General features: G+C 41.9%; 3 protein-coding genes across 8 annotated transcripts; 1 reads left to right on the forward strand and 2 right to left on the reverse strand.

The window, feature by feature from the left end:
* Nucleotides 1–2,058: 2,058 nt before the first annotated feature.
* CBX3 (chromobox 3) lies at nucleotides 2,059–12,841 on the reverse strand. The gene is made up of 6 exons (XM_043873345.1): nucleotides 12,693–12,841; nucleotides 11,497–11,548; nucleotides 8,504–8,646; nucleotides 6,212–6,374; nucleotides 3,914–4,008; nucleotides 2,059–3,335 (listed from the first exon to the last, which is right to left on the reverse strand). The coding sequence occupies exons 2-6, from the start codon at nucleotides 11,518–11,520 to the stop codon at nucleotides 3,209–3,211; spliced, it is 552 nt and encodes a 183-aa protein (XP_043729280.1). The 5' UTR covers nucleotides 11,521–11,548; nucleotides 12,693–12,841; the 3' UTR covers nucleotides 2,059–3,208.
* Nucleotides 12,842–13,754: 913 nt separating this feature from the next.
* On the forward strand, nucleotides 13,755–23,582 carry HNRNPA2B1 (heterogeneous nuclear ribonucleoprotein A2/B1). Of its 6 annotated transcripts, none has more exons than XR_006335035.1 (13): nucleotides 15,655–15,681; nucleotides 16,695–16,730; nucleotides 16,828–16,938; nucleotides 17,105–17,251; nucleotides 17,486–17,696; nucleotides 17,831–17,932; nucleotides 18,008–18,088; nucleotides 18,580–18,642; nucleotides 19,811–19,930; nucleotides 20,170–20,292; nucleotides 20,889–20,971; nucleotides 22,353–22,488; nucleotides 23,035–23,582. XR_006335035.1 is itself a non-coding variant. In XM_043873343.1 (12 exons), exons 1-11 carry the CDS (start codon nucleotides 13,970–13,972, stop codon nucleotides 20,948–20,950), a joined length of 1,062 nt encoding a protein of 353 aa, XP_043729278.1. In that variant the 5' UTR covers nucleotides 13,755–13,969; the 3' UTR covers nucleotides 20,951–20,971; nucleotides 21,129–21,625. The 6 variants fall into 6 exon arrangements, 4 of the variants coding, with proteins under 4 accessions (XP_043729278.1, XP_043729279.1, XP_043729277.1 ...); XR_006335036.1 differs by having other exon boundaries at nucleotides 22,353–22,425; XM_043873343.1 differs by lacking the exons at nucleotides 15,655–15,681; nucleotides 22,353–22,488; nucleotides 23,035–23,582 and adding exons at nucleotides 13,755–13,975; nucleotides 21,129–21,625.
* Nucleotides 23,583–27,048: 3,466 nt separating this feature from the next.
* Nucleotides 27,049–58,547, reverse strand: NFE2L3 (nuclear factor, erythroid 2 like 3). The gene is made up of 4 exons (XM_043873340.1): nucleotides 57,666–58,547; nucleotides 37,756–37,923; nucleotides 29,359–29,442; nucleotides 27,049–28,739 (listed from the first exon to the last, which is right to left on the reverse strand). The coding sequence occupies exons 1-4, from the start codon at nucleotides 58,251–58,253 to the stop codon at nucleotides 27,492–27,494; spliced, it is 2,088 nt and encodes a 695-aa protein (XP_043729275.1). The 5' UTR covers nucleotides 58,254–58,547; the 3' UTR covers nucleotides 27,049–27,491.
* Nucleotides 58,548–71,144: the final 12,597 nt, after the last annotated feature.

Below are 71,144 nucleotides of genomic sequence, written 5' to 3' on the forward strand. Positions count from 1 at the left end.
AAATCCAAAGACTGACAAGAGTTTCCCTGGTGGTCCAGAGGATAAGATCCAGTGCTCCTAATGCTGGGAGCCCAGAGTTTGAACCCTGACCAGGGAACTATATCCTGCATGCCACAACTAAAGAACCCATGTCACAACAAAGATGGAAGACCTTCATGCTGTGACTAAGACCTGGTGCAGTCATATACATTTTTTAAAAAAAATTGGCCACATAACATTTGTTACAACAAAAGGATCTCATAAATCATGTCAAAAAAATTGGCAGGAAAATTATTTGTAACACAAAAAATATTACTACATAAGTAACTCCTATCAATTAAAAATAATTTGTAAAACTAGCAATTTATTGATAAGGAAATGCAAACGGTATGAAAAGGATGCTCAACAAAAATATCAGACATGCAAATTAAAACAAGATGCCACTGGACTGGCAACAAAATCAGACTCAGTATTAATTTGCAGTACAAATGAAGATGTGGGATAATGACTACTGATAGACGAGTACATCAGTACAAGCTTGACTTCAAAAATTTCTGGGAATCCATCTGTAACTACTCAAGTCTTACTATACATTATGGAAAAGAATGTTCACAAATCATCTAAAAGCATAAAACTACAAACAACCTAAGTGTTCATACTCAGTAACTGATTCAGTTGGGGAACCTCCATACAACAGCTCACAGTGTCCCTATTAAAATCAGATAAAAAATTCTTTTTACCACTTACAAGACACTGTGTCTCACACAATTATTACTTCATCATGATTTATGTTTTACAGATGAGGAAACTGAAGTACAGAGAGGTCGAATAATTTGAGACACTACACTACACTGCTGGTTTTGAAGAAGGAAGGGGCCAGGAACCAAAGAAGAGATGGCCTCTAGGAACAGAGACAAGCAGATTTTGCCATCAGAGCCTCCAGAAGGAACCAGCCCTCACACTGTATTTTGGAATTCTGACCTCCAGAACTAAAACAAATGTGTTGTTTTAAGCCACTCAAGTTCGTGCCTTTTTAAAGCACCCACAAGAAAGATAAGGAATATTAAAATACATGGACAACATTTTGCAGAAATGGTCTAATGCTCAATGCAGGGTCATCAATTTCTGATCAAAACAAGTTTCTGTATCACTTACAAACCCACTGTTCAGAGCAAACAGGTCTACAAAAAGGTTAACAAACAGTTTAGTATAAATTTTTCCTTTTCTCTGTATAAACTTTTGAAATTAGTAATGTGACTGTCACAACAGTCCTCAGAATACCTATAATTTAAGATGGCAGTTTCAACAGCCTAGAAACTAAGTATCAAAATTTCACTTTGATGAAAAGTTCCTCTTAAGCATCACTGGAAATTTTAGTCAGAAAATCTTTTCATGTTAATACATATTCCAGTTGAAACTACTAAACTCAAAGGATCTAAAACAGGTACTCTAATGCCTTAGTGGTGAGTCAGTTCCTAGGTAGCTTGATAAGAAGTCCAGGGTTCCCAAAGACAAACGGATCTGGAGCCCTAGAAACGGAGAAAGGGGTCTGGGGCTCTCAAGCAGAAAAGGACAAATTCTTTTCTACATTGCTTTGTCTTGGTCAATATACCAATGTAGTCTTGCTAGCTAGAGGATGTTTCTCCTCAACAAAAACCTGACTAATCCTGTCATCTTAAAATGTATACTATGGAGTGGGTCTAGTAAAATCTATTGTTCATTGTAATCTTGTTAACTAAAGATGTATGTTGTGGGAGTGGGTCTGAAAAAAGCATGTAAGGCCTTGGTAAGACTAGCTTGGGAGGCATTCCCCATCCCCCTTCTGATGTCTGTGTCAGAAGCTTCCTCTGTCCCTTTTCTTACTTTAATAAAACTCTGCTACACAAAAGCTCTTGAGTGATCAACCCTGGTCCCTGGACCCAAAGCTAAATCTTTGGAGATCACAAATCCGACATCGTTCACAGTAAGCTATCGGTGATACCACTGATCATATTTATAAACATGATGTTATTGATTCAATGAATGTGTCTCTACTCCCACCATAAAGGTCATCAGATAAAGAAAAAAAGTGTAATCATATAAAGGAATATAAAACTATTTATTGACCACTGTTCACCAGTATTTACAATAAAGTAAACAATATACAGTTGAATAACATTCTGATTACTACAAAGTTATTGTTTTTCTTGGCTTATGCTGAACTAGTAACCCAAAATACTGAGAAAATTGAGCCTTCATGTAAGGAATGGATTGGAGTCAAGTCTGAAAAAACATGCAGGTCAAGCCTAGATTAGAAAAGTTTGTTCACTCATTTGTTCCTGTAGATTGTAAATTGCCAATATTTATCTGATTAGGTTTCCATGAACAAATCTGAGACATCCCATGTGTCACAACCTTTCCTAAATATAGCACAAAGACTTCAATTTCTTGTAAAACAATGGTTCACCAAAAAGAACCATCAAGTGTCTGTTTAACTAAGTTTTGCTTTGCTATATTAAAACATACCAGAATTTTTCTACTTTTTTATTTGGTTGGGAAGGTTGTTGATGGTGATAAAAATTTTCCTTCCAGGGTTTCTGCATTTATATGCAGATATGGATGCTTTAAAAAATTACCCAATTTAAACTGCTTAATTTGTCTAATTACAAAATTATTTAATTTGAAAGGTTCAGACTTAAATTTTCAATCTAAGTTGCAGTTATTTCTTATATTGCTCAAAATGATGTAATTCCAGAACATGGGCTTATCCATCGTTATGAAAGGCTGTTGTTTAAATATATTTACCAAAACAAAAACCACAACAAAAAATTAACTCCCAACCATTTACATGTGTCTTTTATGTATACACATACAAAAAACTTAGAATGGTCCTCAGGCATATATGAGTTAAATGCTAAATTCTGATTGAGTAATGACTATGGAGATTTCCTCGAACATTTAGAAAAACTGTTCTCTAATGCTGAGGAAATAATATACCATGGTATCAGATTCTTTCCTACTGAAGGAAGCAACTACAGAAAGCTTTTATTTGTTCAAAGTAACCAGTGCTACAGATGGAAAAAAAAAAACAAAAAACCCAATGTAACTTCCCCAATATTACTTCAAAACAAACATATCAAACCTGATTTTCATTAGAGAATGTAGTTATTTCTTCACACTAATAAATCAAAAAACCAAGACCCACATTTTATATATATATATAAATATATATAAAAGGCAATGCAAACAATTATTGAGCTTCATCTTCTGGACAAGAATGCCAAGTTAGTCTCTCTTCATAAAAAGCAATTACAATTTGAGGACACTTCATATTTGCCTCTTTTGCCAGTACCAAGTCTGCCTCATCGGAATCTTTCCTGTCATGAGAGAAAAAATTATTCAATTAAAAAGCCTGAACATTTTTTTGTCAACTGATAACCATGCATTTAAAAAATCGTAATTTAATCAAAACATGTTTAAGTGCTTCAAGAAGGTTATGTGGTTACTTGTGGCTGTGTTCCAATAAAATTTCGTTTTTCCAAGACAGGTCAGTTTGCCAATGTCTGCTTTAGCTAAGTAACGTGAATCATTTTTTCAGCAAATAACTACTTTCTACCTAGAGCTTTCCTGGTGGCTCAGTGCCAAGAATCTGCCTGCCAATGCAGGAGACAAAGGTCTGATCCCTGGGTCAGGAAGATCCCCTGGAGAAGGAAATGGCAACCCACTCTAGTATTCTTGCTTGGAAAATCCATGGACAGATGAGCCTGGTGGGTGATAGTCCTTGGGATTGCAGAGTCAGCCAAAACTTAGTGACCAAAACCAACTTGCTACCTAATGATGGTTAACAATTTATAAAGCCTAGGTAGACAGGTTTTTAAAAAATCCACAAGTTTTTTTTTTTTTTAAAAACATCTATTCTTACTTTAAAATATAATAATAATAATAGCACACTCACCATTTCATGAGGAACATTAATTCTCCACTGCTGTCTGTGGCACCAATTATTCGTTCTGGATCAAGACCTCTGGCAAAACCTCTAGGTTTATCAGCCTGTTCAGAAGAAGTTAAATGATTATATAAATGTTCGCACACATTTCAACATAGAGCAAACTAATATTAACTTCCAATTTGTCTTCATGACATATAGCCTTCTGATAGCGAAACAAATGATTAAAGGAAGAGTACTAAAACACCTTTTAATTTACATTAAACTTATAAGCAGAAAAAATAAATCTGGATGTCTCTAAAAATATTCTGAATCATAAATCAAGAAAACAAATTTTTTTCAAAGACACAAGGCAGGAAAAAATCCAAATCTCTTATTTTTAATTAATGATTATAAATTCTTGAAAGTAGTATTTCAAGTTACTTCTAGGAATCAGTCTAAATTACATATTTTAAAGTACAAACTATAAATAGCAAAATCATAAAAAGTTTAAAAAACTGACAGTAATCAGTACTGTAATCAATCTGAATGATAAGAAACCTTATAAAAAAAACCCCGTGGCTCTCAAAAGTGTGGTCTGAGGTACCCCAGGGATGCTGGAAACCTTCTGGACTATTTATCTTCATGATCTCCTTTTTTCATGTATCTGTGACTTTACATAATCTTCACATACTTCTACCAAGCAACATTCACAGCAAACTGAATACTGAACTAAAGTCTTATTAAGACAAACACTGACAAAATTTGCAAAAATGTAAAACGCCAGGCCTTGTTATTCTTAACTGAAAATACAGTATTTTATAAATTCTACTTTAATTTCAAATGCAGTTAGTACGGATACTTATAATCCATATAAACAAGTTTTTTGGGATCCTCGAGAACTTTGTAGAGTGTAACAAATCCTTTTGTTCCCCCTTGAGACTTTTACATCATTACCTCAAGCTCTGGAGTCACACTGCCTAGGTGATAATGATGCCTTACCTTTGTCGCTTTGGGCAAGTTAACTGCTTTGTGATTCAGGCTCATTTTCCATAAAATACATACTATTAATTCTATCTGTTTCATAGACATTTCGAAGTATATGAAACGCAAATTTAGTTATTCAGAACACTTCCTGGCACATTACAGGGGCACAATACAGGATAACCATTGTTCCCTGGTGGCTCAGTGGTAAACAATTCACTGGCAAATACAGGAGATGCAGGTCCGATTCCTGGGTCAGGAAGATCCCCTGGAGAAGTAAATGGCAACCCACTCCAGTATTCTTCCGTAGGAAATCCCATGGACAGAAAAGCCTGGCAGACTACACAGTCCATGGTGTTCCAAAAGTGTACCACAGGACTTAGCAACTAAACAACACTGTTATTAAATGGTGCTTCTGTGGAGCATGTGGTAGACTTTCAATTTACTTATAACTGATTCTTAACATTGCCACCTTTTTGCTTTGGTTGCTAAAGCATTCAGAACCAAATCTGTAGCCCACATCTGTTTTCCTTCCATAAAAACAAAAATAAGACACCTATGATCTTGACACAGTTGTCATTAAGTTAATGGACTACCTGTAAAGTACTTAGAATATAGTTCAAATTACTTATTTTTAAATCCAAAGTCCCTATCAAGAAATCTGTATTGTATGTTAGGTCCCCAAGCCTAGATATAATTCAGACCCAAGACTTTTCCCTAAATTACCATGTTAGGCCAAAAGGCAGGGCAAATATAATCAGTTTTAAAGTTGAGGGTAGAAGCAAGGATGTAATTTGCCCAAAGCCAAAGAGAATCAATAAAGCAAAGGCTGGTTCAAAATATACACACAGTGAGTGAACCAGTTTTCTCAATTCAGCCAATAAAAAAACTATTATCCAAGATTATATACTTCAAAATCGAAGTATTTTTTGGAAATAGAAGGATCAAACGCCAAAGTTTTGGTCACTACCACTCACTAATGATTTATAATCAGAATGTGCGATGTAGATTGTTTTCACTGTATCGTAAGTGATTTTTGATGATCTAACTTTGTACTGTTTTAACACAGCTGGTTTAGATCAGAGGAAATTGCCTCATCTGGTGCCAAATCCATCAATGTATCCGAAATATCTGTAGCACAATGATTTAAAGAAATGTAAGTGCTTACTGGACATTTATACAATGTAGGGTTAAACCATGCCTCTCCTTTCATCCTAAATATTATGTATTTAAAGAGCCTTTTTAATGATATTTTTGAAGTATCCGTGTCTTAAAAAGTATTTAAAAAAATCAAGCCATCCTTTTACAAAGAAGCCAGTCTGCCGGCCAATGTTTTATACTTACAGCATCTCTTTTCTTCTTTGATTTGCTATCATCAGATTCACTGTCAGACAAAGATTTTCTTTTTGTTCCATCTTTTTCTTTACCAGCTTTTTGAGAATTAAGAAATGCTTCAATTAACTCTGGACAATCTAAATTTTCTTCAGGTTCCCAAGTATTGTCTGCACTGTGTTGTTTAAAAAAAAAAAAGTTCAAAAAACAAAACAAAACAAAAAAAAAAAAACCCAAACAAAAAAAAGTTCTTGGTTAATAACCACCGTCCAGATCAATTTAATAATACCTGACAAAAAACCCTCTGTACTGCAGATACTTCCCCCTACCCCCTAGCTCCTACATGAAGAATCTGTACTTCATTTTGCGTCTACTTCCACAGTCCGTGCTAAATGGGTAATCTGTTGAACTACCTCCCAGGTAACTGAACCTGACTAGCAGAATAAACGCAGCTAATATTTTTCCAAGTTACACAGACAACTCACTTTGGAATTTCTCACTTTCTTTCAGAAAAGCAGATTCTGGATTCCACCCCATATTACTTTATCAGATAGTGCCTAGGGTTAAGGCCTCCAATACTGTGTTTTAAAAAACGTAATTCAGAAGCATTCTCAAACATGAGACAGTATTTTCAATTTCTGCTGGGTACTCAAATTGGGAAATGAAGAATGTTTTTTACATTTTTAATTGGTTGGGAAAAAATTTCAAAATAAAAACCATGTTTTTGGGACCCATAAGCAAAAGCATTATTAGAATACTGTTTACTATATTGCCTGTTGTTGCTTTTGTACTACAGTCACAAAGTAGCTGGGACAGAAAGCCACAGCCCCAAAAGCTCAGATTATCTTCTAGTATGGGCTCTTTAGGGAGAAAGCTAGCCAATCCCTGATATAAGGCCAAGATGATCATTTTCATGTTTTTCAGAAGGGCTGGAAAGAAAATGAATATCAATTACCAAATGTGAAAGTGAGATCAGCCTGCAACATTTGTGACAAGATTGCCAACTTTCTGTGCTTTGATCCAAAAGACTTTTACAGAACTACACACAATGAAACGAATCATTTTAGAGATGCTAGGAAAGATGCTCTAAACCTCTGGTTACAACAAGGTCTGTTGATGTCTCAAAGACTCTAAAATTGGCAGACTTAAGAATGGAGGAGGACAAAAGAGCTAAAGTGGAGCCTGCATTCTGCAGTGTTATTATAATAAAATATTACCTAATACATTATACAGCACATATCAGGTCCTATTCACACTAGTGGCCACACTAACCATGAAGAGAAAAAGGGAGGAGTTAATTTTCCAATGTTTTGATGGGTAAGATACAAACAGCTTTTAATGCCTCACAGGATAAAACAAAAGCCCACAAAACTGTCTGCCATACGAGGGTAATCACTTCTTAGCAAATTGGTTAAGTCTTACTTAAAATACTACAGACTTGGTTCTAATTGCAGGAATTTTTTTCCTAGTGCCTAAACCACAAACTTACATATATATACTTAAGCTCAACTAAGGGTACTGCAAGAATAAAACAGAGAAACATAAATCTTCCACTCAAATCATAATTCCCAAATTGCTGTGGAGGCGATTTTAAATGTGAATGGTAAAAAAAGCAGAAGATAAGAGAACCATCATACTCCCCATCTCAACTAAGCTCAGGAAACTTTTGTCCATCTCCACCTACCCATTTTCAAGTCACTACTCAGAGTCTTGCTGTTTTTGTGGTGTAAGAAGTAGACTGTACATGATAAAGTTTGAGTATAATTTCTGCATGTAAGTTATTCATAAAACAGTATCATAAAGACTGGTTTTGATAGCAATTAGTAACAGGGAATATGAAGAACCAGGTCGCTTAAAAAATGACCAGGCTCTACTTAGAGATTAGGAGAATAGTAAGCCTAGAGTAGGATCTGAATTATGATGAGCACTTCCGTTTAAGACCTACTAGTATACCTTATATAGCTTCAATATTTTTTAATGTCCACTGCAGGGAAACAATATAATTAATTAGTACAGTATCCAACTACATTAAAAAAAGCAACCTGTACTCTATATAATTATATAAATTTGACTCCACAAGGTGATCAACTAGTCTCAAATCTACTTGTTAACAATTGCAGGCTAAAGACTTGACTCTTTAAAAAAGATACCTTGGATTAAACGTGCCTTTAAATTCAAAAAAACCTATAAGAAAATGGATAAAAAGATTTTAGGCTAAAAACTAATTTTAAACACTACTTAAGTACAGTTAAACATATAATTAAAAAAATATATATATATACTAAAAGTACTGAGATTTCTTACTCTGTAAATCCCTTCCACTTCAGGAAATACTCCACCTTCCCATTCACTACACGGCGGTCCAGTACTTTTTCTACTACGAATTCTTCAGGTTCTGCCTCTTCAACTTTTTTACTCTTTCCATTTTGTTTCTTTCCCATTTTTTGCTGAAACAAAAGAGAGAGATTAAATAAATAAATAAATAAAGGCTAACACTGCTCGCTTAACACCTAAATTTTCACTTTTATATCCCAAGGCAAACACTTTCTGAATAAGTTAACAGATAATCAGCAAAATAAAGGAATGGGTGATTCTGTGGGTTTAGCTCAAACCTATCACCCACCACCCTTCACTGAAATAATTTAATCAAAGACATTTCTCTTGAAAATTGTTTTATCTTTTCATAGTCTTATTTCTACATAGTCTACAAGACCAAGTTTAGTAGAGTTTTCACTCATTGTAACTACAAGACAGCAAAAAACAACTATTAGAAACTCCTAGAGATTAATACAAAGGAGAATAACAGCAACAGGTCTTATTAGGTGAACCATAGACCCATTAAAAATACAGCCCCCAAACACTACATAAGACCCCCCTTTTTCAATTCAAACACCAACGTTAAAATCTGAACAATAAACAGAAAAGACAGCTGCAGAACGAAAACGTGGTTCAGAACCCTGATATCAATTGCAGGGTCAACCAAGGAGACCATGAATAGGTTAAGGAGGACAAAAGGTTTCCCCATAATTTCTGTAGACATTACTGACCACCTGAAACAAATCTGTAACACTGTTACTTCAAGAGGCCAAAATGCTGGATCATTTAAATTCTCTAAAGAGAAAAAAAAAATCCTTTTTCTTGCTTTCTCAAGAGAAAGACTCTAAATTGGTCAATGAAATTCACTTAAAACCAGGTTTAAGTGTGTCTGTCTGTGTGTGTGTGTAACACTATTGGGAGAGAAGCAGGACACCAAGATCCTCTCCAATCAAAGTACTTTCCAGTAACTCAAAATGGAGACTAAGGGGGGAAACTCCACATTATGCTCATCTTGGAATCATTTCACCTTAAAACAGGTGTTAAAAAAAAAAATCGTAATTGTCCAATTACTAGTCATCCCTCACATTGCATGAAAGCAGGGAAATTAACACCAATGCCTCAAGATTACAAAGGACATTAAAAAATATGTAATCATTTAGAAGTGTATACACACACTTCTAAATAAATATCCTGTGAAATAAAATCCTGTGGAAAAAAAATAAAAATCCTGTGAAATTTAAATAATGCAGCAAGCATCTGATTTTGTTGGATATCATTCTCCATGTTAAGCTGTACAACTTTCATGAGTCAAGATACTTGGGTATTGTACTCAGTCCAATAACTTTCTGCCTCTGTACAGTACAACAAAGGTAGTGGTAGTGGGATGAAGAAAAATTAACATAGACAAAAACTTACTAAACACTGATCCTAAATGAAAAGCAAAACTATGTCCAAGAAAGTTAAGAGGCTAAGGGAGTAAAGAGACAAAAATAAACACAGAAAATTAAAAAATAAAAAAAAATTTAGCAGAGGAAACAAAGTATTTACTACTATAGCACTCATAAACTAGTTTCAAATGCTCATCTTTCTCTTTTTAAGAGAAAATCCACTCACTTTCCCATTTAAAGCACACATTACCTCACAACACCAACGAAATTTTAAAATGAAAGGTAGATACGGAAGACTATCAAACTGTAAGCAGGAGTAATTTAACTTTAACAGAAACATCTATTTGCTTTCTGTATCTATATAATCATCCCCACAGTCTCGGACAGGTAGCTCCTTTCCCATCCAATACTTTAAGGTTACTGGTGATTGTAAAGTCAATTTAATTATCTACATTTTGGTTTACTGATAATGAAATTTGAAAGACAGTTCATTCCTGAGAAGTGTTGGAAGATGCTTTGGGCTTTCCCCATCGGTGACTGGGAATAAATAATGCCACCAGACAGGCTTTATATTCCATACTTAAACATTTCTCAGGATGTTTGACTTAAAAGTGCAATCTAATGATGAAACAAAAAACCCACCAACTTGCCCTTTTAGTTGTGAAACCCAAGGGGAGAATTCACAAACCAAAATGAAATGTTTTGCTCATTTAAATCTTTAAAACACTAACCTTCATATACTTGCAATTATTAATGCAACGTATTAGAATTACATACTGTGGGAACCATAACTTTGAATTTCGTGATTTTTTCGTAAATATTTCAATGCTTATGTTAAACTTTGTAGCTTAACATGGCTGAATACACATATGTCAACATATTTGTAGAACTTTTAATGAAATCTAAGAATGCAAACTGTGGGTTTAGAACTTTTAATGAAATCTAAGAATGCAAACTGTGGGTTTAAGAAACTGCTGGAGAGGAAAAAAACTGCTCAGAAGATCTAGTCTTCTCTCTTTTCTGGACGTGTGTGATGTTTTTCATGCTGAGTATTTAAAAAAACTGCACTGCAATGGTTTAAATTTAAGGCCCTTCTGTATTTTAGAATAAGCACGTTTGAAATATGACAGTGACCAAAACAATTCAAAAGACACAATGACTTTCGTCTCAATGTACAAGATATCCGTTCTTTAAACAGGGCAATACTGAAAATACCTGCTTTCTCTAGAATTCAGTATAGAGTAACAGAGAACAGTATACCAATCAACAAGGTTTTATTGCTTTGTCTGTCTATGCTTGTAACCTTCTTCCATGTCACATAAATTTCCAAGATAAAAATACTTGGCAAAATTCACATTGTGCTACCCTCCCAAAATTAGGTTTCTTTTAAATGAATCGAAACACTATGAAGTTAAGTGAATGTAATAATTTCCTTTTTCGCTCCTAACTTCTCCCCATAACAGCTGTGGGGGAAAGGGGACTTGGAACTATATATGGGTGTAATTTCTCAACCACAGAGATGCAAAGTTAAAATTTCTGGAGGAAAAAAGTTTGAGTTAGATCCTTAAATACTTGAGGTTTTCATTAACTTACCAATGTAGTTTTATTGGAGGCCATTTTTTATTGCAGACTTGAAGAGCTATTACTAGAAAAATGCATGACAGTTAAGAAGTTTGTAAGACATAAAAAGATAGCTACACACAAGTTTTCTTTGGATTCCAACCCCGACCTAGGTAGCTCATGTCATCAAATGTATATGCAAGTCCCTATGAGAAGCAGTTTTAAGACTCTGTGTAAACTAGGGATACGTGCCTGAGAGTGTATCAGTGCTGTGACTTATCTATACAACCTTACTGAGGACATAATATCCGCGAAAGCTTTACAGGGTAAAAATTTGACAATTTTTTTTTCCCAATCCAAATCCCATTTAAACCATAGTCAGCATTTTAAAAAACGAGCAAAATAACTTGGTTCAAAACCAGACAACTGCCCAATCGATTACAATAATTAGTGTGAATTTTTCCTCTATACTTATTAACAGTCCGAAGAGTCGTCTATGTAATATAATTCCAACTTGGTTTCTTCTTAGAGACCTTCCCAATCGCTAGTCGAAAAACTAAAACACACCGAGATGCTCGAGTTACATTTCGTGCCACTTTTGAAAACAAATCAGCTATTTCTGCACTTTCATCCATTCCCCTTAAACCCCTACCCCGCCCGGCTTAACGAGGCCTTAGCGCCCGGCCGCCACCCCCGCCACACGAGAGCGCGGGCCTCGTGGTCAGCGCATCCGCGGGGAGAAACAAAGGCCGTGGCGCGGGGGCTCAAGGGCACTGCGCCACGGGGCCCGCGCCTCTCCCCACCCGGAGGCGGCCACGTAACGGAGCGCCCGCCGCAGTCTGCGGACACTCGCCTGCGCGGATGAGGGAGAATGCACCGCCCTCCCTGGAGGCCCAAGTCGCCGACCAGGCACGGGACGGGAAGGAAGGCCCCCTCAACCTCGTCCGGGATGGGGGAGGGGGAGAAAATGCGCTTTGTCTAGAAATAAGGCGACTAGCAATACAGCTTTCAACCTTGTGAAGTCTCGTCCCCTAAACCAACTACAGACGCCGGCCCGGAGCCAGGCCCGTCGCGGGGTCTCTGTTCGCTTCTCCTTTCCTTCCCGCCAGCTCCTGATTCGGGGTCCGGCGAGAAAGGATAGGAAGCGGGGAAATGGGGGTCTCTGGGGCTTATGTGGTATCTTAAGCAACACCACAGAGTGAAAGCTAGAGAGAAAGAAAAACACCGACTTCACCGCCTCTGAGCTGCTCCGGGTCCCGGGTCTGCGGCGTCTCCGGCCCTGCGCGCCTCAAGCTCCGGTCACATTCGAGGGGGAGGGGGGCTGGGGAGCAGCGCTGCGCGCGGGGCCGCCGCCGGGGGGAGGGGAAGGTGGCACCGCCCACGCCAGGCAGCCGCGAGGGGCGGGGTGGGCGCGCGCCCCGGGGGGGTGGGGCCGCGCGCCGCGCAGTGCCCGCCGGGAGCCCGAGCCCGAGCCCAGGCCCGAGGGAGGGGGGGAAAGGAGGGAGAGGTGACAGAGGCTCTTAAAGAGTTCGCGGCGTGGCGCCTGGTGGTCCCGGGAGGGGAGGGCGAGAGGGGCCTGAGGGCCGCGACCTAAGTCTACTCGGCGGAGGTGTTTCCTGCTTTGCTGCAGCCTTAGCGACTGGCGCCAAAACAGGACTCCGCCCACTTCCTCGCCCCTGGGGTTGGGTGCCTCCAAACGCTGGGGGTGGGTGGGAGGAATCGGGAACTAAGAACGAGCACCACTTGCGACTACCCGAAATGTGGACCCCAAAAACACTGGCCAGGGTTAGGGTGGTGGATCGTTAAGTGTAATTTGTTGACTAGAAGTCGCTTCGGGTGTTTCCGGAAGGGGCAAGTCGGTCCTCCGCGCAGAGAGGGGAGGATAGGAGAAGGTGGGGGAGGGAAAACAGTGGAAGAGGCTACAAAGATTTTTTTAAAACTGGAGGCCGGGGAAAAGCTATCAAAGCGTGGCTGTAAGGACCACCTCCCGGGTTGAGGGGGCTGGACCTTTGGGTTGAGGATTAAGCTCCTCCCAACAGCGTTAATTTCAAACTGCGCGACCGTTTCTCACCTGCCTTGAGGGGGCAGGCTCCAATTCCGAGAGACAGAAATACGCAGGACTCGAGCCTTCCGCAATTTACAGAGCCCTTTTACGCAACTGACGTCCAGCACCAGTGCTGGCCTTAAGGGGGGAGGGGCACGTACTTGGCGCTAGGAGGTCGTAGAGCGTTCCCGCCATTGGCGGCGGTTAGGACGTTTACGCAACGGCCTGACGTAGGGGAAGACGCGTTAGTCGGGGGGAAGGTTCTAGAAAAGCGGCGGCAGCGGCTCTAGCGGCAGTAGCAGCAGCGCCGGGTCTGGAGTGGAGGTGCTCCAGCGGTGGTGTTTCTCGAGCAGCGGCAGTTCTCACTACAGCGCCAGGACGAGTCCGGTTCGTGTTCGTACGCGGAGATCTCTCTCATCTCGCTCGGCTGCGGGAAATCGGGCTGAAGCGACTGAGTCCGCGATGGAGGTAACGGGTTTGAAATCAATGAGTTGTTGGAAAGGGCATGGCGAGGCCGTTGGCGCCTTATTGGAAGTCGGCCATCCGCCTCCGTGGGAGAGCGGCAGCGAAATTGGGCCACTTCATAAGCGGTTGGTCTCAGGATATTTTGGGAGAGGGTCGTTAGTAGAGGCCTAATTGTACAGCACCTTCCCCACCCTCAGCCTCACGGCGCCATTTCCCTTTGCTAGGGGTGGGGGATGGGAAGCTTCCACATGGCGGACGCAGCCCCACTTAACTGAAAGTGGGGCGCGGAGGCAGGAATTCCTACTCCGTTTTTAAAGAAGGGTGGTTTGGGGGTCCCGGCGTCCCCGCGTTGGAGCGTTTCGGCGGGTTTCGGGTCCTAGCGAACCGGGCTGCGGAGCTTCCCCTCCCCCCTCCCGGGAACCGGATTTGGCGGCCGCCATTTTCATTTCTCTCCTTCCTCGCAGCGATTTCTTTTTAACTCTCTAAATTTGACTAGCTTGACTTTTTATCAGTGAGGAGTAGAAGTGGGTAACTATTTCTTTCTCTTTTCGGACTGTTTTCATGCTGTTTCGAGGTGGATTCCCAGTGTTTAGGGAGCTGGGAGCTTTAAAGTCCTGCGCACCTCATTAGAGGCTCGCTCCCTTCCCCTCGATGAAATGGCGCCATTGCGTTCAGGAGCCGCACCGAAGGGCGGGGGGAGGGGCGGCGTTCTCCTGGGCGGTTTCGCTCGGCTTAGGAGGTAAAACCCTCTAGGGTGTTGGGCCCGGTTTCACGCGAGCCACGGTATAAAGACCCCATGTTTTGTTTTTCAGTCCTTGTTTGAGTAACAGTTTTACCTGCGTTTGCGGTGATTGAAAAGACGGTTAAATCGTAGGAAACTTAAAATGAAAAATTTAGAGAATATTACTGTCGATTTTGCGGGAGGCCGTGGGGAAGGTGGTCTTTGGCGGGGGGCGGTGTTCTGTTGAGAATCCTTTATATTCCTGACGGATTCTTTTTTAATCGTATGATTTATTTGTATTTTAAGTAGTATTTTTACCGGGGAATTTAATCTTTACTGGGTAAGGCCGCGGGTGTTTTTTAGTGATATACTTGAAATTATGAGTTTAGTTGTACTCTTATTAAAACGTGGCTCGGTCCCTCAATGCGTGTTCTGCTGTATACAAAACTTATTAGGCTGAGCCACTATGTTTTTGAACTTTGTCACTTGCTTTTCTCGTTTATGTTTGCAATCATGGTTGATGATTACATTGATAAGCATAAGGTCTCAAGCGAAGGGGGTCTGCCTGGGTATTTTCATTGACCCTAAGCACGCTTATAAAATAACTTTGTTTGTAATCGATAGTGGACAGCGGGTAAGTTTGGAAAATGAGGTAAGTAATGAGTTTTTGCCTTTTGTTAGTGATTTGTAATGTTGTAGATGTATTTTAGTCTCTATAATGTATTTGGGTTTTAAAAGGCCAGTTAACTGACAAGTGTTTGGAATAAATAAAATATGCTTAAGTGAGTGTCCAAAATACCAGTATGCCAAGTTACCGTTTTAATAGATTGTTCTTTAAGTGTTTCATAAGCTAGTTTGAGAATTTGTCTTTTCAAAAATTTCAGAATCTTCAAAGTAACTATACAGGCAAAGAAGTCTGAATTATCACTGGTTTCTGAACTATTGGGAGAATTTCGTGCATGGAGAGAGAAACTTCATGGAATTATGGGTTGAGTGTTGTAGTTTTATTTAATAAATTTAAGTACATCCACTTGGTGGCTAACTTTCGTTTCTGAATGTTATTTAACCTAGTCAACTGAGAACCAAATACAATGATCCAAGAAGCTTCCGTAACTGATAGCCCAAAATACAGACCTATTAATGTAACTTACATGCCTGCTGGTTTGTAAGGATTGAGATTTCAGCTCAGGCTCTTTTCACGTGCAAGTTGTTTTATGCTGTGTAATTTGCCAGAAGACCACTGAGTTATACATGGTGAAGTGTAAATGGTAGTAGTGATACTTTGTAACTAGAGGGGATCGTCACAGTGGTCATTTAAATATTTTATGGTTTTTGAAAAGTGAGGTGATTACAGTGTTTTTTACTGCATTTGTCTTTTGGTTCAGTAATAGTTTATTGTGCCGTCAACAAAACCAGCTATGTTAAAACTATGTGCTTTAGACACCGTAAATCATAAAAGTCATTTTACCTTGGTCAGAAAAGATAAATTTTGAGGCTATTTTGCTACATATATTGAACGTTTAAGATTTTCTCTGGAGAGTTGGTAATAACTTTTTCAGGGTTTTGAAAATTGAGTTACATTATAATCACCACCAGAGGGAGCAATGAAGGGAAACTCATTTTTAAATGCTAAATCCAGAAATAAATGGGAACTGTGGGTTATAAAGCAAAAGTTATATTTTTAAAATTTGTATTTGAGTATGTAAAAGTGAACTTTTCTGTTCTGAGTTATAGGATCGAATGCAGATGTTGATAAGAATCTTTTAACTTTACAGTCACCAGGGAATAGATTTGCTCTTCTTTTTTCAGAAAGATGTTTTTTTTAAACTAAGTGATGCTATATTTATTTAAACTCATTTAATGTCAAGTAAATTTATATCAAGCATAATGATTTTGAAACATGTAGTTTGGCTGAGGCAATTTTTTTTTTTGGTGTAACACAGCTAATATGCAGTTTAACATATGGTTTAAATTTGATGTAAGTTTTTTTTTTCCCCCCAGAAAACTTTAGAAACTGTTCCTTTGGAGAGGAAAAAGGTACTCTGCCAGCAGGTCACCTCATATTTAAGAATTTTATTTCCAGCATACAAAGAGAAAATGTAAATAAAAATTGAAATGCTGTTTTCCTTTGCAGAGAGAAAAGGAACAATTCCGTAAACTCTTTATTGGTGGCTTGAGCTTTGAAACTACAGAAGAAAGTTTGAGGAACTACTACGAGCAATGGGGAAAACTTACAGACTGTGTGGTACGTTAATTGTGGAAGTGCTTAGGGGTACTAGTCCTTCAACTGTTAGATTTCTCTGTTAAAGATGTTAAGTGACTTACAAAAATTACTTAAATTCATGTTCCATTATTTTAAAATGCTGTAAGTAATGAGATTAAATGGTAACATCACTGCTTTGTATTTCAAGGTAATGAGGGATCCTGCAAGCAAAAGATCAAGAGGATTTGGTTTTGTGACTTTTTCTTCCATGGCTGAAGTTGATGCTGCCATGGCTGCAAGACCTCATTCAATTGATGGGAGAGTGGTTGAGCCAAAACGTGCTGTTGCAAGAGAGGTGAGCAAATAGGCAACTTGTTTGTTCAATAAAGAATTTGGGCCGAAATTCTGTTTCACAGTTAGTGGCTTTTGAAAGAACAAAAAGTTACCTGTATGAGACTAGGTTCTTTATCATAAAGGTGCCTTACTTAGTATTTGGCCATAAGATAGAAGCCATACTTATTACCTAGTGTGCTCTTACTCCTGTTTGTGATTTTTTTAATCAGGATGACTTTTTTCCCTCTTATTTCAGGAGTCTGGAAAGCCAGGGGCTCATGTAACTGTGAAGAAACTGTTCGTTGGTGGAATTAAGGAAGATACTGAGGAACATCATCTTAGAGATTACTTTGAGGAATATGGAAAAATTGATACCATTGAGATAATTACTGACAGGCAGTCTGGAAAGAAAAGAGGCTTTGGATTTGTTACTTTTGATGACCATGATCCTGTGGATAAGATTGTGTGTAAGTGTCCATAAGTGCTAGGATTGTGGCTCTTACATTTTAGGTTTGGGGTATGTTAACACCTATAACTTTGTTTAAAAAAGCTGAGCTCTTACAGGATGCTGACTTAATGGACTCTGAACTTTTCATTCCAGTGCAAAAATACCATACTATCAATGGTCATAATGCAGAAGTAAGAAAGGCTTTGTCTAGACAAGAAATGCAGGAAGTCCAAAGTTCTAGAAGTGGAAGAGGAGGTAACTTGTAATTCTATTTTTTTCTTAAGATTTATTCGTATAAATGTTAGTTACTAACCAGGGTGTGTATTGTAGGCAACTTTGGTTTTGGAGATTCTCGTGGTGGCGGTGGAAATTTTGGACCGGGACCAGGAAGTAACTTTAGAGGAGGATCTGGTAAGTCCACCTTCTAAGCTTAGGAGGGTGAATGTGCTTGAAAAACAGTTTTGATTGGAATCTAGGAAGTCCAACCTACTTTGTTATCTGTAAGACTTAAAGTGAGATCTGTCCTAATGGGATATTCTAATTTGGTTGGCAAGAGGTAACATTTAAAATCAGAGTTGTATAGCTCTAATCAAGGACAGATAATTGCAGAGATTGTTTTATGGTCTTCAGTTTCTGGAAGAGTTAAAAGGACATTGTAGCCATTTTAAATTTAGGAGACATTTTACAAATAGTGGAAGTACTGTAGAGGTTTGAAGAGATCTAAAAGTTTCTTTGTTTTAGGCTTTATGGGTTAATCTCAGTTACGTAGTAAGTAGAAAAACTGCCACTGTCCATTGTTAACTGCTTTTTTATAAGTGGACAACCTGGAGGAAGTAGAGGCTAAAAAATTGAGTGACATGAACCAGAATAAAATAATCCTTCTTTTCTTCTGCCCTTAACAGATGGATATGGAAGTGGCCGTGGATTTGGGGATGGCTATAATGGGTATGGAGGAGGACCTGGAGGTCAGTTTTTTCTACTTTTTGATAATACGTGTCTAAAATCTTAATCACACTGTGCTGTCCATTTGAGCATAAACATGAAATGTCTCTTCTAAATTTTCATCTTAACTATTGAAAATTAGCAAAAAAGTTACTTGCGGGTGGTGGTATACTGCTGCAACATCAATTGGGTAGATTTTAAATGAGAATTTAAAAGATGCCCTATTGTTTCTCAAGCAAAAGAATTGGAGAGAGAGAGTGATATTTTGTATAGTGTTTTCCCTAAAACTTAAAAAGTGGTTATGAGCAAGATGAACACTATGATAGGGTAGTGTCTGTAGGAGCACTGTGTTGTCTCATCTCTTACCAGGATGAATCTACCAGGACAATGTCCCAAAAGCCCCCAAGAGAATTTTTCCAGAACATACCTAGTGTGCTTCTATGTCCAGCTAAGGTTTTAAGCCACTGTTAAGTATTAGTTCATGTGTTTTGTTGAAGTACAGAAAAGATAGGTACCTACTGACAAATGTCATAAAAAGGAAGTTTGAAACTGAGCTGAGGATAGACCTCATTTCTGGTTTTGCACTGATGAGGCATAACTTAAGTTAATCCTACACGTCACTATATTTAGCTTTGCTTTGAAATCCAAATATTGATTTAGACTTATGAGAAAGATTACTTTTTACACTTAACTGCAAGCAATCTGAAACTCCTGATTAAAGTTTTAAGTCAGTGCAAGTTTCCTAATTTCTGGTTCTCCCTCCCCCCCCATTTCTACTGAAGAGAAGGGTATGGTGGACATTTTATTTAAGAGAAATGGTAGATAATTCACATTAGCCCACACATCTTGTCTGTCCCACCTTACCCCATAATCTTACACAAATAAAACTAGTATTTCAAGATACTGTCAAGAGAATCCATAGTATCTTTAGTTTTGGGGGATACCAGTGGTATTACAGGTTATTTGTAAAGGTTTTATCCAGTTGGTTTGTGGGTAGGCCTTCCCCATTGGCAACTGTTCACCAAGGTAGATATTCAGAATCTGCCCTTGAGGCTATTTTAGAGGAGATGTTATAGAAAGAATCTTTTTACTTATGAAATTGAGTTGTTTTGGAAAGCTGGAAATGGATGTAATAAGACAGTTCAAATGGCGTTGAAAATACTAATTACTTAAAGGCTTATTTTATAATAGGTGGCAATTTTGGAGGTAGCCCTGGTTATGGAGGAGGAAGAGGAGGATATGGTGGTGGAGGACCTGGATATGGCAACCAGGGTGGGGGCTACGGAGGTGGTTATGACAACTATGGAGGAGGTAATAAATTCACCTGCAACCTTTATGTGGGAATTTGGATTGGAATTAATGGCTTTAACACGTAAGATTTTTCATTTCGTTGTTGTCAACAGTTTTTAAAAATGTAGAACTGTAGATAGGTGTTTTGCATTCTGATTTGTTTTTGTGGGAAATTTGTCTAAAATACTTAGCTTGTATCATCGGTTTAATACTTGATTGTATGAGGTTCACTGTGCAAAAATTTCCAAATTTTTTTACAGGAAATTATGGGAGTGGAAATTACAATGATTTTGGAAATTATAATCAACAACCTTCTAACTATGGTCCAATGAAGAGTGGAAATTTTGGTGGTAGCAGGAACATGGGGGGACCATATGGTGGAGGTAATTAGATTCTTCAGATTACTGATGAAATATTAACTTTTCATGACTTGAAGGAAGATGGCAATTGTTCATTATTTATGTTTGGGTAACATGTCCCACCAAATACAAAGTGTTAAGGAGATTAGAGTTGTGGGAAAATAAGAATGCAGCATCACTTTGGGAGATTGTTGGAGAAGTGGGGTATCCAGTAGTGTAAAATAAATGAATTACATGTTTTCAGTGGGATTTTTCCTTTTGGCTGACTAAGAAAAAGCCAAATTTGCTGTGAGAGCACTTTGCAAGTGGTATAAATTTTGTATAACTGTATCTTTGAAAGCTAGCTTAGTAAATCTGAATTTTTAGTTCAAATTGTTGTTGAGAAAGTTTAGATTTTTTACATTTTCTTAGGCTGGATATACTTCAAAATCTCTTTTAACTTGTATGATTATGGAAAAGAGCCCTCTAATAGAATAGCAGTGGTAATCTATGAATCTGGAAATTTGTCTCGAGTAAAAAAACTAGAAACAAGTAATGGTCTGTGATCTGTTTGTTTTAAAGAATGGTTATAAAATAATTTGGGAAATTAAGTTTGCTTTCTCTTATCCCGTTAACTTTAGGAAACTATGGTCCAGGAGGCAGTGGAGGAAGTGGGGGTTATGGAGGGAGAAGCAGATACTGAGCTTCTTCCTATTTGCCATGGGTAAGTAGCTTTTAAGTTTCACATTGTTAATATCTTGGGAGACCTAGCTGCCAGGAGTTAAAAGCTTTTTAGGATCATGTTATCTTTCCTTAAAGTCTGGTTAGATGGATAATTTCATAACCTATTTTTTTTTTACTCTTTACTTCTGTTGAAACAGGCTTCACTGTATAAATAGGAGAGGATGAGAGCCCAGAGGTAACAGAACAGCTTCAGGTTATCGAAATAACAATGTTAAGGAAAATCTTATCTCAGTCATGCATAAATATGCAGTGATATGGCAGAAGACACCAGAGCAGATGCAGAGAGCCATTTTGTGAATGGATTGGATTATTTAATAACATTACCTTACTGTGGAGGAAGGATTGTAAAAAAAAAAATGCCTTTGAGACAGTTTCTTAGCTTTTTAATTGTTGTTTCTTTCTAGTGGTCTTTGTAAGAGTGTAGAAGCATTCCTTCTTTGATAATGTTAAATTTGTAAGTTTCAGGTGACATGTGAAACCTTTTTTAAGATTTTTCTCAAAGTTTTGAAAAGCTATTAGCCAGGATCATGGTGTAATAAGACATAACGTTTTTCCTTTAAAAAAATTTAAGTGCGTGTGTAGAGTTAAGAAGCTGTTGTACATTTATGATTTAATAAAATAATTCTAAAGGAAATTGTGTAATTATAGACTTTTTATTTTAAATAAGTTAAGGAGTGGGTAGTATAATTAAGGTCTATTGCAAAGCTGTTGTTATATTTGTGTAAGATAAATGCTGGTCAGATGTTAAGTGTGTTGTCTGCAATTCATGAGGATTAAATTATCTAGATAACTTAAGGGATATCTCTGCAAGGAGAAACACCTTTTTAGATCTTTTAGATGCTGCTGCTTCAATGCAAGGAAAGGAAAATAACCCCAGCGAGGTACTCTTCAGGGATACAGGTCTAGTACAAGAGAACTCTTTGACGGCTACTAAGGTCAGCCAGTCTTAAGAAACTGTGCTGTTTCTACAAAGCTTTAACTACAGTAGTTTTTAAGGATGCCAACGAAAGCTGAGGGTGTAGAGCAAAATAGTTCTAAGCTTCAGTTAAACTTCTTTAGGTAAGATCTCATTTACTTTTCCTTTCTTAATTTTCCTCCCCCAAAGATAAACTAATACTCTTCAATGGTCTTTCAGTATAGTTGGTTCTTATGTAGTATAACATAGCTATAAATTAAATTGAGTTTAACAATTTTATAAACTCAAGAGAATAATTTTATAAACCCTGTTTTCCAATCTGTCATTTTACTTATATTATTTTGGTTGTTTTTTTTTCCCCTTTTTTTCCTTCTTTCCCACCCCCTCCCCCTCTATGAAGATTCAGGTGCTTAACATATCATTTTTTTCCCTGCTGGAATTTTAGCATTGATATGAACCATGGACAAGTATATTCTGCTGCCACAAAGACTGTAAAGTGCTTCATTTCAACAGCTGAGGCAAGCCAAGTGATCATTAATAAAGCTTTTCTTGGTTCCTTCAGTGGTGTTGGTAGTAAAATGGTAGGTAAAAGTTAGGCTGCAAGTTCAATAAATCATGAAATTTCCCATCGTTACACCCTTCTGTATTCACATTTCTTGGATCAAGCATTTTGAGTGAACTAGGGTTTTTTTTTATTATTAAAAATAAAGACTTTTTTTTATTTTGATACTGTTCTAGCTTTACATGCATATCAGGATCAGGCTAAGGAAAAGGTAGGGCAAGATGGTTGGATCTACTTTCAGATAATATGTATTTATGAATAAAGTGTCTACATTATAAATCTGTACATATCCAATTCTAAATACTTGGGTTTAAATGCGGTAATTCTTTCCCAATCCCCTACCCTATAGGAGAGATATAGGTTGGCTGCTGAAATTTCATTTCTTAGATGTCATCAGAGATTGATTGCCTGGCTTTATTGCCTTTTCAGGAATGTGATAATCAGGGCATATTCTACTGTATGCACCTGTGAGGAGTCTTTGATCCTAAGACCACCACTGAAGTTATTTAGGTTCTTTGGACAAACATGATAAACTTCTTCAGATACTTTTTTTTTCCTTTGGCAGGAAGGTGTCTTGCTGCAGGTAACTAATGAAGAAGTGGTCAACCACAGAGTCTTCAAGAAATAAGAAATTCTGTACCATCTGAAAGTAGTTCTTGTTGGTGCCTTCATTTTAAAAAAGCACTCTTTTAAGATTAAAGGGAAATGTTTTCTGATAAAACAGACTTCATTTAGTTACAGGGTCTTAATATAAAACAATTACAAATTGAGTATTGTTTGTAAAAGAGTAAACATCAAGTCAGCTAGAGAGATAAATGTTATGTTTTGAATTAGGTTTTGTGAGTAGACAGATTAAAATTCTATTTTAAATATAAAGTTATAAAATAAATACTTTTGTATTCAAATACTTGGTGTAATGTTTACACATAAAATGTGAATCTTGTTCTATGAACATTAAGTTGTCTAAAGGATTGCCATCCCCTAGATTTTTAAAGCAGTTTCACAAAGCAAATGCATATTGCCATTTTCCTTTCAATATTGATAGACAAATGAGAAAAGCATTGTGGACATTACTGGCTGTCCCTAATAAAATGCCATTCTTTATACACTGTATATTCAGCGTTTGAATAATGCTGTAGATTTCTGGCTTTGCCTTGTATGTATAATGTTGCTGGTGGTGTTTATAAAATAATTGCAGATTTTAACCAGCTGAAGTGGTCCAAAAGAGGCGGCTATGCAAATGCATGGAGACATAAAATCTATGAATTAGCTTTGTTTTGTTGTATTACACTTAGTATCATGGTTGTCTTGAAGGGTTAAACATGATGGTATAGCGAGCAAAGACTGTTACTTGGATGTTCACTTGAAACAATGAAAAACTAAAGGGGACAAAGTAAAGTTGACTTTACTATTTTGGTTCTTAAGGAGGTATCTCACAGGTAAGTCAAACTAATGGCTAACAGAAGATGAGCTTTGTTTAAAATCTGCATCCATTAGCTATAAACTTGTTAATACTGGCTGTGGATTTATTAGGAAAAATAAGATCTTAAAAATGTCCAGCTCTGCGAAGAAGTTAAACTTTGAAGATAAATCAAGTTGGTATAATATAATCCTAGAACACCCAGTGTTTAACACCAGCACAAATGGGGGGAAGACATTTTAATATGTATGGACAGCCTGAAATGAACTTATTTTGAAATAGGTAATCTGGAATGTTGGCGTGTCTTGTGTTGAGCTGCTAATTTTCTAAAAGAAATGAGGTTTAAGAAAGTTTGTGGAAAGATGGAAATTAGTACTGTTAAATATATTCACTTCACAGTGTATTTATACATAAAGCTTTTGGAAACAGCTTAACTGATTCTAGCTGAAGCTCAGGGTTGTATAACCTGAGCTTGAAAATGTGATTGGGGCTTGAAAATTTGAATCCAAAATGGCCTAAAGCTAGGTGCTGGCTATTTCCTTCACCCATAGTGAAGCAACAGACTCTTAAAAATGCAACCCATGTTTGAAAGTGGTCCTGTGATCACATGTGGCAGGGGGGGAGTTGGCTCATGTGATAACCAAAAGGCAAGCATTACTGGGAGCCATCTTGGGGGGTGGCTCCCACCCCTGGTGTCTGCTTCTCTGGTGAAATGTTTTGAAACTGGATATTCTTTGGTTTTCACTATCCCAAGTAAGTGTGTGAGTACAAGTTAAAGTTGGTCTCAAACTCTCGAATTGTATCCAGTTACTGTTGAAGTGTGGGGTATATGGTGCCTTTGCAGGAGGCAGAAAATATCACTGATTTCAGTATACCTGAAGTGCATGTTTACAATTTTGTCTTGGTTTCACTTACATGTCTTCAAAATTTGAAACATGTTCTCAGGTACTCAATGTACTCAATGATTTTAATGCTGCTCTGCTGTAACTGAAAGTAATAAAAGAAGCAAATTCAGATCTTTGAAGATGATGGGTGAAGGGAGACTAATTCAGGTATTTTAACATTTAAGTGAAATGTTTAAATTGTCAAACAATGATACATATTCCATAGGATGACGTTTTCTGTGGTAGGAATTCTGGCATTTAGGCTTTCAACTGCTTCTGTATCGTAAGGGTCAGTGCTGAACTGGAGCCAGCCTTGAAATGGACCCCAAATATCCAGATCTTATTGAGTACCCATTGTTTGAACTGCCTGGTGGCTCAGGAAAGAATCCACCTGCAGTGCTGGAAATTTGGGTTTGATCCCTGGGTGGAGAAGGGAATGGCTACCCACTCTATTCTTCCCCAGAGAGTTCCACAGGATCCCAGCAAGGCCATGGGGTCAAAAAGAGATGACTGACTTAACACATGAATTGCTTGAACTACATACAGTAGTAACTTAATTTCACCTGGGGATATCATAGCCTGTTAGGTACCAGAAGGGGGATGTAAGTTTTTAATAGGGGGAAAAAAATGGTTGAACCAGATTTCACCTTATTTTCAACTGATGTAATTTTATCACAAAGGGATGATTTCAGGACCAACAATGTTCTATAGGAAAGGGACTACTTTCATGTTGAGAGCAATTCAAAATGAAACGTTTGGGTCAGTCTGAACTCGGGAAGACCTCAGAACTAGAACAGTCTGGTCAGTCTTGGGGTATGAATTGGTAAGTAGGGAACTTCAACAATACTGGGATGAGGCTTTGACTGCTGATAACCACTGGAGAGTAAGCAGCTTCAGTATTGTATCAGAGTCCAATGTGTGTATTGTACAAAGTGACTGTCCAGACAAGCCCATGGCAAATGAGATTGAACTGGCTGGTGATAGCTCTATTAATGTGCCTTTGGGGACAGTGCACCAAATACCTTAGATCTTGAAATGTTTAAATTTTACTGTGAGTGTTTACAGCTATTCAACTGTACCCCTTTCTTCCCCATTTGATATTCTATAGTTCTGTGTTGTGATGTTTTCAGGGACTAGGGAAGATGGTGAGCTTGAAAAGGACACTCAATTGAGCAAACCAGGATATATCTGCAGTTGCAGAAACTTTCACAAGTAAATTGGTTTTATGGACATTGTTACAAACTTGAAATAACTTGTGGTCCTGCCTCTAAGAAGCCAGAATGCATGAGGTGTGTTGTCTTGCAAAAAAAGCCAATCAACACTGAAGTGGGCATTGTACAGAACTAGTCAGAAGAGCTGAACTTTGGCATTATGCTTTGAAACATGCCTAGGTTCAGTTTAAAATGGAAGTTTTCTATAAAACTACTTCAGTAAGCTAAAAGAACCAATGTGATACTAGGTAGTGAAGATTCTAATATCTGACCTTATATTTTACTAATCAGATACTGTGTGTGTAGGTGTTCAGTTGTGCCTGACTCTGAAATGGGCAGCCACTTGTTGCAGGGATCAAAGTTGGCATCTCTTGGATTGGTAGGTAAATTCTTAGCACTAGCACCATTCAAGGAGCCCTATCAGACGGGACAGATCTGTGTTACTGTTCTCAAACCACCAACAGTTTGGACAGCTGTCATGTTCTAAGACCTGACCAAGTTAGTTTTCAAGTTTCCTTTGTCCTTTTTATAAAAGCATTTTTTTTTTTGCCTATTTCAGAATGTTCATTTTGCTTTTATTTGTTCAGTCTGCTCATTACCGATTTATCCCTTTGTGTAAGTCTTGAGTTTTTGTATGATCCATAATGTTTTCACATTTAAGCAAGTGGGTGTCTTTTTTTTTTTTCTTTGGTGTGAACTTTTACTGCCAGGGAGTTCCAGTTTCTCGTATGCAGGTAGTTAACGTGGGGGGAGGCTCTCTGTCCTCAGACATTAAAGCCTAAACGTAGTGTAGTATTTTGAAAGCTCCTGGGTTATTGGGGGTGGGGTGGTGGTGCTGCATCCCAGAGTAGAACCTGGTCTATTTCGTGTCATGCTCTATGTTAGCTTGGGAGCTAATATTGTCAGTTCAGCATACTGACCAGTTTGGCTAGAGTCTGATCAGTTTGTAATTTAATACTATTGCTGTCCTATTTGCTGGATACTCACCTGGATTTTTGAATGTGGGTATTTTGGAGAACTATAAATTTGCTTAGAATCTATAAAAGGCAAAAGTGAAAACTTTATAAAATCAAATATAAAGTTTATTTCCACAGAAAAAGCTGTATAAGTTAAGTATTCATAAAAATTAAGCAAAAAGGCTCTTGAAAAGTCACTAAACTTCAGTGCTAACTGAAAAAACCTTAAGGTTAAATTGTATTTTGTCAAAAAAAACACACGTTTGGAAATAACTGCATCCAGTGTTCTTTTAAAAAGACCATCTTTAAGAAATGGCTACCAAAGTAGCCTGTTATATGTCACATTGTTTGTACATACTATTAGGACTTCATGAAGTTGTGGCTTCTGCCCCAGGTCTGATACTGATACCTAAACTTGTCCACATAAGCTTGAAAACATACTGAGTGATTCAAGTTGTAGTACTTAAAAGTTAACACGAGCTAAACCTGGAAGCAGATTTGTGATCCTTTATCAGTTTCTAACTGCTTATGTGTATTGGTGGAATCCATCTTCAATTTTTTCTCTCATTTTTTCGTTTTCCCTTTTGGTTTTCCTTTTTCTGGCCTGGGATCATTAATTCCTTGGGTACAATCAAAACACTTCCATCATGGGTGCACTGAAGAGCATACTGGTTTGGACTGATTGGTCTACCTTGATCATCTCTTAACCTACTAAAAACATCACGATAGAGGTGGTGCAGTTTCTGTTTCATGATGTTTATAGCTTTCTGACACTGGGATTGCTCTCTCTTAAGGGTTTCCTTCTTTGCTTGCAAGCTACATACATCATCTTCCAGATTCAAAATTACATCCAGTTTACGCTTTCGGCAGTTCTGAGCAGCAACTTTATTTTTCCCTCTTCGTCTAATGTCACGGATGAGCGACAGTTGTAAATCAGTTAGATAGTGCCTGCTTAACATGCTGTTGAAAGAATCTACAGGCATGCGGATAATTTCATCCACAGAAAAAGGGATATGCAAAGCTTTAGCACGTCGTTCATCACGGCTTAAGTTTCTGTCTGTGTCATTCAGGTATCTATTTATTTTCTGTGACTTCCCAGGCCATGACAAAGATTCTGAAGTGGATTCTAGTGCACTTGGCTGTAAGTGGTAAGTGTGGTTATGTGATACATATTGAAATGCAAGGTCCCCATGAAAATGACAATCACTCCTGTCATTCATGTGACAAAGCTTACTGGGCTCTGGACAGTATCCTCCTACAGCCCCTTCTAGGTCATGGTGGGAAAGGTCACTGCTAGAACCTGTAGCACCTTCACATATAGAGTGAGAAGAATTCGACTTCATAACAGAGGTGCTATTGTTACTTGAGAAGGAAAGCCCAGAATCATAACCTGGTTCTTCAAGCAGCCAAGAAACTTCCATTGGATCAAAACCTTCTGTGGCCAAAGACATTAAGTTTATCTCATCAAATATGTTTATATCAAGGTCACACAAATGGTCTTGGCTTAGATTCCTCATCTGATTGTCAACAAACGGAAGAAATCCTGTCAAATTAGTTCCAGGAAAGGTCTGTTCAGTATTGGTAGTAGGAGAACATAACTGTAGAATTTGTTCTTGTGGCTGTGAAGTCCTTGCTACTGGATCCCTTCTAAATGTATTGTCAGAACATAGCAACATGGCCTCGTGGAGACTTACATCATGACTTACAGCTTGGCTAAAATTTACATTATAATGTGTGGGAGAATTCATGCCATCATTGATACTTCCCGGGAGAGGAGCAATATCTCCCAGTGAGACTCCCTGAAAAACGAAAGGAAAAATGCTGTAAATACATGAACTATTTCAACACCAGTTCTAATACACAAAGCAGTATTTCTAGTTCTCTTTGTTACCTCCTCTATACAAATAAGGATATGCTGTTGGCTATGAATAACTTCCCTTAAATGCAGGCAACTGACTACACAATGTGAGCTCAAATGAGACTATGGTATAATGGGGGAAAGATTAGGTCTTTAAACATCACAGAAAATTTTAAAATTGTCAATATAAAAGCTGGTCTTATATCTGATACTATCTTCCTGTTATTACTTATCCTAGCTGTTTATAAGCTAAGCTAAGCTAAATCCACCCTGTGGACTGTCATGGAACTACAGTGCTACCAGAAAGACTAAGGTGTGCCTTTGTAAAGTATGTACTGTCATATTGATTCAACATGGATTTTATGAATTTGATTATACCTTTGTGATTATTTGGAAGGGGGAACAATGTGTACAGAGGAGCCTGGTGAGCTACAGTCGATGGGGTTATAATGCACTAGGAACTATTAAGTACTAAAGCTGTATATCCCAGGTTAAAATGTTACATATACTCACAAAGAGGTCAGTGCAGATATTTTCCTGCAAGGATAAAAGCCAATTACCTCCAGTAGGTTTTCAGGCTGCGATGAAAGCAATTGAAATAAGTCTTCCAGAGAGAAAAATGCATCTGTTCCATTTTGATATCTCTGTAGAAAAAGTCATTTAAAAGGTTAAAGTGCTTGCCTGGGACTTTTAGACTTAATCTAGAAAGGATAACCAAGTTATATCCAAACTGAATTTTTATCTTGATTTTTTATATTCTTTTTTTAGTACTCAGTATTCAACAAGAACATTTAACAACTCCATTCCTGCCCTAATCATTTTCCATCGATTTTTTTGGCTTGTATTCTTAGTTCCACATTATCTTGTCCCTCCCCAGCCAACCTTCCAGAGTGATTAGAGGATATTGGAATTTTCAAATACATATTTAAAGTTACCAAAGTTTTATCAACCTCTTTATTCACTATTGCTTCATCTCCTGCCTTCCTAAAGGGTTTAAGTTTCTTGTTGAGGTAATTTGATAGTTTTTTAGAGTGGCTTCATGAACTCCTTAGTCATTGCAATTTGGAATTATTTTGCCTTCATGCTTAGGTCAGGCTTAATGTTTTCCCTCAGCACTGTCTTGTGGCATTTAGTTATAAAATGACAGACCTATAGTACACATAACTAACCTCCCCCCTCCCCCTTCAGTTCAGTTCAACTGTTCAATTGTGTCTGACTCCTCGCAAGCCAGTGGACTGCAGCACGCCAGGCCTCCCAGCCCATTGCCAACTCCCACAGTTTACTTAAACTCATGTCCATCAAGTCGGTGATGCCATCCAACCATCTCATCCTCTGTCGTCCTCTTCTCCCGCCTTCAGTCTTTCCCAGCATCAGGGTCTTTTCCAATGAGTCAGTTCTTCGCATCAGGTGGCCAAAGTATTGGAGTTTCAGCTTCAACATCAGTCCTTCCAATGAACACCCAGGACTGAGCTCCTTTAGGATGGACTGGTTGGGTCTCTTTGCAGTCCAAGGGACTCAAGAGTCTTCTACAACACCACAGTTCAAAAGCATCAATTCTTTGGCGATCAGCTTTCTTTATAGTCCAACTCTCACATCCATACATGACTACTGGGAAAATCATAGCTTTGACTAGACGGATACTTTGCTGGCAGAGTAATGTCTCTGCTTTTTAATATGCTGTCTAGGTTGGTCATAACTTTTTCCAAGGAGCAGGCATCTTTTAATTTCATGGCTGCAGTCACCATCTGCAGTGATTTTGGAGCCCCCAAAAGTCTGTCACTGTTTACACTGTTTCCCTATCTATTTGCCATGAAGTGATGGGACCAGATGCCATGATCTTAGTTTTCTGAATGTTGAGGTTTAAGCCAGCTTTTTTGTTCTTTCTGTTTCAAGAGGCTCTTTAGTTCTTTGCTTTCTGCCATAAGGGTGGTGTCATCTGCATATCTGAGGTTATTGATATTTCTCCCAGCAATCTTGATTCCAGCTTGTGCTTCTTCCAGCCCAGTGTTTCTCCTGATGTACTCTGCATATAAGTTAAATAAGCAGGCTGACAATATATAGCCTTGATGTACTCCTTTTCCTATTTGGAACCAGTCTGTTATTCCATGTTCAGTTCTAACTGTTGCTTCCTGACCTGCATACAGATTTCTCAAGAGGCAGGTCAGGTGGTGTCGTATTCCCATCTCAGAATTTTCCACAGTTGTGATCTACACAGTTAAAGGCTTTGATGCAATCAATAAAGCAGAAGTAGATGTTTTTCTGGAATTCTCTTGCTTTTTTGATGATCTAACGAATGTTGGCAATTTGATCTCTGGTTCCTCTGCCTTTTCTAATCCCAGCTTGAACATCTGGAAGTTCATGGTTCACATACTGTTGAAGCCTGGCTTGGAGAATTTTGAGCATTACTTTCCTAGCGTGTGAGATGAGTACAATTTTGCGGTAGTTTGCGCATTCTTCGGCATTGCCCTTTGGGGTTTGAGTGAAAACTGACCTTTTCAGTTCTGTGGCCACTGCTGAGTTTTCCAAATTTGCTGGCATGTTGAGTGCAGCACTTTCACAGCATCATCATTTAGGATTTGAAATAGCTCAAATTCCATCTAGCTTTGTTCATAGTGATGCTTCCTAAGGTCTGTTTGACTTCATACTCCAAGATGTCTGGCTTTAGATGAGTGATAACACCATCGTGGTTATCTAGGTCATGATGGTCGTCTAGCTCAGACGGTAAAGCATCTGCCTACAATGCGGGAGACCCGGGTTTGATCCCTGGGTTGGGAAGATCCCCTGGAGAAAGAAATGGCAACCCACTCCAGTATTCTTGCTTGGAAAATCCCATGGACCGAGGATCCTGGTAGGCTACAGTCCATGGGGTCGCAAAGAGTCGGACAAGACTGAGTGACCTCACTTTTTCTGTGTACTTTTTCTGTGTATTCTTGCCATCTCATCTTAATATTGTCTGTTGCTGTTGGGTCCATACCATTTCTGTCCTTTATTGAGCCCATCTTTGCATGAAATGCTCCTTGGTATCTCTGATTTTCTTGAAAAGATCTCTAGTCTTTCCCATTCTATTGTTTCCCTCTATTTCTTTGCACTGATCTCTGAGGAAGGCTTTCTTATCTCTCCTTGCTATTCTTTGGAACTCTGCATTCAAATGGGTATAATCCTTTCTTTTATCCTTTGCCTTTTGTGTCTCTTTTCTCAGCTGTTTGTAAGGCCTCCTCAGACAACCTTTTTACTTTTCTTGGGGATGGTCTTGCCCACTGCCTCCTACACAATGTCATGAACCTCCATCCATAGTTCTTCAGGCACTCTTATCAGATCTAATCCCTTGAATCTATTTGTCATTTACACTGTACAATCATAAGGGGTTTGATTTAGGTCATACCTGAATGGTCTAGTGGTTTTCCCTACTTTCTTCAATTTCAGTCTGAATTTGGCAATAAGGAGTTCATGATCTGAGCCACAGTCAGCTCCCGGTCTTCTTTTTGCGGACTGTATAGAGCTTCTCCATCTTTGGCTGCAAAGAATATAATCAGTCTGATTTCGGTGTTGACCATCTGGTGATGTCCATGTGTAGAGTCTTCTCGTGTTGGAAGACGGTGTTTGCTATGACCAGTGCGTTCTCTTGGCAGAACTCTATTAGCCTTTGCCCTGCTTCATTCTGTACTCCATGGCCAAATTTGCTTGTTACTCCAGGTATTTCTTGACTTCCTACTTTTGAATTCCTGTCCCCTATAATGAAAAGGACATCTTTTTTTGGGAGGGAGGGGGGTTAGTTCTAGAAGGTCTTGCAGGTCTTTATAGAACCGTTCAGCTGCTTTAGCATTACTGGTTGGAGCACAGACTTGGATCACTGTGATATTGAATGGTTTGCCTTGGAAATGAACGGAGATCATTCTGTCGTTTTTGAGATTGCATCCATGTACTACATTTCAGACTCTTGTTGACTATGATGGCTACTCCATTTGCCCACAGTAGTAGATATAATGGTCAACTGAGTTAAATTCACCCATTTCTCCCCTTGGGTAGTTTTATTTTCTTAGTTTTTGTTGCCCTGTCATTTCACTGTGTTAGGTCTGGAACTTAATCTTTTATTTACTCTGCTTGGGATTCTGTGTATCCCTTTAATCTTGAGTCATTAAGATCATTTTGGAAATATTTTGACATAAACTTTGAATACTGCTTCTTCATACTTCCCAGTCTCTCCTAGGACTCCATTAGAAGTAATTTAGATTTTCTTATTCTATCATTGTCTCTTCTTTTTAATGCAAAAGCTCATCTTTGAGAGCTGTTTTCTATAGGAATGCCACATACCAAGTGTTTACCAACTCAGTTTTATATTTTTCTCTTCAAGGGCCAGTTTTTCTATCATTTTCTACACCTTTTCTTGACTCGGGATTCCTGACAGTGATGGTAGTCTGAATCCACACCACTTCGTGTTCTGATTTCTAAAAGTTGGATCGACAGCTTCCTTGCTCTATCTCCTAGCTCATGGCTAGAAGTGTCCTAGCTGTCATTTCCTAAACTAGAAGAGCCTTTAAACATTGAGCTTTAAAAATAGGGAACTCAGGTACCCACAGGCATGGACTGGAGATCTACTCAACCCCAGCCTCTGTCATGGCATCTGGATATCTTCAGCTTTTGTGCCTCATTCAGGATTTCTATCTGGTGTGTCAAAGGGGTGTCTTTACATGTTAGTAAATTCACATTCATGACTTGTGCTGTGTGTAACTCCCACCCATAACTTTTTACTCCAGGGTTTTCTTTTTTTAAGATTCAGATCAGCTGGACTGATTTTGTGGTGGTGGTGGTCACTCACTCGGTCATGTCTTGACTGTTTGTGACCCCATGGACTGCAGCACGCCAGGCCTCCCGGCCCATTGCCAACTCCCAGAGTTTACTTGAACTCATGTCCATTGAATCAGTGATGCCATCCAACCAATTCATTCCTCTCTTGTCTCCTTCTCCTCCTGCCTTCACTCTTTCCCAGCATCAGGGTCTTTTCCAATGAGTCAGTTCTTTGTATCAGGTGGCCAAAGTGTTGGAGCTTCAGCATCAGTCCTTCCAATGAATATTCAGGACTGTTCTCCTTTAGGATGGACTGGTTGGATCTCCTTGCAGTCCACGGGACTCACAAGAGTCTTCTCCAACACCACAGTTCAAAAGCATAAATTTTTTGGTACTCAGCCTTCTTCATGGTCCAACTCTCACATCCATACATGACTACTGGAAAAACCATAGTTTTGACTAGACAGCCCTTTGCTGGCAAAGTAATGTCTCTGCTTTTTAATACATGGTCCAGGTTTGTCATAGCTTTTCTTCCAAGGAGCAAGCGTCTTTTGATTTTGTGTATGTGGTACAAATACTTGGGGTTTGCCATGTTTTCAAGGCTTTCTGTGTCTATTTCTTTGGATGTTATAAGACATTTAAGATAAGCTGCTGGATAGTATTTCTTGTTCTTTAACTGGAAATTATGCATCCTTAGTGGGTAGTAAACTTCACCAGTTGGTGAAGATTCTAAATGATACCAAGAAAGATCCTAAAACGTTTCAGAAACTTGATTCATTCGTCCTGGCCAACCATTGACCAAAATTTGCCTGATGGTCACAAGTGTGTGAGAATGGGTAACAGCACAAATCTATATTCATTCCCGCAAAAACAGCCCTTAATTATGGGTAAATAACACTTTGCAGAAAAGAAAGCCTTAACATTTAAAACATGGAAATACGGGTATGAAGATCATTCTCTTTAAAATGAATTATGGACTGATCCTTCAGGCCTTTCAAAGATATGTCTCATTAGATCTTTTTTACCTGTTTCTTCCTCTTCAGTGCCCTGTCGATGGAGGCTGAGGAGCTACCTGCTTACAACCAGCATTCTGGTTGACTCCGCAAGAGATGGGGAGATGGAAGGAAGAAGTGACAGGGTCCCTTAGACACCTGTTACCTCACTCTTATTACCACATTACCACCTCTTATGTCCACTCTCACTGAGCTGTGTTTTTCCCCAGGCTCCTTTATGCTCTGAGGGTGGTTTTGGGTTCAGGTAGTTGCTTGTCTACGGGGTCTCCCTATTTCTTGGTATTGCCCTTAAGCCTGCCCTTATTTCCATTACAAAGAAAATCCCATCAGTTCTCTTCAGAATCCCATCGGCTTGTACCTTTTACTTGAGGGGCTAAACTCTGGACTACATGACTGTGGTCCTAAATCTTCACATAAAATTCCTCCTTCCTAATCAGTTCCGTTTTTGGCCAAGAATTCACTGCATTTTGAACAGAGATCACTAGGAATGTTAAAAAAAAAAATGGACACATTTTCTACCTTTAAAAACGTGCAACAATACATAAATTCAACTTGTCTTTAGTGAGAAGAACGTATTTTCAAACCAGTTAACCTGTATATATTTGTGTATTTAGTTTTTATTAATAGCAGTCTAGGCTTGCAATGCAGCTAGAAGGAAGTCACTGTTAATGAGTAAATTATGTTGGTCATCCTAAATATTCTCAAATGCCAGTGATTCACTGTGGTCACAGATAACTCCTTTCTGCTTTATCGTTAGAAGCTCCTACAAGAAGTATAATTTATTTATTTTTTAAGAAGTGTAATTTAAACACTGGCGCAAAACAGAAACATGGACCTACAAAAAAGGAGCTGAGTCTGATAATTAGGAACCAAGGCACAAATGCCACACTCTTAAGTGATTGTGTTTCTAGACAGTTTTGTCCAAACTGATGTCTGTCTGCAGTGAAATATTTTAAATTCTCCAAGGAAGCTCCCTAATTCATCTATCACTTCAATGAGTGCCTGTTACCTAGCAGTGAGTGAGTTACTATAGGCAGTTCAAAAAAAGTAGAAAATAAGGTCCTACTTTTCTGGGAAGCTTTGTGAAGGGGTATAATTGCAAAGACATACCCAGGAAAAAAATGAATCGACAGCATAAATCTATACTCAATGAAGTGGCAGTAAGACTGGTTTAAGAACATTTTTTGCCTCAAAAAAGATGGTTTGTGAGGCACTCAGTGAATTGACCTGAAATGTCTCCTTCAAAACAGACATGGTTATTTCAGCACTCACTGGCACTGATGTGACAATTCTCTGGCATTTGTGTGTGTGCGCGCATAAAGAGGTGGCAAAGCCATAGCAAGGTACATGCATTACAAAGGAACACAAGGCCTGGGGAGAATACCAGTGGGTAAAAGCGGAGGCAGCTGGGCATACGTCTGCATGTCACAGTGAAATGCCAGGCTGCAGTGGGATCTCATTTAACTAGCTCATAAAAGGGTTGAATAGCCTGAGGTAAAGTGAAAATGGGAAGGGGTTCCTTGGGGTGAACCACATCTTCTAAAGACTAGCAAAAAAGGACTCAAAGAGACCTCTTAGAAACATGGTTTGTTTAGGGAACACAACAGATGAGCATCCAGAGCTTGCCTGAAAAATAAGGGCAAGAGGCCAAGGATGGGCTGCAGCTAGAGAAATGATTGACAAAGGAGGTGAGGTGCAGGTTTCCAGGACCAGCAGGTGCTTGAGAGGCCACTTGGAGGTGGAGGTGCACGTGTCCTGGAGAAGGACAGTGAGAGACTCCCGGCTGGAGGGGACTCCAGTAGGGGTCTCTAAAGAACCTGCAAAATGAAAGTGCCTAACCAACAGAGCAGTGGTTTTAAATACATTCTACGGTCCAGGGAAACCAGTTTCAGACTGGCAACAGTCAAGGAACACCTTTTCTGAGCTCTTACCACCCATCACACCCTCAGCTTCAGAGAAGATGGCTGAACAAACAAGGGAAGAAGAACTGGAGAAACCCAAGAAGCTGGCCACACACACCCTTTTCCACCCCGCCAGGCTTTGAGGCTGCAGCAGGGATAGGAATGGAGAAACTACAGACTTGTTGAGAATTTACACTGGTTCGGTCTACCAGCTGCTGCACTGGGATGAGCAGAGAGGTTTTTGGTCTGATTATCTAGCATAGGGCCTGTCCTAGATTTCAACCAGCATGCAGGGAAGAACTAGTTCCCCAAAACAGGTTAGAACAGGCTGGAGGGGCGGGGGAGTGGTGAGTGGGCAGAGGGAGCAGAACTGTTTTCAGACTTCATTCTGTCAATCATGTTATGTTCAGGGTGATGTTAGAAAGTCAAGGTTACAGTGATGATGGGCTGCCTGAGAAGGGCCAAGGCATAGTACTCTCTACCCTCCATGGGTGTTCAAGGCACAGCCCGAAATTCCACCTGGGGCAATGCAGGGCTGGGAGCCCCTTCAGGGCAAGACCTGCAAGGGTGCCACCTTCTAGGGGAAGTACCAAGTGATTAAAGGCCTGTGGAATTACAGACCTGTCTGGACCACTGCTGAGTAGAACCCAGATTAGGTCCCATGTTAAAGAAGGAAGGAGTTCAGCCTGGCTCCTGGAGTTCACCTTTCTCCAACTCTCTCCACTACTCACGAGTGTGGTTATTAGCTGCAAGGAGTCAATGAGGCTATCCGACTCCACCTAGGCCAAAGACACAAAATGGGCTCATGGATGCCCAGTGAGCATGGTGCACCAGGAGACTGAGCGAGAATGTGAGCCCAAGTTCCAACCGGATTGAGGGTGATGTTCCTGTAGGGTCCTCTCCTCACTTTCCCAAAACTAGCCAACCTGTCTACTCCTTCTGAAAGTGGCTGGTTTTGATTGAGGATTCCTGGGTTCAGGATGCCAGCCATCTCTACATCCCTTGCAAACACAACAAAACCTGCTAGCGGGTTTCTGGACGGGTGTGTGTGAGTTTAACCAGATATAATGGTTTATGGCTGATTCCTTTGTAAACCAAATAACCACATCCACAGTTTTAAAAAATAGGTATTTTCATATATCACATTTACTTCTAGTAAGGCACACATATATAAAATCCATTCTCAACACAAATTGTCAAGTCATAAAATCTACCTTAAAGCCAAAATAGTATGGTTGGAATATTCCGACATGCTTACCTCACTTCTAGATTCAGTGGTTTTTTCTGCCTCCCAGGCAGGCTTATCTGCTACTTTACTTTCATCTTCATTCTTCTGCTGTAGTGATTTTTCCTTTTGGGTTGATGATCTTTGCTCATTTTCTTCATGCTGGGGACTGTGACCCACACCTTTTAATACCTCATTCTCCTATAAAAAGGACCGACCCCAAAATGTGCTAAGTACAATCCACATTTCATCAAATAAGTAAAATCTTTAAAACTGTTTTATACTTACTGCTCAGTGATCAGGAAAACCCAAGTCGAAAGCTAAGACTGACATTTCATTATTTTGGTATCAAAGAAACATTTTAATTCTGAAACAAAGGTCAGTTTTGTGTCCTGTCCTTTTCAAAAACTCAGTGAGACAGGCTATTCTGATCTGGATAATGTAAATTATTGGCATTTATAAACCCCCTGACTTCAGGGAGGTTAAAGAGAGTTGATTTCATTTTATACAGTTCTATACTGTTTGAATGTTTTACCACAAACATGTATTTCTTTTACAATCAGGAAAAAGGTAAATAAATATTTATTTTGAAAAAAAGTTAATGATAAAGCTTAAACTAACATCTCCATTGATATTTTCAACTATGCTTATTTATACAGATGAGTCCTTCACCTTTATCTTAGGAGACAGATAATTAAAAGGCTAGAGAATTCTTCTGACCATTCAGACAGTTGCCATTTAGCATATAATATATATTCTGATACTTCCAATTATATTAAAACTTCTCTGTATACTGTTTCCCCACTAACATAACATCAAGGCCTCTTAAATTCTTCCCAAGGATCTGTTTTTAATTTCGCTCTTCCAGCAACAAAACACACTGGAATAACTCAAGGACAGCATTACTGCCCCCTACTCTAAATCATAGGAATGTTAATCTTTAAAAAGAAAATAAAAGTCAAAGAAATGTAAATACACAGATGCTAAAACAAGGAGAGAAAGCAAGAGCAGAAGAAAAAGGAGGCTATGTGCTGATGGCCCTCTTGGTTTTACTTGCTTCTCTGTTCACTGTACCAAATTCTTGACACTGTGGATGTCGGTCTTCCTACCTCAATGATCTCTTATTCACCTCCTCCATCACAAGCAGCTCATGTGCTTGAAAACATTGCTTCTGCTACCCTATCCTCTTTGCTGCGTCAACAATACTTCCTTGTCTATTGGATAATTCCCGCCAGCCTTCCAACACACAGTATCTAACACCTACATCCGCTGGATCATTGAAAAAGCAAGAGAGTTTCAGAAAAACATCTGCTTTATTGACTGTGCCAAAGCCTTTGACTGTGGGGATCACAACAAACTCTGGAAAATTCTGAAAGAGATGGGAATACCAGACCACCTGACCTGCCTCTTGAGAAATCTGTATGCAGGTCAGGAAGCAACAGAACGGGACATGGAACAGCAGACTGGTTCCAAATAGAGAAAGGAGTACATCAAGGCTATATATTGTCATCCTGCTTATTTAACTTATATGCAGAATACATCATGAGAAATGCCAGGCTGGATGAAACACAAGCTGGAATCAAGATTGTCGGCAGAAATATCAATAACCTCAGATACACAGATGACACCACCCTTATGGCAGAAAGTGAAGAAGAACTAAAGAGCCTCTTGATGAAAGTGAAAGAGGAGGGTGAAAAAGCTGGCTTAAAGCTCAACATAGAAAACTAAGATAATGGCATCCGGTCCCATCACTTCATGGCAAATAGATGGAGAAACAGTGGAAACAGTGACAGACTTTATTTTCTTGGGCTCCAAAATCACTGCAGATGGTGACAGCAGCCATGAAATTAAAAGACACTTGCTCCTTGGATGGAAAGTTATGACCAACCTAGATAGCATATTAAAAAGCAGAGACATTACTTTGCCAACAAAGGTCCATCTAGTTACAGCTATTGGTTTTTCCAGTAGTCATGTATGGATGTGAGAGTTGGACTATAAAGAAAGCTGAACATCGAAGAATTGATGCTTCTGAACTGTGGTGTTGGAGAAGACTCTTGAGAGTCCCTTGGACTGCAAGGAGATCCAACCAGTCCATCCTAAAGGAAATCAGTCCTGAATATTCATTGGAGGGACTGATGCTGAAACTGAAACTCCAATACTTTGGCCACCCGATGCTAAGTACTGACTCATTTGAAAATACTCTGGTGCTGGGAAGACTGAAGGCGGAAGGAGAAGGGGACGACAGAGGATGAGATGGTTGGATGGCATCACTGACTCAATGGACATGAGTTTGAGTAAACTCTGGGAGTTGGCAATGGGCTGGGAGGCCTGGCGTGCTGCAGTCCACGGGCTTGCAAAGAGCTGGACACAACTAAGTGACTGAATTGAAGATGTTATTGTATTTATTTGTTGTCTAATCTGTCCCACTAGAATGCAAGTTTCCTGAGGGCAGGGACTCTGCTCGATTCCTGCTGTATGCCCTCTGCCTACACCACAGCCTGGCACACAGCAAACCTTTAATAATAGTTGCTGAACAGATGAACTCCTAGATACAACATCCTAGGAGTTTGTATGTGATTTCTGATGAGATTCCATAGTCTTGCTCTTTTCTGCAACTGAAACACTGATTCCCATCTAAATTCAGGGAAGAAGGGAAAAGATAAGACTGGTCAACACTCTTTTAACCTCAATCTTTTGCCAAGAGAAGGTTTCTTTTGTTAAGCATTAAGAGAATCTAATTCAAAATTCTAGATTCCTGAGGCAGTTAACTTTGTTTACAAATAAATTTGCTGCTGGTGGGCATAGGAGCTTCTAACCTCTAAATCACAAGATCTATTTTAGAACTATGAAGCAAGGTCCCCTGAGTCTGTAATATCAGAATAAATACAACACATGTAGAGAGACACATAAACTTGCAAACATGAGAATGTTATCTATAACAATACATAAATAAACAATAAGAGGAAACCAGTGGCTAATACCTAACTAGATCAAGCCCATAAGGAAACTTTCAGAGTATATGAGTTTGGTAACAAAAGTCTGTAAGATGGCCTGCCTTAAAACTTGGGAGAAGAATGGAAGATAGAGAAATTCTGTATGACTACAAATCACATGACAAGAAAATAGGTTAAAAATCCTATTATATCATATAACAATGGATCATAACTCAATAAATGTGTTAAAGGACCAATGAGTTCATTTCAGTATAAACAAGTAAATGAGGAGAAAGGGAAATATCTCCCTTACAGTAGAATGCAACTAATAAATATAGAAGGAGAATGATGGAGTTAGAAAATCATGAATGAATGCTGAAACTAGAGAATAAAAACTTGATGAAAAATAAAAATACTTAAGTAGCCTCAAAGTATCACCCCAGATTACTTTTTAATTACAAAGAGAAAAATAATAACCCTTCAGGAGAAACCTGGCAAACACCATCTAAACCAAGTGGTCAAATGTTATGCAGCAGCCTGGATGGGGGCACGGGGTATTTGGGGGAAGAATGTATGTGTATGGCTGAGTCCCTGTGCTGTTTATCGGAAACTATCACAACATTGTTAATTGGCTGCACCCCAACACAAAATAAGTTCAAAAGAAAAATAAATAAACCAGTGGTCAAATCTATCATCACCATATGGCGATAAACCAAGATGCCTCCTGACACAATATGAAGGATAATACAATACCATTTCTGTGGTGTTCATAATCTCAATGTAATGAGGAAACATCAGACAAATCAAAATTGGGAGCCACTTTACAAAATAACTGGTTGATATTCTTCCAAAATCTAAAGGTCAAGAACTGAAAGAACTTTTCCATATTAAAGGTGATTTAAGAGATTTGACAAGTAAATGCAATGTGTGCTCCTGGGTTAGACACAGACCCAGGAGAAAAAGTAGTTACATAGGATATTACTGGGGCAATAGATAAAATTTTGAGTATGGATAATAGATTATAGTCTTAGATTCATGTTAAATTTTCCTGATTCTGGTTAACTGGTTATAGATCATACTAGGAAGTACTATACGTAATGGCTGCAATTCATTCTTAGATGTTTCAAAATGAAAGAACTGTATGTGTATATAGATGTAATTATAAACAGGTAACTCAAAAGGGGCCAAATGTAAACAACAGGCAAATCTGAGTAAAGGATATATACTACTCTCACAACTTTTTTTTTTTTTTTTTACAACTTTTTTTAAAGTTTGAAATTATATCTAACTAAAGTCATCCCCTAAAATTCCTACATGGCAAAATCATTTTGTCCAAGGCAACCACAGAAGGTAGTCTCAGAAAAACTATTCTTCCATTATAATTCCTGTTAATCTGTATTTTTCCCCCCAAAGTATATACAGTCATGTCGACTGCTTTACTAATTCTTTTTCACCTCTTCCTTCTCATGATTTAAATTTATTTCCCTTTCCTTTCTAATTGCTTTGCTCATGCTTTCAGAATACTGCTCAGTAATGACGATGATATCTGACGGAAAGGAAAACAGTGTCGTCCCTCCACTCTCAATGGTCTGCCACTTCACTTCTGGCACCAGACGTGTGGGCTTTTCACACACCTGGCAGTTCTGTGACACCACCTGCGTGTTCTATAACTTAATTCAGTTCTGACACTATCTACCTAGAGGTAGCATCAGATCCCACAGGTCAAAGGCTCAGTCTCAAAACTGCCACCTCTCCCTCCAGAGGTCAGTTCCAAGTCCAGGTGGTCACCTGTGCTTCCCACCAAGTGCCTATAAATTAAAGGTCCCCATAACCCTCCTCCTCCTCTGGTGTGATTAGTTTGCTAGAGTGGCTCACAGATCTCAGGAAAACATTTAACTCACTAGATTACCATTTTATTACAAAAGGACACAACTCAGAAAGAAACATGCCTGAAGGCAAGGACTGTGGGAAGGTCACAAGCTGGCACGCCTGCGCCACTCTCCCAGCACCACCATGGGGTCACCACACTGGAAGACCTCCAAGGCCCTCCCTCTGGCTTTTTATGGAGGCATCACTACACAAGCATGGTTGATCGATCACTGGCTGTTAGTGACTAAACGCAATCTACAGCTGCTCTCCCTTCCCCAGAGGTCTGGTGGGGGGTGGGGGGGTTAAAGTTCTAATCCTCTCATCATGTGGTTGGTTCCCCTGGCAACCAGCCCCCATCTTTAGGGGGCTCTCCCAAAGCTACCTCATCAACAGAATGAAGAGACTTCCCTGGGGGTCCAGTGGCTAACACTCCACAATCCCAATGCAAGGGGCTCAGGTTCAATCTATGGTCAGGGAACTAGATCCCATATGCTGCAATTAAGACTGGCACAGTGCTCACTTCGGCAGCACATATACTAAAAAAAAAAGACCTGGCACAGCCAAATAAATAAATATTAAAAAAACAAAAAACAACCCATAAGTCAGGTGTGGTTAGAAGGGGCATGTTATAAATGGGAAAAGCTTCCTTTCACCTTCAGGGCTCGAGAACTATTTCAGGAACTGAGGACTGAGAGACCAAATATTATAACAAAAGATGCTCCCGTTGCTCTCATGTTTAGGAAATTCCAAGGTCTCTGGGAACTCTGCCACATAGCGGTCGGGGGGTGGGGGCAGATGAGGACTAAATACGTATCACATCACATTATCACACCTGCCATTCTTATTTTTTATTCATGTTTCATCAATAGGGATATCACACAGCTTTCCTTATTCATTCACTCATTCAATCAATACATATTAAATGCCCAATAGTATACTGGATGCTGGGGATACAACAGTGGGAAAAAAGTCTAGATTGCCTCTTCAGAGCTTACATTTGAAGGGAGAGGAAGCCCAAAATACAAGTGAACTAAGAAAATTACTGCAAGTTATGGCAAGTGGAAGAGAAGAAGGGGGGGCCCACCTTTAGAAAGACTGGTTAGGGAAGACCTTCTCCCATGCAGTCTCTGATCAGTGTATGTATGAAACAAGTGGCGACTCTGAAGACAGTCGGGGAAGAGTCCTAGGCAGGAGTGGGGGAGAGACTCGAGACATGAGAGAAAGCCTGAGTTCCCCTAAGGACAGAGGCATGTGGAGCAAAAGGGCCAAGGCAGGAAAAGTCACAGTTAGAGTAGGAATCTGAGCTACAGTTATTTCTTCTTCCTCTGCAACCACAGAGAAAATCCAAGAGTGGAAGTGGGGAGACCAGTTAGGAGATTACTACAATAATTGACAGTAGGTAACAGTCTTCCCAGATGGCCTAGTGGTAAAGAATCTGCTGGCCAATGCAGGAGACATAAGAGACCCGGGTTCGATCCCTGGGTTGGGAAGATTCCCTGGAGAAAGGTATGGCAACCCACTCCAGTATTCTTGTCTGGAGAATCCCAGGGTCAGAGGAGCCTGGCAGGCTATAGTCCATGGGGTTGCAGAGAGTCGGACATGACTAAAGTGACTTTAGCACACACACACAGAAATAGCAGTCTACAAAAAGGTGGTGGTGACAGAGAAGCGGAAGAATCCATGATACACCTTGGAAAATGAGAGAGGGCTTGTTGATGGACTGGAAATGGGAGATCAAGGAAAGGGAAGAAAATTCAGAATGACTCCTAGATTTCCGGCTTGAATAAAGATGGTGGGTAGTTACAAACAGAACCATTAAAAAGGGAAACTGAGAGGTCTTCCATTTTTGAAATGTCAAATTTGAGATGTAAAAAGTCAAGCAGAAATATCTATTACACTACTGAGATGAGAATCTGGCATTTAGAGCAAAGGTTTGAACTGGAAGTAAAAGCTGGGAACACATCAACATAAACACACACACAGGAACTAGTGAGATTCCAGCAAGTGAGCACAAGGCAAGAAGGGGCTCACGACAGGATTCTGCGGGACTGAAACATTCAGAGGTCAAGCAGAAAAGCTGGTGAGAAAAGACTGAAGAAGACAAGGAATGAGTTGCAGGGGAAGACAGAACAGAATAGCAGTGTCTCAGAATCCAAAACTGTTTCAGTAAGAATGGAGTGGTTGATTGTGTTGAGTGCTGCTTGGAGGTCGCAGCACTCTTTATAATAGCCAGGACATGGAAGCAACATAGATGCCCATCCGCAGATGAATGGATAAGGAAGCTGTGGTACATATACACCATGGAATATCACTCAGCCGTTAAAAAGAATTCATTTGAATCAGTCCTAATGAGATGGATGAAACTGGAGCCCATTATACAGAGTGAAGTAAGCCAGAGATAAAGACCATTATAGCATACTAACACATATATATGGAATCTAGAAAGATGGTAACGATAACCCTATATGCAAAACAGAAAAAGAGACACAGAAATACAGAACAGACTTTTGAACTCTGTGGGAGAAGGTGAGGGTGGGATGTTTCAAAAGAACAGCATGTATACTATCTATGGTGAAACAGGTCACCAGCCCAGGTGGGATGCATGAGACAAGTGCTCGGGCCTGGTGCACTGGGAAGACCCAGAGGAACCGGGTGGAGAGGGAGGTGGGAGGGGGGATCAGGATGGGGAATACGTGTAAATCTATGGCTGATTCATATCAATGTATGACAAAACCCACTGAAATGTTGTGAAGTAATTAGCCTCCAACTAATAAAAAAAAATAAATAAAATAAAAAATTAAAAAAAAAAAGATTACACAAGAAAAAAAAAAGAAAGAAAAATAAAGTCTTCATTTCAGGATAAGGAGTAGAAAGTGGATACAAGACTGTATCTGAGGATTTGGTAGTATGAAGCTCTATCCTTATTTCTGAAGGGCATTTTTAAAAGTAGAAATGGATACTGAATATTAAGGTGTTTCAAAAATATCCACAAATTATATATAACACTCTTTTCTTCTTCTTCAAGAAGTAAAGATGAATCCCCCTCCTGAGTTGGAGCCAGACTTAATGAGTAGTTTTTGACAAAAGGAGTATTATTAGGTGGGCGTAATGGTTCAGCCCTGTGGCTTCCTCTTTGCTCTCCTCTGATCACTTGTCCTGGTGAAAGCCAGCACTCATGTTGCAAGGACATTCAAGCTTTCTATGGAGAGGCCTCGGCCTCTCCAACTCTACTTGGCATAGAGTTGCGGCCTCCTGACCACAGTTGTCAGAGGTCCACCTCAGAACTGGATCTTTCAGCCCCAGTTCAGCCTTCAGATAAATGCACTCCAATCACCATCTTCACTACAGCCTCTGGAAACCAGGAAGGAGAACCACCCAGCTAAGCCACTCCCGAATTTCTGACTCACATAATAAATGGGATAATAAATGTGGTATTAAGTCATTAAGTTTTGGAACAATCTGCTCTGCAGCAATGGATAATTAATACATCCATTTAAAGAAATGCTTTATGCACCTATATTTCTGTGTAACTTGCTAACATTTTATCTAATGTTTTGCAGGAATATGCATAAGAGTAATTCCTGGATTCTTTCTTTTTCTTTTTTGGTATCATTGTCATGCTGGTTTCGAAGAAAAAAGAATTGGGAAGCTTTATGGAACATCAGAACTCCTCACTGGAAAGTTTGAAAGAATTCTCCTTGACCTGGGAGCAAAGAGCCTCCAGCTGGGCCTTTACAGAATGCCTCGCCTACCTAGGGCCCCCTCACCTAAGGTCACACCCTTCCTGGGGCACCTACATCCCAGGACTGGGCAGAGCGAGTACAAAGGCCTGGCCACCTCACCCATCATGGGACCACTGTGAAGGGCCACGTAAGCCCCAGAGCTCCTGGAACTGCCTACCTGCTCCACAGCTTGACTCCTGCTTCCGTCCAAACTTGCTTTCTTGTATTCCTTTCCACAGCTGCAAATTCAAAAAGGTACTCCCTTAGAAACATCCTGCCCACTAAAGTTGGGCTCAGAGAGAGTCCTTTTCCCAGGGACCGATTTGTGACAGTTAAGCGGAGGGTGGTGGAGACACCAGGAACGCAAGTCAAGGAGGAGAGGAAGGTCCATTATTTCTGTTTAGAAAGTGAAAAAGGGCTATTGTACTTGTATACTCTGCACAGTCCACAAGGTCCCACAAAAGCCCCCTGGCTAGGAAGGCTCATGTCCAAAAACAGCTGTGTAAAAGAGGCCACTCCTAATCCTACCAGCTGTGACCTTGGGCCCCTCCGACTCTCCATCTCCTTGTCTGTGACATGAAGGGGAAGAGTTCTAATTCATATTTTAAGGAATTGCACTTTATACATTTTAAGATACTATGCATACATTAATCAGTACTTTCTACTGCTTTTTGATTCTGAAGAGTTGTAATTAATGACTAACTGCTGACAACTCAATCAGAACCCCAAGAGAAAGCGACCCCAGCCCCTAGTAGCCAGTAATTACTATCTCTTTGCTTTCTTCTTTTCCTGTTTTCCTCAACTCAATGACAAGGAGCTGAAAAAGACAGTACAAGTGTTTTACAAGCACTGTTGTATATAGTGGAGATTTATGGTCCATGCTCTTAAAGAATGGGTAAGCAAAACCCATCATTAAGTTACTTTTTATTTGTGTGTAGGTAGGTGATTTTTACTCTCAGGCTGGGACTCAATTTTTAAAAAAAAGGAGAAGAAAGTTTCCATGCTCACCACAGGAAGCCATCGTAAACTTGTGAGCTGGCGTGCTCAACACCACCCAGGGACTTGCGCTGAACTGGCAGCTGGTGAAAAGGCAGGCCCTCCCACCACAGCCCTGACCGCCGGGAGCCCAGCCACCCCATCCTCCGCATGGATCCAAACCTTCTCAGTTTGGGCCCCTTAGTTAAAACTGGGTTCTTCTGTCTCAAAAATCCCATGGCCTATAGGGTTTCTCCTATGACATGCCTTCTATTCTATGTAAAATTATAATTATTTGGGTCTTTTCTTTCCTACTGGGCTGTAAATAATCTTTAAATTTTTATTTTATACTGGAGTTCAGTTGATTAACAATGTTGTCTCAGTTTCAGGTGGCAGTGAGACATATACATCTATCTCCCTGGGTCGGGAAGATTCCCTGGAGAAGGGCATGACAACCCACTCCAGTATTCTTGCCTCGAGAATCCAATGGACAGAAAGCCTGGAGGGCTACACAGTCTGGAGGGTCGCAAAGAGCCAGACATGAGTGAGCAACTAACACTTTCACTTTTTACATACATGTATCTATGTATTCATTCTCAGATTCTTCTCCCATTTAGGTTATTACAGAATATCGAGCAACTAAACATCCTTGTGCTATATACAGTAGGTCCTTGTTGGTTATCTATTTCAACTGCAGCAGTGTGAACCTATCAATCCCAAACTTCCTAACTACCCCTCTCCCACATCCTTCCCTGCTGGTAATGAGGGCTGTACCCTTCTGACACCTGTCCTCTGGCTGTTAACTCATCTGTGCCACCACAGGTGAGTTAGGGAGCAGAGCTGAGCCTCAAAGGAAGGTTTTCAGAGACAATGAAGGATAGTGGAGAGGGGAGAAAGAAGCAAAGCCAGACTCTTCTCTTTGCTGAGTCTTGGAAGTTCTGGGATCTGGCAGCATGATTTCTGACTTGGTACTTACTATCCTGTGTTGGGACCGAAGAGGAAGATGGAGAGTTTGACCCTGAAAACACTCTCTGTGAACAGTTCTGGCTGGCTTCGCTGGCTGGGCCTTTCGTTTAGTCATCTGAGGGGGGCGGGACTGAGACCTGCTGTGACCTTTAGGGTTGGAAGGACCTTCAAAGACAAAGAACAGTGTGGAGCCTACGAGAAGGATGGCATCAGAGGGAGAGGGATGACGGCCAAAGAATTCTGAGGCCCTGGCTCTAGGCTGGAAGTAAGCTGGAGTCATCAGGTCTGGAGAGAAACAAGAAGCCAGATAAAGAGAGACTGTGTCCTGTCTGGCCTGGGTGGTTTGCTGCAGCAGTTTATAATAATTATAGCTCACACTGATTGAGCACTCACTCTGGGCCAGGCACCACAATCATGATCTCACTGAAGTCGCCTGGCATCCCAGGTACTGCTCTTTTCTGCTTTTACGAAGGGGGAAACTGAGGCACAGAGCGGTTAAGCAACTTGCTGTTAAGTCACAGACCTGGTAGGTGACTTAAAAGAGTGTGGCTGCAGGTGTTTTTACTTGACAGCCTGCTCATGGACACTGTCCTGGTTCTTGTTTGCCGCCCCCCCCCCACGCTCCCCATGTGTCCCCCAGAAGCTGAGCCCTGCACACTCTGGGGCGCCCAGCAGGATTCATTGGTGGGAGGGTATAGTAGGAGGCTGGAGGGGGTGATTGGGGGAAACAGGAGAGGCCTGAACATTTCTCCCCCTACCCAGGGCTCCGCCTTTCACTGGTAGTCGCTGGGTGTCCCAACACCCCTGTTTGCTGCTGTGAGAAGTCATTCATCGAAGACTCATTTCCTCTTCTGTAGGAAGAAGGGTTCCTTCTTCCTACAGGAAAGCCAACTGCACCACGACCCGCGATGGCTCCCACTTGCATCCCACAGATAAGAACTGCAGACATGGGAAGAGTTCGCTCTGTATAAATAAAGCAAGTCCCTCTCTGAATATCAAGCAGAACAGCTGGCTACAGTGCATGGTACTGATCTTACTTGGATTGCGAGTCCAACAAACCAACTGTGAAAAAATTTATCATAAGATAACTGGGGTTGAATACAAACTGGACATTCAGTGATAACAAATTTTTGCTGATTTTTTTTAGGTGTGGTCTTGGCAGTGTGTTGATGTTTAGAAGGGTCCTTTAGGGATATACCTTAAAATATTTATGGAAGATTTTCTGAGTTGATAAAGGTAGTGGGAAGAACAGGAAAGGAACAAATCCAGGCTTTTTTCTTCTCTTGACTAAGTCCCTGCAAAGAGCTGGCACAAGAATCACAAGAAATGATGTCTGGAATTTGTTTCAAACTAATGCGGGGAGGGACAAGGGGAGTGAGAGATGAGCCAAGACTGGCCCTACGCTGGTGATGGTTAAGCTGGTGACAGGGACGAGGGACGGGACTCCATTATCCAATCTCCATTCTCTCCATTTGCTGTTATGTGCTGGAAACTGCTCACCCTAACATGTGCTACAGACTAAACTCATTTCTGAAGGCTCCTAGAGGAAGCAGCTAAAAAAACTGGCAAGCATCCTCCACAAGGCTGAAACTAAGCCATTCAATGTGACTGCCCACCAGGAGAAGCCGGGTATGAAAACAACCAGTGTTTCCAAACAGGAGACTCAACACCTGGGACACAAGGGCATGAACTCCAACCTGCAGGCTTTGATTTTAAAAGGAGCTGCTTCTCCCACAAGTAATCCCCAGGTGCAGGCTGAGGGCCTTGGAGAGGGGAGGGCAGAGGGGAGTGGGGGAGGGGGAGCAGAGGGACCAGGAGAGGACAGGGCAGAGCCCAGGGGAGGTGGGGAGCGGGGAGCAGGAGAGATTCATGCAATGCTACATTACTCCAGCAGGCAGGGCAGGCCAAGCGGCCTTCAACATGCATGATGTTTTTGTGTTTCTTCACAGTGGAAAATTTCAAACACATAAAATAAACAGAAAATAACATAGCAAGCCCTCCATGAACCCATCATCCAGTTTCAAAAATTATCAACAATTTCCTGCCATTCTTTTTTGGTTTTGTTTTTTAGCTGCGCCCTGAGGGATGGGATCTTAATCCCCAACCAGGGATTGAGACCAGGAAGAGATTGGGGATCGAACCCAAGCCCCCTGCATTGGAAGCGCAGTCTTAACCACTGGGCCACCAGTGGTTAGTCCAACAACAGGTAAGTCCCTTACCTGTTGTTCTTATATCACTAATCCCACCACCCCTCCCCTCCCCACTACTCAATTATTCTCTCATAGTTTTTAGGTAGGGTATACCTGGCCAGAACTTTATAAACCTTAACTGCACAATTCTGACAAATGCAGGCACCCATTTAACTTGCACCTCAACTGTGAGAGAGAACATTTAAAGTTCTCAGACACTCCCAGAAAGTTCTCATATTTGTACCCTAGCTTCACCTATTCTAGAACTTAAGCATGAGTTAGTTTTGAACTGCATTTATTTGCAAGTTAGTTCTGCATTCATTATTAGTTAATTTTGCAAGTTAGTTCCTCATTCCCAGCAAGGAACTACACAGGTCAGGCTTTAACTTTAAAACAACACCTGGCAAACCAGGGCTCTAGCCCAGGTCCTGCTGCCCAAGCAGGTACTTTGGCTCAGTCAGTCTATGAGCTCTTTTGGGCTTTAAATTCAGAAGGATAGTTTTCAACCAGGCACTGTCCCCCGCCCACACCCCTCCGCCCTCCATTCCTACATTGCTGGGCATCAAAAAGCCCTAAGGCAGTAACACCATACCTGAGATCAAGATGGGGTGACAGAAGAATCATGTGGACGTCTGAGAAACTGTAGACCCATCCCAAGCCCCATCTGAGAGGCTCTGATTCAGCCAGCCTCAGGTGGGCCCTGAAATTTACATTGTATCAAGCAACCAGGTAATTGACACAGTCACTGGGATGAGAAACCCAGCTCTAAAGTAAGGCTAAGCAGCTCTTCTTTCAGATGAGCCTTAAGGGTTTTGCCTCCTCAACAAGCCCAAGGCCTCCTGCAAGACCTCACAGTCATCCGCCATTTCCTCCAGATGTCAGGGGTTTCCTGGGAGTCTGACATTCCCCAGCTCTGGAGCAGTGAGAGCAGATCACTTGCTGGATATCTATTACTATGCCAAAACTGGCGCTAGCCCTTTAACATACAGTATGATTTAATGCTCAAAGAACTTTCCCAGAAAGAAGTTAATATTCACCTTTTACCATTTGGACACCAAGCCTCATGGAGTTTGCCCAGGAGGAGATGGAGCTGGGATGGGGTGATGACTGGTTTTACATGTCAGTGTGGCCAGGCGACAGGGCCCAGAATGCCATCAGATGCTAACCTAGTGTTGCTGTGAAGGTACTGAGGTACTGTGCAGATGTACTGTGCAGAGGTACTGTGCAAATGTGGGTAACAGTGGCACCCAACCAGGTGACTGAGTAAGAGAGAGTGTCTTTGATAATCCAAGTGGGCCTCATCCAATCAACTGAAAGTCTTTCAGGGCAAAATGGAACAAAACTAAGGTCTCCCTGGGGAAGAAATTTTGCCTCAAACCTGCATCAGGAGACATGGGTTTGATCCCTTGGTTGGGAAGATCGCCTGGAGGAGGACATGGTAACCCACTCGAGTATTCTTGCCTGGGAGATCCCATGGACAGAGGAGCCTGGTGGGCTACAGTCCATGGGGTCACAAAGAGTTGGTCACGACTGGAGCTACTTAGCATACACACACACACACACACACACACATTCTGACTCTGTTCCCTGGAGAACCCTGGCTAAGCCAGGGAACCCAGTTGCACCCAATCGCAAAAGGCCATGCCTTCCTTGCCTCTACAACACTGACCATGATCTGCACCAGCTGCAACTCAACCAAAAACCACCCATGTGTGTGCCGGAGCCTCAGCCTGCTTCAGCTGCCCAGAAGTGTATTTGAATATTACTATACATCTTTAATTAGATTTTGAGAATAAACTATTCAGATTGAAAGGCTACCACAAATGTGAGGAACTTGTTTTTACGTTTCAATTTTTTAGTGGGTGGCGCGGGGCGGGGGGGTGGTGGCATAGTCTATCTTAGCACTTAAGAACAGTAACCTGTCTATTCTGGGCAAGATCATACTTTAGGCAATCCTGAGTTTCACCACCTGGTTAATTATATGCCAACCTGAAAGTCTGCTTTCCACTGCCCCATCCACTCAAATTGGCATTAAGTGGTCAGACAGCCCATCAGGATTTTGTATATTTTGTATATTTCTAGTTGGGACTCTGGCCTGGAAGGTCTCAAGACATGTGAGCTCTCAGCACCCGAGAAGCTCTGCAGAGTCAACGTGGAGGATGAATGAGGAGCTCAACACACGCTGATTAAATGGGCTTCTGCTCCTAATCCTGTCCCTGGGTGCCACTTGCACATTAGAGTGAAGACCCAGTTTTCACACTTAAGGCGCTACAGTTCAAAGTAGAGAACACAAGTCCCATAGAAGAAATGTCACAAAATGCAGTAGGGCACAAAGGAAAGAACAGGAAATGCTTGAGGTAACAGTGGAGAGGAGTTAGAACTTAACAGCAAATGACTTGAAAAAAATGAAGGGATGCATTCTGGGCAAAGGTAACCGAGTCAAAAGCAGGATAGAACCGGCTATTTGGGGAGGAGGAAGGGAGAAAGTCAAAGTAGCAAAGTAGGCTCCAGGTGTGGGCCAGCTGGAGAGATGAACTCAGAATGGGGAGCTGCATCAGATGGGGAGCCTTGAACAACAAAACAGCAAACTGGTAGCCAATGAGGAGCCCCGGGGGGGCTTCCCAGATGAAAACGGGAAAGAACAAGGCATGCTCTGGAGACAAAGCACAGAGGAGTAAGTTAGGAAGGGGCACTGGCGTGCCTCCAGCCCCCGCTGACTTAACAGCAGCTGCTAACACGGAGGGCTTACCAAGTGCCAACCCCGAAGAACACGTGTGATCTCTTTAATCCTCCTGAAGGGACTCTTACCAACCCATTTCACAGATAAGGGAGCCAAGGCACAGGGAGGCTAACAAGTGTGCTCCGGATCATATAAGCAGGCAGCAGTGAAGCTCCGGGGCCAGCACACTGACCACAGGGGCAGGCCTGGGCCCCGTGCTCCGACTCTGAGTGGAGCTGAGAAGTAGGGCGAGCAAAGGGGAGACTCATACAGTGTAGAGATGATGTCTCTGTAACCTACCACGTCAGGTCAAGGGCTGACTGGAAGAAGTCTGGGGTTCCTTGGGGTTGTGGCACAACAAGCCAGCCAAAAACCAGCTTTGCTCAAGAACTTACACCAAGTCCTTCTGCAAATAGTCCCACGCGTAGTCCAGCTGCTTCTAGACACCGAGGACTTGCAACAACTGGTACCTAGTTGGTAAGCAAGTGGAACACCCCCGAGAGTTCCCAGAAAGGGGAGATGGTGACAGCATAATGGATTGAACTGAGTCCCTCAAAATTGATGTGTTCCAAGTCAGAACCCTCAGTACCGCAGAATGTGACCTTATTTGGAAACTGGGCCGTTGCTGATGTAATTGGTTAGGATGAGAAGGTGGGCCCCTAATCCTATATGACTGGTGTCCTATAAAGAGGGAAATCTGGCTACAGGCATGCTTACAGGGACAAGGCCATGTGAAGAAGGCAGAGACTGGGCTGATGCAGTAAAAAGCAAGGGCTGCCGAAGACTGCCAGCAAATGACCAGAAACCAGGAGTGAGGCCTGGAACCTCAGAACTGCTGAGACCGTATCTCCACCTTTTTCCCTCCAGAACTGTGAGACAGGAAACTTCTGTTAAGTCGCCTGGTTCATGCTACTTTGTCGCAGCAGCCCTAAGACACTAATGGGCTTCCCAGGAGGCTCAGTGGCAAAGAATCCCTCTGCCAATGCAGGAGACACGGGCTCGATCCCTGGGTCAGGAAGATCCCCTGAAGAAGGAAATGGCAACCCACTCCAGTATTCTAGGAAATCCCGTGGACATAGGAGCCTGGCGGGCTACAGTCCATAGGGCAGCAAAGAGTCAGACACGACTGAGCAACTAAACAGCAACAACACTAACACAGTGACACATGCTATTCTTCCCCATAAGATCATAGGTGCATCTTCACTGCATATTTTAGTAAGTAAAAAGTCTACAGTGAAACACTGTACTGCAATGCATATCATTACACAAAAGACTATTTCTGTATCATGGTTGTAAGTTGAAAACAGGTAAGTGTTTGAAATTTCATCTATCTCCAACTGCCCAGGCATCAGGGACTATCTTTGATTTTGAAACAAAAACCAACTTTAACAATCAAGGACCTACTTTCTCTTCCCTTTATGTACTCTTAGAAGCAAATATTGACTGTATTAGATTCTTCCTGTGACCTGAAGAAACCAATTCCAAAGGTCAGAGGTCCTGCTGGACCCCTCAACCAGCAGAAGGTCCCCGTCTGTCCCACGTCATGTCCCACGTCATGAAACCACATCAAGATGACCACAAGTCCTCTCAGTTTTAAAGTGGCAAAATATGCTCACACATTCAATTCTGCAACTACTGTTGATTTCTTTGTTTAACCAGTGCATGACTTTGAAGAACATGTGCCTCATAAGTTGTGAGTGAATGGTTGTGGTTAGGAAGGGAAGCTTGTCTGCCCTGGGGAATTCCACATACTGTTTGCAACTAATGATTAGCCTCACTAAGAAATGAAACCAAAGCTGTACTTCCTTTGATAACTTGGAAAATCCCCTACTCCAAAATATTTTTGCACATGTACAAAAATTATGGCAAGTTATACTATAAAACCAGAATCTCCTACAACTCAAATGTAAGCCTCCAGAATTGTCTGTAACAAACTTAAGATGTTCTTATGTCACAGCACTCCCTCTCTTTGAAGTTAACCTTGAGCGTTTCAGACGGGACAGGCACAGCTCTAAGCCTATTCCATGATATGAATTGTTTAATTCTCACAACAACCCCCTGCAGTAGGCAGGTTAATAATAACCTATATTATTCCTATTGTGCAGGTGAGAATAAAGCACAGATAGGTTCAGAAATGGCCCAAGGTCACAGAGCAATGCATGGTGGAACTGGGATCCCAAACCAGGCAGTCTGGTTCCAACCCACCCCACCTCCTCAACAGACAGCCAATCAAGCTAGACACAGAGACAAACAAGACTAAATGTTGAGTGGGGCGAGTTAAGGAGGGTGTGTTGAGGATGGGGGCAAAAGAAGAAAACAATCACATCCCAGGCACTAGGCTGGCACTTCACACATGCTTTTCCCACTTAATGGGCACAGCACCCGAGGGAAGCATTACTCTCCCACTCAACAGATGAGACACTGAGGCCTGAAGGGGTTAAGGTAGCCCGTATGAGGGCACATGATTATGTGATGCCCCCACACCCAGGTTTGCTGATTGCAAAAACCAGAGCTGTTTTGTTTTTTCAGCCCATTTCCTCCAGTCACGGTTTCCAACTGTAACTTCAGCATTGTGGATGGTACAATTTGCTTTTTAAAGTCAATCCAGCAGTGGAGAGCAGTGGTGCTGGGGTCAGGAATGGGGGACATGCCCATTCCAGCTGCACGCTTGCACAGAAAACCAGAGTGCAGTGGAGATGCTTAATGTGCCACCCTGGGGGTCAGGGGGGCTCAGGGTCTAGATCCACTTCTGGTACTAATTAACTCTGCTGGTTTAGCCAAGCCCCTCAACCTCACTGGATCTCTATTTTCCAAGTATAAATTGGATATAAGGATGCCTGGTCCGTGGACCTCACAAGGGGCATGTAAAAGCTGTTACCAATACAGGTGAACTGGCTGTGAAAACTGTAAGGTGCTCGACAGCTAATCATCGCCAGAATGAACAAAACCAGGTCATCCCAGCAGCTACCACAGTCCCGCAGGTCGGCACATGCCAGCTGGGGTAGGTGATACCAGGAGAATGGCCTGGGGTGAACCTCACCCTCTCCCTTAGGAAATCTGGGCTCAGGGCATCCAAGGTCTGGCTCTGCCTAGCTTTCCCCCATGGCAGCCTTGCTGGTGTAAAGAGATATCAACCAGGAGAGCCTGGGCAGGGGGAGCGAAGTCCTTGAAGAGCAGCCTCCTGTGCCTCCAGGTCCTCGCACACCTCGCAGGCCGGCTGGCACCGAGCAGTGATGGGGGCAGGGTGCCATCTGGGACAGCATCCAACACTGGGTTTCATCCCTGGGTGGCACGGAATCAATCGGGAAGGGGAGCGTCACAGAGCGCTCCACCCCTGCAGCGGGAGGGACTCAGGTGAGACCACCCACCGGAGTGGAGACTGGAGGAGCGAGCAGAAAGGACCTACCCACCCCTACCCTCCGTTTGTTCGGGCCCACAGAGACTCCCCCACCCCCATCCCATTAGTTCCGGCCCCAGGAAGAGGCAGGGATAGGATACGTTTAACACTGAATCACCCGGCACTTGGGCACAATGACCCCTCCAGGAGAGGGCGGAGAAGCTCGTCTGGCAACTGCCTACACAAACAGGGCAATTCTGAAGAGCAGCAAACAAACCAGTCTGGCCCCCTTTTGCATAAGATTGCACTCCACAAAAACAACGTCCAAGGAACTCTTGCTGATCAATACCAATTGCTAACACTGAGGTTTGGGCCCATTACAGAGGTCCCTTTGGAGGAACTCCGTATAAGGCGAGTTTTTGGAAATTGCTATGCCGTGTCTGTAGACACCAACTCGCCGTTGGGAGCACCAGACACTTCAGTCAACGGATTCTGATGAACTTTGTTTTAAAAGGAAGTTAAACTGAAAGGTTTGAACCAGGAACCAAAGGAAATTTCTTAGTCACTAGGTGACTGTCAGGGTACCCGTGTTCTTTATGCTAAGGGGTTACACAAGTTCTGGGGGGAGGTGAATTGTTAGGTGTGGAGAATCGTTAGGTAAGAGCAGATCGGTCTGTCTGCGGCCCTCGGAGTGGACACTGACCACAGCCCCTTAATCCAGAGAAGCATCAAAAAACGAACTGCAATGGGTTAAAATCCGAAGGAGGTGAGCGCGTTGGACCGGGGAGCGCGGTTAAGAAAAACGTGTATCCTCCCGTAGCCCAAGGCCGCCTTCGGTTCCGTAAAAAGACATGTCACTTTACACGAGGCACTGAACGAAGACAGTGGGCCAGAAAATTTCCAGCATACTGTCCTCCCTCTCCACCCCCGAACTACTACCCTTGATCGCCGTCAAACACAGGACAGGTGTTCTTTATAACGTAACTGATGACTTCACCCATTTCGTTCCCAAAAGCCTAAGAGCCACAGCGACAGCACTAAGCTTTCTTCGGTCGAATTCACAAAAAGGAGAGGCTCACAGTTGTCCGCAAACCTGCAAACCCCACCCCGCCGGGGGCGAAGGGTGGAGGTGCGCAGGCGTGCCCCCCCACCCTCCCCCCCGGCTCTACCTGCCACAACCAGGGCTCCGGGCCAGGTCCCCCAGCACACGCTCGCGTCCCGCTCTCCTGTTACCTCGCTCGCGTGTTCGCCAGCGTCCGACACTTGAGCCGTCGGTTCCGCGGGTGCCTTCTCCTCCTCCCCGGCGGCCAAGGGGCTACTCTGAACCGCTCGCGGACCCCCGCCGCCACCCGGAGCAGCCTGGCTAACGCCGTCCACGCCGGCACCCACTCCCCCGGCAGACGAGGCGGCTGCGGCGCCGAGCAGCGCGTGCGTCCCGTCGGCGTCGCCTGCAGCCACGCTGTGCACCAGCCACGCGTCCACTCGGGTGCTGGGGATAAAGGGGACCCCCAGCGCGCGCACCTCCCGGAGCAGCCGGCCTTCTGGCGGCGCCGCTGGGTCCCGCTCCCAGCACTTGGGGTGCAGCAGTTCCGCGCGCCCCCACCCTCCCGAGGCCGGGAAAGGACTGAGCGCGGAGATGTGGCTCGTCTGGCCGTTCCGGAGCAGCAGCTCATCTCCAAGCAGAGTGCGCGGCGCACACAGCAGGTAGAGGTCTAGGTCTAGGTCTAGGTCCAGGTCCAGGCGGAGCTCCGCCAAGCTCAGCAGGATGGTGAAGTGAAGAAGGCTGCCGCCGTCCGACCACCACGGCTTCAAGTACTTCATCCCCCGCCGCGCGTCCGAGGACGCCCCGGCGGGCGCCCGCTGATCCCAGCGCTCAGGCCGCAGCTCTGGCACGTGGGGGCCCCGCGCGCCGCCGGCACCTGTCCGGAAGAGAGAGCGGCGAAACAATGGACCTGGGTGCGCAGCGGCCGTCGCGGGCCCCCGGAGCAGGGCACAAAGGCGGCCCCACCGCAGCCGGCTGGGTACCTGCGGCTGCGGGGTGGCGGAGGAGGAGCCACCTGCGGTCAGAGCTCGCCCTCTCGGGCTGCCCCGCAGCCCCAAGCTGCAGCCAGGCTCCGCCCCGGGCCGCGGGCGCCGCCGCAGGGGACACGCCCACGGCCGCCCGTGGGAGGGGCCCGCGCGGGGCGGGGCCCCCGCGCTCAAAGGCTCTTTATTCCGGGGGAACGCAAAGCTTCCTGGGAGCAGAAGTAGTTCTGGGCGCGAAGTGGTCTCCAATCCCGTGGTCATGGGCTGGGCGGTTGTGGCTGAAACCGCGGGGTGGAAGTAGGGGGTCAGGGGTAAAGGTGGGTAGGAAGGGACAGGCTGTATAGACTGGGGGGGGGGGGGGCGGGGGGGAAGGGAGGGCGGAAAGTCGAGGCACTGGGCGGCATGCAGAGGGCTTCCACCCACGTGAGAACACTCAGCTGGCACAGTAGGTTCACATCCCAGCGCCACTATCTACCAGTCGTGTGACCTTGAAAAGTTACTTCTCTGTGCCTCAGTTTTCTTATCTGTAAAATGGGGATAAAAGTACCTGTTCAATAGGATGTGGGGAGATCAGAGACAATGCATTGTAAAGCCGACAGTTTGACATATAGATTCCAAAGTTGCCATAAGGATCAAACAGAACTGTTGTCTGTTCCCCCCGCCTCTCCCAGGCTTGCCCTGCCAGAAGTTAAGAGCAGTGCTCTATCGTTACCCTGTAGACGTCCAAATCCCCCCTCTACTGCTTACTAGCGTGGACCTTGGACAAATCGGTCACTCTCAGTACGTGTTTCCTCACTGTGAAGTGTGACTAATGAGAGCACCCCTTCAGGACACCTGTTGTGACCCCTAAATGAGGTGTGTACACCACCAACCACAGCACTGGGTAGGTAGGAAGTGGCCTCAGAGTGTTATCCATCATTTGTATTACCCATCCTCCAAGGCTTAACCCAAAGGTATATCCTTTGAATTTTCACCATTTGGAATTCTCTTCCCCCATCTGTTCTCCCACAGTGATTTCTCCATATGCCAACATTGCAACACTTGGCACATTTCACTTTGCATTGTAGTTGAAATTGACCTGATTTGTCCATTATACATTCTTGAGGGCAAAAAAACCCCACCTATTTGGCTTACCTTGGTGCTCAGCACTGGGCCTTGCCATTGTGAGTTTTGCTAACTTACTCCCTTTCTGGGGAGAGGGCAGGGCGGGAGAGGGTGGGCATGCCCAGCTGAGGGTTGGCAGTTGTGTAAGAAACTGAGCAAGGGTTGTGTTTAAAGGCCCCTTCCTCCACCCAGATTTCTCCTCTGTCTTGGGGCTAATGTAATGAGAACTCCACACCAGACGCCAGTTTGCTCTATGAGAACCAGGGTAGCAGAAGCAGACTTCTGAAAAGGCGGCTTCTACTTTAAGCCCTGGAGAGTGGGTTATCAGGTGTGAAGAGGCTGGAAGAGAGATGCTCTGCCAGGTTAGTGAGGTTTGGGACACTTAGTCCCTGGACAGGGATTCGGGTTCTGGGGCTTGGTTAACATCTGCTGAATTCAGACATCTAGCTCAGTGTTTTCTGAGGACCCACTGAACTGCCTGATGTTGTGAAGGGTAGGAAAGGGAGTACATTTGCTCTGTAAGTTTATGGTCTCATTGGGGAGCGAAAGAATGTTCTCCAATGCCTAAATATTTTGGAGATGTAAATGACCATAAATTAAGTGCCGTAAACCAGATGAGGACAGAGGTGGTACCTTCTTCAGGGTAGTATCTCTCAGAAACTTGCACTCAGTCAGTACTCAAAATACAGTGTTTTCCAGTGGAATTGAATCTTTTACACTTGAGATGTGTTTTGAAGGATCCGAATAGATGAACAAGAGGAAGGACCTTCAAACTTCCTGATATAGTTGGGGAAGGGGCTGACTCCTCACCTGTAAAATGTGAGCTGATAATGATAGTATCTGTCAGGCTTATAGTTCGGTCACTAAGTTGCATCTGAATCTTTGAGACCCCACAGACTACAGCACATCAGGCTCTTCTGTTCTTTACTCTCTTCCAGAGTTTGCTCAGATTCGTGTCCATTGAGTCGGTGATGCTATTAACCATCTCATCCTCTTCTGCCGCCCCTTCTCCTTTTGCCTTCATCTTTCCCAGCATTTGGGTCTTTTCTAGTGAGTTGACTCGTCGAATCAGGTGGCTAAAATACTGGAGTTTCAGCTTCAGCATCAGTCCTTCCAATGAATATTCAGGGTTAATTTCCTTTACGATTGACTGGTTTGATCTCCTCATGGTCCAAGGGACATTCAAGAGTCTTCTCTAGCACCACAGTTCAAAAGCATTAATTCTTCAGCACTTAGCCTTCTTTATAGTCCAATTCTCACATTCATATATGATTATTGGAAAAACCATAGCTTTGACTATATGGACCTTCGTTGGCAAAGTGATATCTCTACTTTTTAATACACTGTCTAGGTTTGTCATAGCTTTCCTTCCAAGAATCAAGCATCTTTTAATTTCATGGCTGCAGTCACTGTCTGCAGTGATTTTGGAGCCCAAGAAGATAAAATCTGTCACTGCTTCTAATTTTTCCCCTTCTATTTGCTATAAAGTGATGGGACCAGATGCCATGATCTTAGTTTTTTTAATGTTGAGTCAGACTGCACAATTCAAATCTGTGGCTTACAGACTGGTGAGAATGAGGCACAGAAAGGACCTTGAGGTCAAATATTAAACAGGGGACTCATAATCAATCCTACATACCTTTGACCTTCAGCATAACGAAAGATCCCATTTTTAGGAAGTCAGAGAGAGTGGAGAATAGGTTTTTTGTTTGTTTGAGGTTTAAAAAAATTTTTTTTCTAGAATCCCTATTCCCAGGAATAGCCAAGTGAAAAGTACGGATCGCTGACTTGTAAAAGCCCTGAAAAGTCATCTGTGTTTATTCAAATCCTTAAACCAGTGCCACTCAAAGGATGGTCCATAACTGAGATTAGTCCATAAACTATTTGTTTCTGGTCCAGATGAGGTAAGTAATAGAACTGAATGTTTAGAAATGTTTACAGTCTTTTGACATTGTTGTAACAACCAAGCCATGATCAATGGGTTTGCTTTTATATACTGTAGTTGCTTAATTTTTCTAGAAATGAATTTTTTTATTGTACAAAAGTACTGACCTGTAACTGGGGAAAGAAAGCTGATCTATCACCAGGATTAGTTTGAGAAGCACTGCTTTAAATGCATTCTTGTGAGGCAGACATGTTCTGAGATGACTTCCTGTCCTCCCCTTTCCTCGGGTGTGGGCTGATCATGGTTACTTGATTCTAACAGAGTATGGCCAAAGTGATGCAATGTCATTTCCAAGATTAGGTTATAAAAAGACTGTGTCTTATGTCTAGCTTACTATCCTAGTCTGTTTGGGCTGCTATAACAAAATACTATAGAACTGGGTAACTTATAAACAGCAGACGTTTATTGCTTACAGTCCTGGAAGCTGAAAGAACAAGGTCAGGGTGCTGGCATGGTTAGTCTGGTGAGAGCCCTCGTCTAGGTTGCAAACAGCCGGCTTCTTGTATCCTCACAGAGTGGAAGGGACAAGGGAGCTTTCTAAGTGGCTTTTTAAAAATTATTTATTTTTGGTCTTCCTGGATCTTCCTTTCTTCGTGGGCTGTTCTCTAGATGTGGCGATTGGGGGTTCCTTTTCGTTTGTCATTGCGGCGGCTTCTCTTGTTGCAGAGCATGGGCCCTAGGGCTCTCAGGCTTCAGTAGTTGTGGCTTAGGGGCTCATTAGTTGCGGTTCCCTGGGGCTCGAGCGCAGGTTCAGTAGTTATGGTGTGCAGGCTTAGTTGCCCTGTGGCATGTGGGATTTTCCCAGACCAGGGATCTAACCACATCAGCAGGAGAACTCATTACCACTGAACCACCAAGGAAACCCCTCAACAGCTTTCTTAAGGGGCCTCATCACCTAATCACCTTCCAAAGGCCCCACTTTCGAATACCATCACCTTAGGGGTTAGGTGTCAACACATGGATTTGGGGGGAACACAAGCATTCAGACCACAGCCCTTACCTTCTCTGTGCATCTGTTGCTCTCTCCCTCTTGGAGAGTAGCCCTATATAGAAGCTCATGTGGCTGTGCAAAATTGACTGCTAGTGGGAAGCTGCTGTGTAACATAGGGGACCCCAGCCTGGTGCTCTGTGACGACCTAGAGGGGTATGATGGGAGGGGCTAGGGAGGCTCAAGACAGAGGGGTTATATATATAATTATCATTGATTTGTGTTGTTGTGAGGCGGAAACTAACACAACATTGTAAAACAATTGTCCTCCGATTAAGAAATTAAAAAAAAAAAGAAGAAGCTCATATGGCAAGGCATTGGTATCTTCAACCAACAGCCAGTGAGGATCTGAGGCCTGCCACAGCCACTTGACCAAGCTTAAAGCAGGTTCTTCCATGCTTGAGGTTTGAGATGATGGTAGCCTTAGCAAACTCCTTGATCACAGCCTTGTGAAAGATCCCCAAGTCTAAAGATAAGCTGCACATAGATTCCAACTCAGAAATGACTCTAAGATAATAAATGTTGTTTCAAGCCACTAAGTTGTGGGGTAATTTGTTACACAGCCTCGTTAACTAACACAATCTGTGTCAGAAGAGGACATCAGACAAGTGGAAGGAAAATCTAAAACTGCAACTGCAGTTGTGTAGTATGGTTAGTGAAATATTCCGTGAATAATTTATGACTGTGAAGTAACATTACAATAGTACATTCTGAGCCCTTCATGCAATAATCTGGCTTACCCCTATAAATGTAAGATTGTAACTTGACATGAAAGAGATCACTGAAACATTTCTGGTGTGAGACGAACACAAGTATTTTTTCTCATGGCAATTTCTTTATCTATCTGAAATTAGTAGGAAAGAAAGCTGGTCAAAACCTTGTATCCTTCTTTTAGAAAATTTCTGCTAATATGAGCCACAAGAAATATAAATTCGTGGTAAAAATTCCACGGTTAAATAATTTCCAGGATTAATAGCATATTTAAAATCTAAGATATAAATTAAGATATAAATCATATTATCTAGGAGGACGTATTAAGCATAGCTAGTTTCGTAACAGGCATAGTCACAGGAATTTAAATGAGTCTGCAATTGTTGAGACATTTTTGCCAAAGGCTTCTGCAAAATACGTTCATGAATGACCTGATTTGCAGTCTAATATCTACCAGTCTTGATGAATCAACGATACTTCATGAAGAGGAACTTTATTCTTGCTCTCTTGTTAGTCTATAATCTTCTGAAAGTTGCTTTGGACTTTGGGATGGTGATGATTACCATCTGTGAGCCATGCTCACACGTGGCTTTCATTAGAGGAGCTGCGATGTCCTGAACCCCACTCTTCTGGGACTTTTCCAGGCAGGATCTCATTTACTCCTCACAGCAACTCTATGAAGTAGGTACTACCTCTGTTTTGTATTGTCTAGACAAGGAACCTGAGTTTCAGGGTCGTGACCATGGACATGCCCTTGGTCAATGCCAGAGTCAGGATTCAGTCTCTCCACTTTCCACCACAGTCTGCACCGCCTCCGTGCTGTCCCTTGTTTACCCCTGACTCATCCTCCTCTTCCTGCAGGAGAGGATGCCCTTTCTCAATCACCGCGTTCTTCCCACGGCTTTTGAAGGTGTAATATCTGCTCACATCTTATCTTCTTTGCAAAGTTTCAAGGGAAATGAAGTACTGTTTTTGTCTCTCAGTACATTGCTCTGTCCTTCTTGATCTTTTACACAAAAATAACCAGCCCTGTTTTTACAGCAGCCTGTGTGGTGTGGCTGTTTGGTGATCCTTACACTGTTTTGACTCTTATTCGTCCATGTCAGCCTCAATTACTATCAGCGACACAGTAGGCACCCATTGGTGACAGTCATTGGGATACAAAGGGGAGGACAAGAGCTTATAGTCCTATTAGGGAAGCAGGATGTGAACGGGGCAAAATGCTGCCACTGATAGGGCACCTAAGGCTCCTCCTATGAGAAGTATGCTTGTGTAAGGCCAGGCTTCTGCCGGGAAACTCAACAAGCTAAGCAGCTTTGCTGCCCACCCCTCCGCCCCCAACACACACCTTGTCTCTGTATGTGAATTGGAATTTTTAAAAGTCAGATTAAGTTTCCAGAGTTTGCAGTTGCTGTGTGTGTGGAAAATGGCCATAGCCAGCCTTGGTCCTGCCTATGAATGGTGGGTCCCTAAACTATTGTGGGCCTGCCTGTTCTGTCTAACCAGTCACACAAACCTAGTCAGGGTGGCTAACCACTATCATAAACAACCCCCAAACTCAGTGACCTAACCCAGTCAAAGTTTGCTTTTTTATTTCACAGTCTAGAAAGGGGTTTACAATAGGGGAAGTCTGTGCTCTTTGGGGTCATTTGAGGACACAGGCCCTCTTCTCATTGGTTCTATCCTCCTTTAGGTCCTCAGCCTTCTCTCCATTCAGCTGGCAGATGGAGAGAGTGAAGATCAAGCCCGGTTGGGAGGATTTTATGGGCCAAACCTGGAAGTGGCCCCCATGACTTCCGCTCACATGGCATTGTCCAGAACTCAGCCTTGTGGCCTCACCTAAGTGCAGAGGAGGCTGGAAGATGGGGCTAATGGTCTTCCCAAGACCAGGGTGGAGAGGGTGGATATCTGTCTGGCACATCTGGTGAGTTGCTGCCCCTTGGTCTGATTTTTGTATTCTACTCATTCAGAAACCATTTATTCAGTACTACTGGGTATCTAGCTCTTTTTGACTAAAAATATTATTTTAGTCACTCATAGTGAATTAACATACAAATGTAAAACCAGAATGGTTTGTTCAAAGTAGAGCAGCACTTCACACTGACAGTCTGAGTATTTAGGAAATGCTGCCTGAAACAATATGGATGGGCCTAGAGATGATCATACTGAGTGAAGTAAGTCAGACTGAGAAAGACAAATATTATATGATATCATTTATCTGTGGAATCTAAAATGTGACATCAGTTCAGTTCAGTTACTCAGTCATGTCCAACACTTTGCGACCCCATGAATCGCAGCATGCCAGGCCTCCCTGTCCATCACCAACTCCCGGAGCTGACTCAAACTCATGCCCATCGAGTCGGTGATGCCATCCAGCCATCTCATCCTCTGTTGCCCCCTTCTCCTCCTGCCCCCAATCCCTCCCAGCATCAGGGTCTTTTCCAATGAGTCAACTCTTCACATGAGGTGGCCAAGGTACTGGTGTTTCAGCTTCAGCATCAGTCCTTCCAATGAATACCCAGGACTGATCTCCTTCAGGATGGACTTGTTGGATCTCCTTGCAGTCCAAGGGACTCTCAAGAGTCTTCTCCAACACCATAGTTCAAAAGCATCAATTTTTCCGCGTTCAGCTTTCTTCACAGTCCAACTCTCACATCCATACATGACCACTGGAAAAACCATAGCCTTGACCAGACGGACCTTTGTTAGCAAAGTAATGTCTCTGCTTTTTAATATGCTATCTAGGTTGGTCATAACTTTCCTTCCAAGGAGTAAGCGTCTTTTAATTTCATGGCTGCAGTCACCATCTGCAGTGATTTTGGAGCCCCCAAAAATGAAGTCTGACACTGTTTCCACTGTCTCCCCATCTATTTCCCATGAGGTGATGGGACCAGATGCCATGATCTTAGTTTTCTGAATGTTAAGCTTTAAGCCAACTTTTTCTCTCTTCTCTTTCACTAAAATGTGACATAGAGATAGAGACAGACTACTTTATCTATGAAACAGAAGCAGACTCACAGACATGGAGAACAGGCTTGTAGTTGCCAAGGGGGAACTTGGCATTGGGAGTTTGGGATTAGTAGATGCAAATTATTGGGGACTTGGCATTGGGTCGGGAGTTTGGAGTTAGCAGATGCAAACTATTATATACAGAATGGATAAACAACAAGATCCTACTGTGCAGCATAGGGAACTATATTCAATATCCTGGGATAAACCATAATGGAAAAGAATATAAAAAAGAGTGTACATATTATAACTGAATCACTTTGTTGTATAGCAGAAATTAACAAAACATTGTAAATTGACTATACATCAATAAAATAAAAATAATAAGAAAAAAAGAGCTGCGTGATCAGATTGATCATAGCCTATGGTACATATGTGGGGAGAGCTTGGGATTCTTCAGTTTAATCCTAACTTGCCCCAAGCAAATCATCTTGGGAAGGGCCCCTACATCTCTGGACCTGGTGCATCTTGGCTGCGCAGTCAGAACTTGAACTGGACAGGTTTCTCGCCTTGCGTGTCTCTGAAAGTCTTGGTGACCAATGAGGAGTTAAGTTAGATTATAACCAAATTCACGTTCTTACTTAACGATGAGGCTTTCAGTCCGATGACACCACCACACAGCTTTAGAAAATAATTCTTAATAATGTCCAACTGGAATAAGAATCTGAACAGCATCCTCTCTGACAGCTTTCCATCTTTGTGCTTCATCCTCCTTATTTTTTTTGCACATGCCCCTGCCTGATGACATTTTGAAAGTCTAACACTCACATTGATCTTCACTCTCCAACTTTACACTATTTGATGAGGGAAGCAGCAGATAAGGTGGATTGTAGGGAAAGTCACTGGTCATCCACAAGGTAGGAAACCCAAGCAACCACCACTGAGAATTCATACAAGTGCAGTTTGCCGAGGACCGATTTACTGCTCCTCTGTTAATAAGAAGCTCGTTTTGAGGCGAACGACCCTGATCGTTATTTAATAAGGTTGATGATTTTTAAAATCATCTAACAGAGGTTTAGTTTAGCACCTGAATTCTCTCATTTGCTTAATCATCTCTCAAGCATATTTGTATTTTTGATTGCAGCTGTACTATTCTCTTTACTAATTCACATCGTTAACCAAGTCCTGCCTGTTTCTTTGTCCTTGCTGGGTTTTTCTAATTAGTAGCTTTATCTTTCCGAATTCTGGAATCTCCATCTGATCTTAACTCAGCAGCAGCTTTCTGATTGCCAAGCTACAAGAACAGAAGGCAGGCCTTCCTGGGCCATCTAGATCTGCTTCTGAACCCCCGCCAAACTCTGACTGCCTTTACCCACCTTTTTAAAAAAGTAATAATTTTAATATTTATTTATTTGACTGCATCAGGTCTTAGTTGGGACACACGGAATCTTTTCTGTGTCACTTGGGATCTTTCCTTGTGGCACACAGGTTCGGTACCTCCATGGCATGTGGGATGTTAGTTCCCTGATTAAGGGTAGAATCCAAGTTCCCTGCGTTGCAAGGCAGATTCTTAACCACTGGACCACTAGCTAAGTCCCTTCACTCACCTTTTTAAAAGATAAATACTAGTCATAGTTTCTGCTTGCTGACCAAATCTTGTTTATGATAACTGTAGTGGGTTGAATGTGCATGCGTGCTAAGTTGCTTCAGTTGCGTCCAACTCTTTGTGACCCTATGGATTGTAGTCCACCAGGCTCTTCTGTCCATGGGATTCTCTGGGCAAGAGTACTGGAGTGGGTTGCCAATAGATCCTCCTAATTGATGTCACCATGCAGTGAAGTCGCTCAGTCGTGTCCGATTCTTTGCTACCCCATGGGACTATAGCCTACCAGGCTCCTCAGTCCATGGAATTTTCCAGGCAAGAGTACTGGAGTGGGTTGCCATTTCCTTCTCCAGGGGATCTTCCCAACCCGGGGATTGAACCCGGGTCTCCCTAATTGCAGGCAGACGCTTTCCCGTCTGAGCCACCAGGGAAGCCCAATGTCACCATACCCAGACCTCAAAATGTGACCTTTTTTGGAAATAGGGTCTTTGCAGGTCAGGACTGAGGTAGGGCACACTGGATTAGGGGTGGGGCTGAATCCAAAAGACAGACAAGGACGCACACAGCCCTACAGAGAAGAAGGCAATGTGAATATGGAGACAGAGATTGGAGTGACGAGCCACTGGAAGCTGGAGGAAGCTCAGAAGGGTTCTCCCCTTGAGCCTGCAGAGAGCATGGCCCTGCCCGCCCTTGATGTCAGACTTTCTGGTCTCTGGAACTGTGAGAGAAACACCTTCTGTTGTTTTAAGCCACCAAGTTTTTGTGTGGTAACTTGTTAGGGCATTTCTAGGAAAGTAATACAGATATTTTTCAATTTTCCTTCTGTTTTTGTTTTGTTTTTGTTATTATGTAAGAACGATATTTTTTCCTGTGTAAAGACTGTGATACTCTAGGTGCTGCCAAGTTACTGGCAAACTCAGAGCCAAGGTAAAGGAAGGCGAGTTGTGAAACAGGAGTGACAACAATGATGTCAGCACTCTGGAGGCCTGCTCAGGTAAGGGCAGACAGGTGGGGGGCTTGTCTGGGAAAACACCTGAACCCTGTGCCTCGTGTCTTACCTTAGGGGTTCCATCTGCACTGACCCTTGTCCTGTCCCCTACCTCTCACCTGCTGGGAGGTCCCAGCCAAACAGTGTTGGGCTCTTGTAAGAGAAGTGGATAAAACTTAGCAGTGACTTCCTTTCTACAACTTGAAATACTTTTTAGTTTTTCTCCTGCTGATAAAAGTGATATATGTTCCTTGTTAAACAACACCAATAGATAATACAGAAAGGCAATAGGAACTTAAAATCACCTAGAATTTCACCACCCAAGATAAAATTACTTTTTTAATGTAATACCCACACCTGTATTTATATTATTTTTATGAAATAGTTTTTATAATTTATATAACTTACCACATGTAAGTTATATAACAATTTTTATAAAAATAATTTGGTAACAATTTTTTTGGTAACTGCTTTATGAAAATGACTTATAATGCTTACACCACTTACTTATCTTCCATATAAATAAATATAGTTCTATACTGTCATCTTTACAGGGTGCAAATTATCTCAGAATACAGATGTACCTTAATTTAAATAATTTCTACTGATAAATAGGTTGCTTAGGTTGTTGTTATATTCTATTATAAACTACTTCATGATAGACTTCTTTTATATATAATTTTGGGCATGCATCAGATTATTTGCATAGCATAAATTCTCCCAAATTTTTGAGTGAAAGAATATAAACTTTTGGAGGAATTACACATATTCTGCCAATTGCCCTCTAGAAAGGACAGTGTATGATGGACCTTCAGTGCTTTTTACCAGTGTATCCTAATTTTGAATTACAGCAAATATCCCCTGATTTTCTGAGTAAAACTATCATAGCCTTGCTGTTACTGACATCTAGATTAGAAAGAATCTTAAAGAAAAACAAACAGTTTTATATAGTAATTGGAATGTTTTTGGAGAGCATTTTCCTTCAGTTGTCTCCTCTTTCCCTGTCTTATTTCTGTTTGAAAGTGCTTTGTGATCAGTGTGTTGTTTACTATTTGGTGCCTTTTACAAGCATCAGTTAACTGTGAACATGACTCTCCCTGATGTATGTATGTCTTAATTCAGTGGCAAGTGCACTTTCCCACTTCTGCTGCCCTATATCTCTCCAAACCTTCAGGATTGCCAAGATGAGTTAGGAAGAAACAGTATCTGGATTTGTTTCCTACAGAAGTGTCAATATTTGCTAAAACAAAGAGCTGGGAGTACCCCCATGGAATGCCATCTGTCCTTGTCTTTGAAAGCCTGCCAGAAAGCCATTTCACAGCCAAGAGATGGTTACTTGGCATAACTGACACTGAAATTCCGCAAGGTGGCTTTCAGAGCTGAAACTGGCTGATGTAAAGAGAGGCTTTGCTGTGGGTAAACCGGAAAGTATAGAAATGTGGTTCATGTTTGAAACTCTAAACTAAGGGTTGTTTACCAAAATATTTCCCTTAGGAATCTTTGAATCAGCAGGATCACCTAGCTGATGGAAACATTCAGATCATGAACATGTCATTTTCTTGTATAGTTTTTCAGGACATGAGCAGCTGGTAAGATGAGACACAGTTTCCTTCTTAGAGTTCGATTATTTCAACCATGCTGTTTCTTAAGCAAATAAGCCTCCTACTTTCTTCTATGACATATGGAAGCTCAGTTCTGTTGCAGTTTTAGAGGGGAGGCATAAGACACAGAGCCCTGCTTCTGAAATACCATTAGTTGCCTGACTTAGGTTCCTTATGGAACCTGGCTACCTGACTTCCCTTGGAGAAAACCCAGATTCCCATGAGCAGAAACCTTAAGAGTAATTAAAGACATCATCTTGGGTCTGAGTGAAATCCTTCAAAATACATTAGATGGCTCTCAGGGCCTGGTCCTCCTCCTTCAGAGTAGTGCTCAGTGGGATGTTTGCCACTCAGAATGTCAATCCATCTGTGTGTTGTCCAGCTCTCCCCAGAGAATACATTCATTTAGGAATCTTGAACCATCTGTAGAGCCTGAGTCCACAACATTCTGGTGATCCCCAAACATGCCATTCAGCTCTGGCATTTCTTCCAAGTTTATTTCCAGCAGATGCTGCCAGCCCTCGGCAGGACCTTCATCTATTTTTGTTCTTCTCAGGAAAAGAGTAGCTATCCTGGCCTCAAGAGGGCTGTAGGCCACCCCCACTAGCTGTCCCTACTGCAGGCTGGAATGGACCAGGAGGGCAGATCTTCCCACATTGCTCTGCATCTTGGGCATCTTGGCCCAGGTTCACTAGATCCAGCTAATCCAGGAGGGTCTTGGCCACTATAGAAACATATATTTCATCCCCTAAAGATACATAGGTATGTTTATCTAATGGATTTTACATGGATTAAGTG

The sequence above is a fragment of the Cervus elaphus genome, chromosome 18 (assembly GCF_910594005.1).
Source record: "Cervus elaphus chromosome 18, mCerEla1.1, whole genome shotgun sequence".
Lineage (NCBI taxonomy): Eukaryota > Metazoa > Chordata > Mammalia > Artiodactyla > Cervidae > Cervus > Cervus elaphus.

Bases quoted from the DNA above. Each gene is read 5' to 3' on its own strand.
- HNRNPA2B1 (XM_043873342.1), top strand. The intron at 17,697-17,830 runs GTAAGTGTCCAT...TTTTCATTCCAG, and splicing joins TCCTGTGGATAAGATTGTGT to TGCAAAAATACCATACTATC. The intron at 18,089-18,579 runs GTAAGTCCACCT...TGCCCTTAACAG, and splicing joins TAACTTTAGAGGAGGATCTG to ATGGATATGGAAGTGGCCGT.
- NFE2L3 (XM_043873340.1), bottom strand. From the start codon at position 58,253: ATGAAGTACTTGAAGCCGTGGTGGTCGGACGGCGGCAGCCTTCTTCAC. The intron at 37,924-57,665 runs GTAACAGGAGAG...TCCTTTTTATAG, and splicing joins CTGGCGAACACGCGAGCGAG to GAGAATGAGGTATTAAAAGG. The intron at 29,443-37,755 runs GTAAGCATGTCG...CTTTTTCTACAG, and splicing joins CCACTGAATCTAGAAGTGAG to AGATATCAAAATGGAACAGA.
- CBX3 (XM_043873345.1), bottom strand. From the start codon at position 11,520: ATGGCCTCCAATAAAACTACATTG. The intron at 8,647-11,496 runs GTAAGTTAATGA...CTTTTGTTTCAG, and splicing joins CCTCCAATAAAACTACATTG to CAAAAAATGGGAAAGAAACA. The intron at 3,336-3,913 runs GTGAGTGTGCTA...CTCTCATGACAG, and splicing joins TTAATGTTCCTCATGAAATG to GAAAGATTCCGATGAGGCAG.